At 34.1% G+C, this 60,948-nt stretch overlaps 5 protein-coding genes and 1 non-coding gene across 20 annotated transcripts; 1 reads left to right on the top strand and 5 right to left on the bottom strand.

Moving 5' to 3' along the window:
- Positions 1-749: 749 nt before the first annotated feature.
- Positions 750-6,947, bottom strand: LOC123897885 (phosphopantothenoylcysteine decarboxylase-like). Of its 11 annotated transcripts, XM_045948689.1 has the most exons (6): positions 6,747-6,941; positions 6,113-6,597; positions 5,345-5,489; positions 2,461-2,531; positions 1,799-2,202; positions 750-1,331 (listed from the first exon to the last, which is right to left on the bottom strand). In XM_045948689.1, the coding sequence occupies exons 5-6, from the start codon at positions 2,144-2,146 to the stop codon at positions 1,041-1,043; spliced, it is 639 nt and encodes a 212-aa protein (XP_045804645.1). In that variant the 5' UTR covers positions 2,147-2,202; positions 2,461-2,531; positions 5,345-5,489; positions 6,113-6,597; positions 6,747-6,941; the 3' UTR covers positions 750-1,040. The 11 variants fall into 11 exon arrangements, with proteins under 11 accessions (XP_045804645.1, XP_045804650.1, XP_045804652.1 ...); XM_045948694.1 differs by lacking the exon at positions 2,461-2,531 and having other exon boundaries at positions 6,747-6,942; XM_045948696.1 differs by lacking the exon at positions 6,113-6,597 and having other exon boundaries at positions 1,799-2,135; positions 6,747-6,942.
- A 2,119-nt stretch (positions 6,948-9,066) lies between these two features.
- On the bottom strand, positions 9,067-26,938 carry LOC123896834 (putative acyl-activating enzyme 19). Of its 2 annotated transcripts, XM_045947236.1 has the most exons (17): positions 26,461-26,938; positions 24,684-25,187; positions 23,390-23,586; positions 22,778-22,981; positions 16,612-17,322; positions 15,000-15,652; positions 14,332-14,407; positions 14,178-14,264; positions 13,261-13,304; positions 11,593-11,701; positions 11,438-11,497; positions 11,136-11,217; positions 10,983-11,047; positions 10,834-10,893; positions 10,174-10,218; positions 9,593-9,702; positions 9,067-9,513 (listed from the first exon to the last, which is right to left on the bottom strand). In XM_045947236.1, the coding sequence occupies exons 1-17, from the start codon at positions 26,762-26,764 to the stop codon at positions 9,282-9,284; spliced, it is 3,543 nt and encodes a 1,180-aa protein (XP_045803192.1). In that variant the 5' UTR covers positions 26,765-26,938; the 3' UTR covers positions 9,067-9,281. The 2 variants fall into 2 exon arrangements, with proteins under 2 accessions (XP_045803192.1, XP_045803193.1); XM_045947237.1 differs by lacking the exons at positions 9,067-9,513; positions 9,593-9,702; positions 10,174-10,218; positions 10,834-10,893 and having other exon boundaries at positions 11,433-11,497; positions 26,461-26,847.
- Positions 26,939-31,542: 4,604 nt separating this feature from the next.
- On the top strand, positions 31,543-33,483 carry LOC123898032 (2-methylene-furan-3-one reductase-like). The gene is made up of 3 exons (XM_045948877.1): positions 31,543-31,783; positions 32,218-32,707; positions 33,007-33,483. The coding sequence occupies exons 1-3, from the start codon at positions 31,604-31,606 to the stop codon at positions 33,378-33,380; spliced, it is 1,044 nt and encodes a 347-aa protein (XP_045804833.1). The 5' UTR covers positions 31,543-31,603; the 3' UTR covers positions 33,381-33,483.
- A 144-nt stretch (positions 33,484-33,627) lies between these two features.
- TRNAV-AAC lies at positions 33,628-33,701 on the bottom strand. Its single transcript has one exon. It is a non-coding gene; the product is annotated as a tRNA-Val (tRNA).
- A 1,262-nt stretch (positions 33,702-34,963) lies between these two features.
- Positions 34,964-37,772, bottom strand: LOC123898633 (zinc finger CCCH domain-containing protein 48-like). 2 transcript variants are annotated; one of them, XM_045949644.1, is made up of 7 exons: positions 37,624-37,772; positions 36,664-37,401; positions 36,446-36,547; positions 36,129-36,284; positions 35,658-35,837; positions 35,440-35,537; positions 34,964-35,348 (listed from the first exon to the last, which is right to left on the bottom strand). In XM_045949644.1, exons 2-7 carry the CDS (start codon positions 37,390-37,392, stop codon positions 35,204-35,206), a joined length of 1,410 nt encoding a protein of 469 aa, XP_045805600.1. In that variant the 5' UTR covers positions 37,393-37,401; positions 37,624-37,772; the 3' UTR covers positions 34,964-35,203. The 2 variants fall into 2 exon arrangements, with proteins under 2 accessions (XP_045805600.1, XP_045805601.1); XM_045949645.1 differs by having other exon boundaries at positions 36,664-37,404; positions 37,655-37,716.
- Positions 37,773-52,019: 14,247 nt separating this feature from the next.
- On the bottom strand, positions 52,020-56,172 carry LOC123899611 (NADH dehydrogenase [ubiquinone] 1 alpha subcomplex subunit 8-B). 3 transcript variants are annotated; one of them, XM_045950785.1, is made up of 3 exons: positions 56,076-56,172; positions 55,686-55,901; positions 52,020-52,381 (listed from the first exon to the last, which is right to left on the bottom strand). In XM_045950785.1, the coding sequence occupies exons 2-3, from the start codon at positions 55,880-55,882 to the stop codon at positions 52,249-52,251; spliced, it is 330 nt and encodes a 109-aa protein (XP_045806741.1). In that variant the 5' UTR covers positions 55,883-55,901; positions 56,076-56,172; the 3' UTR covers positions 52,020-52,248. The 3 variants fall into 3 exon arrangements, with proteins under 3 accessions (XP_045806741.1, XP_045806740.1, XP_045806742.1); XM_045950784.1 differs by having other exon boundaries at positions 56,070-56,171; XM_045950786.1 differs by having other exon boundaries at positions 55,686-55,906; positions 56,071-56,154.
- Between the last annotated feature and the right edge of the window lie 4,776 nt (positions 56,173-60,948).

Genomic DNA, 60,948 nt, shown 5'->3' with positions numbered 1-60,948 from the left:
ACAAAAATCCAGCATAGCAATTTTTTGTTTATTCTTTGATTTCTTTTGTTGTTTAAAGGGTCTTATTCCTTTCTTAGTAACAATCAAGGTCCCACTTTGGATAATTATAGCATTATCGAATCATAAGAGGGGGACACAGAGCACCTACTCCTCTCCTCTATACTCATAAACAAAAATAATAAATTATATATTAACTCAGTTAATAGAACATTGCATTATGTATGAGATTCGAATCCGTCATCCCACTTATTCCATTTAAGAGTGAAATTTCTAACCACTAAGCTACTTGACAAAATAATAATAATAATAATGGTTTGTACTTAATAACTTTAATTTTGTAACCCATTTTGTTGTTAGTATAAGCCAAAACTTGTGGTCCAGATTCTGAAAAGGATTGTCGGCAATCTGAATACTGAACAGTGTCATGTAGCTTTGTACTTACAGTTAATTTGTTTTGATCAAATTGTACTTACTTGGTTACGATTTATAAAAAATAAAAGACGAGTGTTTCTTATCTTTTTTATGGATAAAGATGAGTGTTATTCAATTGTATATAATTTCAATCAAAGTCTGTATAAAGTATAAACTATCAACCGTTGTCAACTTATTTCAATAGGTTCGACCAATAACTTCCGAATAAACACTTAATTAACTTCAGCTGATTAGTAATTTTGGAAAGGTGAAAATATAGAGAGGATGAAACCTCATAAAATATGTTCACAGGCACTCTAGAAAATTTGCAAATAACATAAGCAAATGAAAATTGATTCAAGTAATTTGAGGTCATTCTACAAATAGGGAAACAATCCTATGTTTGCTAAAATTCATAAGAAATTAGCTTACACAACCAAATATCCAAAAGGATTGTAATGCAAGAGAATACGGCACATTCCTCTACACTGATAGGCACCACCTACGATCAAAGTGGTTGTAATGCAAGAGAAACAAACTATGCTAAAAACAACTATGTAATGAAATAGGATTTAAGGGTCAAGACAAGTCCTAGAAAATCATTCATACTTGTACAGTTGTTAACACTATTAAACATCGTCGTTACCTTGCTGAGCCTTTGACTCATAGAAGAGCCTTACAGTGGAGTAAATAGTAGAAGGTTCAGCCATTGCACCATTGCCATAATCCCCACAAGCTAACCTCTTTGTAACAGGTGGAATGAGAGAAATACCAAGCTCATCAATGGTGATGAGATGCCGCTCTGTGAAAGGATTCTTCCACATAAAAGTGTTCATGGCTGGTGCAACAAAGAATGGTTTGCTGTAGTCCCAAGCTCTCACAATACATGTCAGTAGATTGTCACACAAGCCTCCAGCAATCTAAAACAGTATATATTTAAGTTACGGAAATGAAAACAGTGGCAATTTGTCGATTACTCAAATTAATATAATAGAAACATGCACGTTAACCCTATATAAGATGTGCATACAAAAACTGAACATCATATAACTGATAGGAACATATCATGCAAATATGTAACAACTATCGAAACTTGAAGTCATGTACAGCTTTGTTTTCTTTCTAAAAACATTTTCCATTTTCAAAATTTATGAAAATGTTTGATCTGTTTTCAAAAGTTGTTGAAGAAAATGTGAATGAAATATTTAATATTTAATCTATATTCTCTTATATTGATTTGTTTAAGTGAAAATGAAAACAGAAACAGGGAAAGTAAACGGGCCTTTAATGTGCAGTGAAATATAATCAGCTAATCTATATTTGATCATGCATGTAGGTAGATAGAATAGAATATACAAAATCAGCTAATGTTTATTAAATTATTCACCTTTCCAAGAGTGTTTGCCGATAATGGAGCAATGACCATGATATCAGCCCATTTGCGAAGCTCAATGTGAAGCACACTATCACCTAGTTTCTTCCAACTAGACCATTCATCGTCGTCCGTATACAATATCACATCCTTGGGAATCGTAGTACGGTCAATAAAATGCAAAGATGAACTTGTGGCAACTGCTCTTACTTCTGCCCATTCAGAGAAACAATGACAAAGATTTGCAAACTTAACAGCAGCAACACTTCCACTAGTAGCAAGTAAAATCCGAGGCTTCCTGGGGGCAGCACCGACTGGCATACTCTCTCCCACTGAACTCGCAGTTTCTGGGCTGGCCATCATCAAGCAGAGATTTCAACAAAGATCTTAAACACCCACCATTCAAACAGGAGTTTCAGCTTATTCATAAAACAAACCATCAAATTGGTAAGTAAAATCCCTTTAGAGGAAAGTACAGAATGAATTGAATAATTGCACAAAGTCCATGTAAACAAATTTTCCTTAGTTATTGAAGTGAAACTGTGAATATAGATATAGATGATTCTAATGCACAAAGTGAAGCACCCAACCTAAATGTATATTGTATACTAATTAAATATGTGTTTTGAAATAGGAATTCATCAGAAGTTACTTTACATATTATATGGTTAAAATACCTAATCATATACTAAATTAGTCAATGACTTGAGTCTTTGACAGCCACCTATCATCTCTTTGTCATGCTAAGCTGAAAATATAAAATTAAACTAATGAGATAAAAATCTCAGTAAGACTTATATCCAAAGTATAAACATTACAAAATATACAAGCATTTATAACATTTTCTTAGCTATAACATTTTTAGGTGTAATGTCATAATTTCTTTTGGGCAATCAAGTCTTTTCAGTTAACAGTGAAGAAAGATTAGAACTTCATAATCCCACTTGAAGCATCCCCAAGTATGACCCACACCCTCTCAGCACAATTCATAAATTTATGAATAGTGCTTCTCTTTTTGTTGCACAAATCTCAAGATTGATTGCTGCAACTTTTATTCTGTTTTGATAAGGTAACGCTCATCCCCATCTCATTTTAACAGTTCTGTTACATTATCCATACACAAACATCAACTTAAGTATTTGTGAATTTCAAGCTAGTATGCACCCAAAATCAGGTCCAGTAAATTCAAATATAATTTCCACTACTATTGAATAACACCATTTGGAAAGTTTATTATAGTAATTTCAGTTCAAAGTTCAAATAGAGAGAAATATAACCATATAAACTATGTTACCCAGAAAACTCTGCACCACACATGACATGCAGTCTTAACTTCAACAATTTATTTCAAGTAACCAAGCCTTATCTAAAAACCCATAAAAAAAATATGGCAAGCCACCAACACATAATGAATCATCACCATAACATTATTTCATCAAAACCATGTTCACCACAGAGGACAGATCTCTTAGAATTTTGGGTTAGGTCTAACTTAACTCTAAAAAACTGGTTTGTAAGGTGAGAATTGCCCCCACTTATAAACATATCTCAAGTCATCTCTCATTCAATGTGGGATTTTTAACGAGATCAAAAAAATATTAGCATGAGCATCTTGCAATGTTAACCATATTTGGCACTCAAGCCTTCATGATAAATGTGAAAAAACTGGAGGCAGATTCCTAACACATTAGACATGAAATCCATGCTTTTACTTTTTTTTTTTTTGGAAACAGCAAAGTATATTGATAAAACTCTCATAAGTACAAGAGATACTCATTAGGATATAGAGATTACAACCTGCATAATTTAACAGGAACACTAAAAGGCACTAGCCACTTACAAAAGCAAGCTTAAAAACATAACAAAAAACTACAAAACACAATCCTACTCAATACACCAAAACCACATGATCTGGACATAAAAAAAGATTGCCCCACAGGCCTAGAAGCTGCGCAAACACCTGAGAACAAAAAACAACAGGCCGAAGTAGAGAAAATGAGAAAAAGGCTGAACTGACTCGCCTCAAAACAAAGCCATAACCTGACCCCAAAACCAAAGAATAGCTTCAACAATTAGCGCAAGAAACATAAACGTGGTTCCCTCGACCATTCATAATACAAACAAGGCTCAATTTTCAACCTATGCACACTCCAACGCCAAGTCAAGACTGTCACGACCCAACCTCATGGTCACGACCGGCGGACAGGCTAACAATAACTCATCTTATATTCTGCCTGGCACCTAATACACTATAACTTATACACCTTCCTAAAACACAGAGCTATTGAAATATGGAAGTGTTCAAACTTTAATGAGATCCCAAAATGAAAAATATTAATTATCAAAAACTATATAAAAATTATCTTCGCATTTGTACAACTCAAGAAATGAACAACTTTTAAACTAAAAATATCATCTTTTTAAAGCTCATACCAAACATAATATTTACAACTTCGAAGGGAACACTATTAGATAAAATCTTTAACAAGAACCGATTATTAGTCATACACGAAGTTATAAACACATATCTATAATTGAAATTAATAATAAGCTCGTCATATCTCACATCGCTTATCGCTTATTTTGTCCCTCTACGTTCACATAGGCCACATTATCTCTTCGTTGTGGCGAATGGTACTAACCACATTATCTCTTTGTTGGGGTGAACGGTTTTCTATATAAAAAAAAACTATGAACAATTTGTTCATAGACTGCATTCTCTCTTCGTTGCAGCGAACGTAAAACTTTGAATAACTGAGTTTCTCTTTTTAAAATAATTTGTTTCTCCCATAAAAATAGGTACTTAGAAAACTTGCCACAGGGTGAATTATCCCTACTCATAATTTCTTATTATTACTCTATACACTTTACACTTTTCACACTTGTACCTCTACCAACACTGATACCTCTCTAGACACATACACTATTGATCTCAACATATGTTATAATCATAATAATATGACATTCTTTTCTAACCATACAGGACCGTTCTTATCTTTCCTTTCAATTTATAAATTTAAGAAAGCTATGCTCATTGGGAAAAAGAGGTATCTATGAGCATTGTTTCCAATTCTCTAATCAATTAACAATTTTTCAATTAATCAAATATTGATTCTCTTTTCTATTAGTTCTAATGATATATTTATGTTATTCTATGCCCTTACTACTCAAAAACTCTTAAAATTTCCCTAATAGGCAAAAACTGAATTCCTGGATTTTTCATTTCAGCCTTGCAGCCAAAACAGGGCAGCAGGACAGTACCAATCTGCAATATTCAGCACTTAAAATACAGTTGGACAGCACCAAAACTCTACCCTGTCTATTCCAAACATTCTAACACACCAAAATACAGTTGGACAGCACTTAAATCTATGATTTACAAAATAAATTCTAGGGGGTTTTTTATATAATTCACAACTTTTTTTTCTTCTAATTAAACTTTAAGGGAAAACTAGTCATACAACTACAATTCCACACATGCAATTTCTTCTCCAATTTTCTATCCTCTAAGGTTTGAACTTTGAACTATAACCAAAGATCAAAACCTAAATAAGAACTCACCTTAGCCAACTTAAAGATGAGATGAAAATAATGAAGAAACTTGAAGATGATGATGATGGTGGTTTCCAAATTCTTGAGATTTATTAACTTTGCTTGAAATCTTCTATCTTGTCTTGTTCTTTAACCCCAATCTTTACCAATAAGCCTTGTAATTAGAGAAATGAAGACCAATTTTAAGTGAAGAATTTACATGCAATGGCACTAGGGCGGAGTTGTTGTTCAGCGCATGGAGAGAGAATAGAAGGGAATGAATGAAAAATAAATATGCTGATTTGGGTTATGTTTATAATGTTCATCCCAATTACCAAAATTACCCTCTCTTTTGGTAAATAATTACTAGAGTATAAATCATGTGTAACTAATAATTTTAATTGGTAGTAAAAAGGTAAAAAGATCACTAGTCACTATATCTATTTATCTGGGATGTTACAAAGACCTTTATCTCTTCCACAATCTCTATTGAATCCTGATTAACATTATTAAACTTATCATTCCTAACCTTCCAAAGCATCCACAATACTATGCCACACCAATAAAAAATCTTTCCAAATCTTCTTTTTCCTATCAACTCCATAGAAGCATAAGAACAAAATGAAAAGGTTTGGAGGGATAAAAAACCGCAGTGTAATAAAAGATGATTTGTACTTTCCAAACAGCTGTTACACCAAAAACAATTAAGATTTGCATCATGATGCAAGACTTCCCTCCTCCAAAGATTACTTATTGTAGGAATAGATTATGTAAGAGTTGCCAAGAAAAGGAAATCACCTTAGATGGAATGCCAAATTTGCTTAAAAACCATTTCCTCCAAGATTGGAAGCTCCTCAACCCTCACCAAAACTCCCACCACGTGTTGATAAGATGATTTGAGCGAAAACAAGCCTCCGGGGTCCAACCGCCAAAACCAAACATCACTCTCTGTTGTCAAAATTACCGGTCGAAGAATATCCTTTAATTGCAAAACAAGGTCTTCCTCCCAGTGAAAAAGCCTTCTCCTCCACACTATCCTCAATCGATTAAAACCCTCCCCAACCAACTTCCTCACACACACTAGCCTATTTTTGATCCGATACAGAGAACAATCTTGGAAAAAGTTCGCAAATGGAAGAGCCTCCGCTCCATCTATCTATCCTTCCCGAAAAGACTTTAATCCTCCATCCCCCACTCTCCTCTCAATAGCTTTCACTTTTAAATTAATTGCTCACAGAATAATAGCGCAGAAAATTGCAAACAGAAACAGTTTCCAGAAAACCCTTAACAAAAAGCATGCAACTTTAACATCTCATTTGAGGACTCGAAACACATCCAATCAGTAGAAAATGCATAAATCATTTAGGACATTTCACAAACAGTTTACATGCAATATAAAAAAGTAAACGACGAAATGAAAAAGAATTTTCACCTGAAACGAAAGAAATGGAAAAAGTGAAATGAAGTTCTAGATCCTCCTCCCTTTCTTCAAAATCTCCGGCGAACGAAACTGGAGTTTGGGTTGTTGTGTTCGATGGAATTGGAAATCACCTTCAAATTCAAATTGGGTAAGAACAAGAACAAAACCAAAAAATAAAGTTTTCTTTGACTTAAAACAAAAAACGAAGTTGAAGTCTCTTGCCTTTTTTTTATTATATTTTTATTTAATGTGTTGGATTAATTTCATTAGTTGGATAAAATGTTGTTTTTTTTTTGTTTTGACTAAAGATAAAATATTGTTTTTATTATAATCGAATTTAAATTATTCTAAACAATTCGTTTTAATAGGGGTTCACTAACTACTTGCGCCAAATTATTGGATTATCTAATGGAATATTTCATTATTGCTATTTCCAACCAATCTAATTAATATTGTTATTTACTACTGATAAAAAATTTAGAAAAGCTTATTAGTAAGACCTAAGGAAAAAAAAAAGGAGGATCTGTTGACTTGTAAGTCTCCATTAATTTATTCCGCTTAATAACTTGATGTCGGCATTATATTTCTTCAATCCAATCGTTGAATTCAAAGATCTTACTGAGTATATCAACTCCACAAATTTTTATAAAAATTCAAAACTATTTGATATTTTTCTGATAACTTCAATTGAACGTACGACAAACTTTTAAAAAACCCCGTTGAATTTCAATAGTTTGAGTACATAACCACATTTTTGAATTTTTATAAAAATTTGTGTAGTTGATCTACTCGATAAAATCTTTAAATTCAACGGTTGGATTGAAGAAATATAATGCTGATATCGAGTTATAAAACGGAGTAAGTCAATTGAGATTTACTCATGGAGTCAACGGATCCTGCTAAAAAAACTATTTTGTTTTCTCTCAAAAGAGCACAACAACAAAACTAGCACATGTTAAGTAATGAAAACTTGAAAAGCAGAGAAAAACAGGTTTGAACTCGTATTTTGTTATAAATGATGAATTTGTGAGATAATATTATTTCTAAATTATAGTCTCGTAAAATACGAGTTTTGCAATGAAAAAAAAATTCTGGCGTTTGTAGCTTGAGGTGGGCCTATAAGAGTGAAGCTTATGACGTGGTTGAGTCAGGTCTGTAGGAGTGAAGCTCATGGTGACCCGAATAGTCAAACTGTAATATTATTCCATGATATGTTCTTCATATCAGTCCACTAAATAATCACTACAAAAATAGTTGTAGTTTCTTGCGAACAATCAGTTAATGTAGTTTGGATATTTTGCCTTGAAATTACTTCTTTTTTTTTTTTTGTCAAGTGGCTTGGAATTAGTTTTATATTTTAGATATGTAATTACTAAAATGAATTTTTTAGAGGTGTTAGAGGCGTTGAATTTTAATATGTACAATATAATTTAACTAGTGCTTTAGCTCATTGTATTCACTCGATGCATAATACATATTTTGAAAACTTTACCTGCCCCAGTCCAAAATCAAGGGTAAGTATTATTCAAGTGCAATGGTAATACTTGTAGTGATTTAGAGAAATTGCATATTGCACTTTGAGCATAAAAAATAACAGAGGAGGGTTTGAATTGAACTTTGACCATAAAAAACACTATCTCGGAATTTACTTTCTGAAGTGGCTTTAATTTTTTATGCTTCGGAAGTTACAATCCAAAACGTCCTGTTTCGAAACGTAACTTCCGAAGTGTGTTCTCTTTTTAACCCAATTGGAATTTTGTCTTTCGAAATATTGCTTCAATAAAATGAATGGGAAAGTTATCCCACTTTATTGTTTGACAATTCGTTTGTATAATTCATTGCGAAGAATCGTAAGTCATGCTTATCACTTGAGAGGAATAGAATGATTACTGTGACAATATGAACTACACATGTATAGGCAGGCACAAATAGTTGTGTTCGAAATTCCATTAAATTGATCATGAGATGTATCAAACAAACAACACAAGGCACAATCATTGATATCTTCTTTATTTCATAAAATTTACAGAGGTAGTCATTATGTCTGATCCTTAATAGCAATTGTAAGTTTCTTTATTTCGCTGCTTTTTTTTTTAATCATTTTTTAACTAATTTTTTTATTATTGTTTTCTACAATATCAAACTTTCAAACTATCAAAAGCTGAGGCTTTTCTTTTCATCTTAAAAAACTATGTTGTGTTTTAACTGGAGAGTAAACACAACCATGCGTTTGTTTTTGCAGTTGATTATGATATGATTACTTCATGTTTGGAGTTTTGCAATTTCTTCATACTCAAATTGATTTTGATGATAACTTTGTCTTCAAACAAAATTTAGAAACCGAGAAACTAATGATTATAGGAGCAAATAAAACAAAAATTGATTTCTTTAACAAAATATAAACCCTTTATGTTTTTCTCTGAAGCCGCCGCTAATAAACTTATGACTTATAAGGGTTTTTTTTTTTCCTAAATAAATTTTTTTTTCTTTTTCGGGGAAATAAGCCTACTGCATAAGAGTTCAACAAAATCTCAACTATACAAGGTTTTAAGTTCCATATTGCTTTGGAAATTCAAGGGAAACACAGTGCAAGTAATCATCCCTACAACCAATGAAAATCCGGCCACCAATCATTAAAGGTGATGAGAATATATCCCCCGGCAAGTTAAGTCTTGCAAATTCTTGCACTTCGCTTGTTAGTAGATTTGTATCTTCGGATAAATTTGTGTTCAATCGAAGAATGTGTATGCTTCCGGAACTAGAACAAATGCAAATTAACCTGAATAGGACAAAAACATGTGTTTGAAATTGATTATTTGATATTGTCCCTTCAACTAAGAAAGCAAACTTAGGCTAACCTGTCCAAAGGGTTGGAGGCATCAGATTCCAGCTGCAAGTGCTCGTCAACATAAGCAGATGCAGTAATTGGATCTCCAACATTGTATTCCCATATTAGATCTCCCTTTTCCTGGTGTTAATCCAACATAAAGAGTGGAAAACAAATCATTTTTCACCACAGCATTTATTGCAAGGGAAAATATTGTCAGTTGTAACAAAAGTTTTTCCAGAATTTTTCGCCACTTCAAATCCTAATCTCACATCCTACAAAATCCTCATATTTTGTCAAAACTTCACTTGTTTTGTGATTTCGAAACATTTAAATGTATTTCAATTCATATGCCAAATGCATTATGAATATCCAAATATTTGAATATAAAATGAGAATTTAAGGGTTTCAGATGGAACAAAATTGATGGCCATGTACAAGTACAGACTAACCAGACTAACCAAAATCTCACATAGTTAAATTAGAGAGAAAAACACAAATATCCAGTTAAAGGTAAAAATGTGGCTGAACATGAATCCGTACATCGAAGGTTAATCCACCAAAAAGACAACAAAAAAAGAAAAGGGAACAAATTTATGAGCTGGTTCTCACCAATTTGAATGAGTAAACACTTCCATTTCTGCAGCATACAAGCACCTACGGTGGAATAAAAGAATAACAATCTAAATAAATATTTAACCAATCTCTTATAATAGCTGTAATACTAATAATATACCCAATAACTACTTATACCGAGACTTCACAATGACATAAATACGCTTTACTTCGAATGCACTACAAGTAGTAAATTAAGTGAACCGAATCCAAAGCAATTTCCCAGAACAGAAGCCAACAGTAATTTTCACAATCTTTTATGGACCTTTACAAAAAGGATGTGAAGAGTCAAATGAAAAAAAAACTAAAATTTATCCTTGTAAAATCCATGAAAAGAATTGATGAATTTGTGGCATGTTGGTGAACGTAGGAGAGAAAATAACAAGAACTTTAAATATTTATTGATAATAACTTGATAATGACTTAATACAAAAAAAGACTAAACACTAATCCCATTCATAGTGATAAATAGACTCAATCATAAATAAATAAACAGAGAAATCAAGAAACAAATAATAATAATAATATAGAAATTAATCCTAAGAGAAAATCTAAGATATAGCATGATCGAAAACTAATCAAAGGAGAAAAATTATGATATTCTAACATAATATCAAGATATTACGAGATAATTTTTTATTTTCTAACAAGATGTACCTCATGAGGAAGAGAAGAAGGTATGCACGGCCCAGCGAAAATTGGACCACCAGTTGTTTTCTGAGCAAATTTCATTGACAAAAACGTCACGTTAAAATTACTTCCACCAGGTAACAAATTGCAAATATAAGAAGGTTCATACTTCATACCTTCCAAACGATGGATCCGTTTGGATCCAATGCAAGAACATGGCCATCGACCAAGCCACATATTACTGAACGAAAAGGAAAAAAGTAAACCAGTATAAGGAAGAGTGGTTGATAGTTGATACATAATCAAAAGGAAGAGTGCATGATACGTACCAGTTCCATTTTGGGTGACGGCCAAAGAACCAAACACGGGGACTTCTAATTCAAGTAGCCACAATATACTAAAAGGCGAAGCCTGGATTTAGTAAAGGAATATTTCAGTCCAACTTAAGATCAATAGCTCAATTGCACATGTTGGCAACTTCAATAAAAATATTAACAGAAACCCAAATCCAAAATCTGGAATTTAGGTATCGCGAGAAAGGGCAGTCTATATATCATTACAGAATTGAATTCTTCAGAAAGAAATATATTTTTTTTGCAAGTATGTTAATAGATTTATAAATTGACCGTACTGATATCGATACAGCTGTTATACAACCACCAGTGGAGGCCACATAAAGTACGCTGCGAGCCTACATGAAAAATCAGTAAAAGAGATTCAGAACTCAGTAGTAAACTCTTAACTAATCAATATACATGTATTATGTCCTTTAGAAGTGAAATTCACCTCATCAATTGCAGGCGACCCATATATACTACCTCCACACGGTAGCTTATAGACACAACAATGATTTTTGTAATCAAGGGCATATAAGTTATGATCATACGAGCCACACCTGTATAAACATTAAACCATGCCGAAAACTTTCCAATCAAGCTACATGTAAGAAATTTTTTATCTTCAACATAGGTCAGGGACTTCTGAGAATAAAAGATGTTTAACATGTATACTACACTCTTCAAACATCAACTCATGCAATGGGAAGTTCTACCCATATATATCTTTGTCCAGTAATTCAAAAAAAATTGTACAAAGTGACGTTTAATTTCTATGTAAGGTGTTTTTAGAACAGTCAAGAAACAACAAGCATCAAGAGAATAAAATATGAAGTCAAAGGGAAACACAATTTACAGCAAACATGGTCCCATGGGAACTCAATTTCTGAGAAGATGAAGTCTTAAACCAAACATCGAAATCCTTATTTTCTACAGTATAACTTAAGTTTTTGGTGAATCCTTTCCCAATTTGAGCACTAACCAACCAGATTTGACAACTTATATTGTACCGTATGGCATGTGAGAGCAACTTCTTTTCTTGCTCAGTCAGAATTTATGAAGTATATTATCGTTTCAATGTTTAAAAAAACAAACATATATGGAGATCTGCAGACCGTTTAAAGTTAGCATGAAAGCAACATGGATGTGGTGACAAAGGAAGATATTACTCTGATGCTAGACCATGCGGGAAATCAGAAGGATTTGGGTTGTAACATTTCCTATTTGGCAAAGAGGGCAGGAAGGAAAAGGAAATAACTGAAAGCAGACATAAAAAGTTAAAGACAAGGAAGTGTCATCTAGTCATGGTTATCAATATCTTATGATACATTCGATCCGTATCGCAAAGTTTTGGGTATGGAAGTTTGTGCACTCTCAAAGTTCTACAGTGTTCTATCTTTTGTTTGCTGTTTATGATCTCTTTAAATGGGATTTATCCCAGCTTCTATGTAATGAAATACCTAGTTCATATCAAATATCATAGGCTGCTCCGTAGCCTGGTGTGTATTTGTAAAATTCATCTAAATACAGCCCTATAAATGCCAACACCAGTTCATCTCAAATCAGCAGCATGCCTTACATCATAAGACGATAGAAAAAGAGACAGTTTGGAAGCATTCCACAATAAACAAATTCGAAAATGTGCCAGTTGGACTTCCTATTCACTATATAAAACCGAGCATAGGTCAAATTAAAAATAAAGATGCTATTCGCTTCTATTTGACTCTCAACTATACCAAATGCCAAAAATAGCTATTTCAAAGATTTACACAAACCAGCAGTCCTCTAAACTGAGCATAGACTACCACATTGGATGTGAGATGGTATGAACATGGATATAAATAGATGCAATCCTCAGCTTACAAGTCGGTTTATAAGGTGAGGATTGCCCTCACATAAAAACATATATTCAAGCCATCTTGCAACCGATGTGAGACTCTTAACGGTAGACTCGACCCATAGAATTGTAAGAGTTTACTTAATACAAAATAGTGTTTAAAACATCTATATTTAGCACAAACTATTCAATACTTATATCAAATATGCAACATAGATCAACTCATCATGAAAATAATGATATACAAAAAATTTATACAAAGAGAAGCATAAAAGGAATTACCAGATCAATTGTCTGCATGTGTCTATAACTGGCTGTGATTTAACCTTCAAGCATTTAAAATTTAAATTAGAAATTGACCACAAAAGAGGGGGTTACAACTTACAACCAAGTCAGGTAAATGAGAGAAGTGGATACGCGGCATGCCACTTTTTTTTTTTAATAAAAAGAATAATTGGAGATACATGATGCTAGTTACTAGGCACAACATGGGGGAGGACAAGTTCATCAAAAATAGAAAGAATATCAACTAAGGGGCTTCTATGTCTCTTCAGATCATCACAAATGAAATTTTGAAGAATTAAATATTATTTTCTTAATTCACATATAGATTTTTCTTGGTAAAAACAAAAGGTTTTAACCAAAGGTAAATTTTAACATTTTATATGATGCTAATAATAAAATGCTGAATTTATTATTTTCATGAATATTTCAAAAGCTTAAACTATATTAAGTGAAAATAGATGAATGACTCTAATACATATCTAAATACGGCCTTTTTCTCCAGACATTTTGAAGCGTGAACAATGCACTTATTATGTTCTACAATTCAATTTTTACTGTGGAAGCAGTGATGCTAGAGACAGATAACAGTGATACTGTAATTCATTGGCGATCCTTGTTGTGAGGTTCATATTGACGGGACCTCTGTTTTAAAAAGCATTGAAGATAAATATACTAAAGATTAGTAAATGCTGTGGATAGATCTTATGGAACTCATAATGCAATTATTGGGTGCCAATCAATTTGTTTTCAAGTTCCTTCAGCAATCACTACATCCCTTCAGTGTGTTGTAATAATAAAAAAATGAACTAAACTAAAGGAAACCTAAAAGCTTCTCAAAAACACCAGAGAACCACAAAACAAGAAGAAAAAAAAAATTACAGTGTTAAAACTAGATGTTTCAAAAAACTAGATACCTCACCAGATGTTTGAAAAGTCCAGTAGATTTGTCCATTCCAAAAATCAAGAAAATAAATTTTTCCCAAGTAACATCCAACAACCACCTAGACAAATACCACATGTTAGAACAAATGGATAGAATCTTGTAATACTTAACAATTGAATACAGACCTGGGAAAAATCAGAAACAATCGCTGATGTACATTCAATCCGACCTTCTAGTTTGGTCTCCCACTGCATAGAACCACTAAACAAATTATTAAGCAGCAGCTTTAGTAGTTTTAGAAAAGAAAATATATACCAAATTCTATCTAGAATCAACAGTGCATAAGTATTTGCATTTTAACCCTGCTGAATATACATAGGATAAGTTTGGTAACCAAACACGCAGTTTCTATTCATCAGCTACAAAGCATGATAGAATGAACATATCCAATAGTGAATGAAATTGTAAGAACATTAAAAGTGTGACTGATGGTGTCAGAGAAAAAAGTGTAAGTAATCTCCTCATGCTTCTTGTAAAAGAAATCTATATCTTCTTGATGCATTTTACAAAAATTAGGTGCCAAGATGTACAGATGTTATATGTGATCCATATCATACATCTGTACAAATAAATTTTAAAGAGTACAAAAAATCATCATGACACCAAGGGTACAAATTGGTTCCAGTTAGATTAAAAATGTTGTTGCAGGTATTGTAATTTTTCATTAGACCCTGGAGATTAAACTATAAAATGAAAGCATACAAATACAAAAATTATTGATTTAAGACCAATAATATGAGAAACACTATGCGATGGATTAAAACCATTTATACAAACTATATTTTGTTTATACCTTCTAGCATTTATGCAGAGAAATTTGTGTGAGTGAGATCCAATGAATAAATACATATCTGAGCCTTTAGACACAACCATGGGAGAAGCATCAACACAAGATTTCATGTTAACTTTCCAAAAGCTCTTCATGTGACCTCTGCTTCCTCTTGGAGCATTGACTGACCAAGTTGTTGTTTGGTGTGCATCCATTACAGAAGTTTTCCCTTCATACAACACCTTGTTGCATCGGCTAAATGAAGATGATGAGAATATTGAAGGGGAATGCCAAGGAAATGGTTCATTTCCCCCTGATGTAACATCTGTAGAACCCCTTTTTAAGCGCTTAGAAGGGAACAAAACATCAGCATTATCTTTAGGAATCACCCTTGACTGAAGAGGAATTGAATTTTCCGTATCACTGGAAGATAAAGGGTTATTTTGTATGTCTGCATCTAATTGCAAACATTTATCCGAGTTGTCATGCAAAGTACATAATCCTCTTTTTTGGAGAAGAGCCATACAAAGCTTAAACGGAGTTGGATAGTAGTAAAGAAATCTCAAGTCAATCCCCAAATTGTATGCAACATGTGCAGCAGAAAGAGAGTTACCACCCATCATAAAGAAATCATCACCATTACATAACTTTTCAACCATTAAAGCACCGTGAAACGCCTGTTAAAGAAATCACCAAATCAAAAATTTAAGTCCACAGACATAAAAACTTCTTAGATAACTAGTTTAGGAGCCAACAAGTTACATCTAAATGTATATACACATACAAATGGAATACATAAAAGCAACAAATGTCTCATTATATTATAGGTTCATAGATTAATTAATTATATGTCATACATCATAGATCATTGAAAAAAGAAACAGAGACATATTCAGAACATGCTTGAAAAGATCTGTACATGCTGACTTATAAATTAGTCTTTCTGAAATGAGAAAAGGGGGAGAACAGAGGATCCTCTAAAATTAGAGAGCCTCTATACAACAGAAAAACCAGCAGTTACAGACGTGTAACCAAAATGAACATACTTGAAGAAACTGACTTATAAAAATCTGTCCTACGGTAATGAAATATTGCCCAGAAATGGTTTTCACCTCTAACATACTGCCTCATGAATAAACCTCAATTGAAATGTGCACTAAGCACAAAAGGTGCTGAAATAGCAATAGCTACATTGTGGTATACCAGGTTGTATTCTTACTTTTTATTAAAAGTTTCATGGGCTTTGTACACTAACAAGCCGATGACTAAAATTTTATTATGAGAAGTACGAGAAGGAGACAGGCACAAACACAATTCCCATCCCCCCAGCTAAATCTCTTTTCCGCTTCATCTGTAGTTGTGTGCACTCATTGTAAGTGGTGATAAGTTTTTCAGATAAGAGAACCAGGCCACAGTAGCTAGTATAGAGTGTCTTCAACGCATTAGTAGAAATAACAGGAAAAAATAGATTTGGTAACCATTCATGCATGCTACTTATCACCAAATACTCATCATTGTCCAAATCCAACTATAACTATTTAAAATACAAAGTTAAACAAAACAAAATCAATGGAGGAATTATATTTTCTGTTCTGATACACAAGATATATCATCATATAAAATACTGAGGCCTTACCTTTTTAATAAGTTGCAGTAGATCACTGCAGCTAATGTTGCCAATCTTATCGTTGACATTCTTAGTCAATAAGGCTGAGCTAACCAATGACTCATAATTAATCTTACCACTAGAAGACACAGGGAATGATTCTGTGAAGATGAAACGGTTAGGGAGCACAACTGATGGAAGTTTGTTACTCATCCAACTCCTGATTGCAGGTACTAATGATTCACCCAATTGTTGTTTGTCCTTCAATATTATAAAAGCTTCAATAAGCACAAGCTCTGCTTGAAGATTTCGACAAACTACAGCAGCATCATTTATATAGGGATGTTCCCTTAGAAAATTTTCAACTTCTTCCAGGGAAATACGTTGCCCATGAATTTTTACTATACGGTCTTTTCTTCCCAAGAATATAAAATCACCAGTTGTCAACTGTTTGACTAAATCACCAGTTTTAAAGTATAATTGGCTTTGGCAAGAATCAACAATATCTTCACAACCATAACTTTGAGGCAATTTTACAAATCCATCAGATTCATTGTAGTAACCCCTAAATATGCAAGACCCGCCAACGTATAGCTCACCCTCATTTGATGCACTATTTTCACCAATAATCTGTACATTGCAGTTAGTGATGGGTAAACCTATTGGAACACTTGTTAGCATTTCTTCCTTCAAAACCAATGGTATCCTCTTGCAATCAAAATATGTACAATCACCAGCGACCTTAGTTAAAAAATGGAAAGGGAAAAGAAATGTATGACTAGTATTAGCATCAATACACGGAAAGTGCAGTACGACAAGAACTATGAAAATTCACTTAAACAAATAACATAATCTGAATTGAAAATAAAAGAAGAAAAATAAATGCACTAATCAATGATAATGACAAAAGTTCTCGTGTAGATCGTCGTGACAAAATCTAACGTAAATAGCTCAAGTTACATTAAGTTCCTTTGGAGACTGTTTAATCACGGGATTAGTCTCATCAAAATCAATGTGCCTTAGCTTTAGCCTATCTAACACCAAGCTTTGAATTCTTGTTGTCACCCCAAAAATAGCCATAATATCTGTAGAAAATAATAAGTGAATACTGTTGTGAATTATTCCTCAGCTCAAGGCTGGTTTAAATAGGAAGAGTACAAACATAAAAGGAAATAATAGATAAGCTTAGAATCTCCTAGAAATAACAAACTAGGAAACTAAATATTTTCCAACACCCCCCCTCAAGTTGGTGCATAGATATCTATCATGCCCAACTTGCCGATCAAATGCTCAAAGGTGGGTCTTGCTAAGCTTTTGGTCAAGATATCTGCAGTTTGCTGACTCGAAGTTACAAAAGGTAGACATATGATTCCGGCATCTAACTTCTCTTTTATGAAATGTCGATCGATCTCAATATGCTTGGTTCTGTCATGTTGAACTGGGTTATGAGCTATGCTAATAGCGGCTTTACTGTCAGAGTATAATTTCAATGGAAGCTCAATTTTCATCTTAAGCTCTTCTAGGACTCTGTGGATCCATAATCCTTCACAAATACCTTGAGCCATAGCTCTAAACTCAGCTTCTGCACTACTTCTTGCTACAACTCCTTGTTTCTTGCTCCTCCATGTCACAAGATTACCCCAAACATAGGTACAATATCCGGAGGTTGATCTTCTGTCAGTGACTGAACCTGCCCAATCAGCATCGGTAAAGATAGACACATTTCTTTCATTAGTCTTCTTAAAAAATAACCCCTTTCCAGGATTTGCTTTCAAATATCGCAGTATCCTATAGACTGCCTCAAGATGTTCCTCAAAAGGAGAATGCATAAACTGACTTACTACACTAACCGAGAAAGCAATGTCAGGTCTAGTGTGTGACAAATAAATCAGTTTCCCAACCAATCTCTGGTACCTTCCAGTATCAACAGGAACCCTACCTTCTTCCCAAAGTTTTGCATTAGGATCCATGGGAGTATCTGCTGGTCGACATCCACTCATTCCTGTTTCTTTCAATAAATCTAGAATGTATTTTTGCTGGGAAACTACAATACCATCTTTTGATCGAGCAACCTCCATACCAAGAAAATATCTCATGGATCCCAAGTCCTTGATTTCAAAGTCTAATGCTAATTTCTCTTGTACTCTTGCCATTTCAACTATATCATCTCCAGTAAGGACGATATCATCAACATAAACAATTAGGACAGCAATTTTTCCATCTTGGGAGAACTTTGTGAACAAGGTGTGGTCAGCTTGTCCTTGAATGTATCCTTGTTTCTTCATGGAATAAGTGAACTTTTCAAACCAAGCTCTAGGAGACTGCTTTAATCCATACAAAGACTTATTTAGCTTGCATACATTTGATCCAAACTTGTCTTCAAAGCCAGGAGGAATGTCCATATATACTTCTTCTTCTAAATCACCATTGAGAAAAGCATTCTTAACATCCAACTGATGTAGGGGCCAATCTAAGTTAGCAGCAAGAGACAAGAGAATTCTGACAGTGTTCAATTTTGCAACAGGAGCAAAAGTCTCTGAGTAGTCTATACCATAGGTTTGAGTAAAACCCTTAGCCACCAATCGAGCCTTGTACCTTTCGATTGACCCATCTGAATTATACTTCACAGTAAACACCCATTTGCATCCAACCGTCTTCTTGCCATCCGGTAGTGTCATAACACTCCAGGTTTTGTTCTTTTCAAGAGCTTTCATCTCCTCAAGTACAGCTTCCCTCCACTTTGGAACTTCTAGAGCAACCTGTACATTTTTTGGAATCTCTACACTAGACAATTTTGAGGTAAAGGCAGAAAAAGATGAAGACAAATTTGAATATGATATAAAATTGGACAATGGGTATTTAGTGCAAGATCTAACAGGTTTTCTAACAGCCACAGGATCATCGATATCAGGATACAAAATACGACTCTCAGAAACAGAGATAGACTTACCTTTTCTTTTTTTAGGAAGTTGATCATCCCTCAGTTCAGATTCATGACAGTGTTGAGATGTGGACTCATCACTTTCTTTGTGATTCTTTCTCACAAAAACCTTTCCTTTCCAAGTCTTGTTTCCTGCTTCAAACCTATTATCTTTATATGACTCATTATTTTGTGGCATTTCAATTAGATCATCATTATCATTGTTTTCAAGATTCTCATTGTTTTCTTCATAAGAAAATGTAGGCTCGGATTCACCAAGCTCACTACTCATAACAGGAGTAGGATTAGATAAAAAATCATGGCCATTTTTCGTTGGTGCAGAAGTATAAGTCTTAGAACTTTGTGATACCGGCAAAGATAAATTATTAAAAAAACTCATGTCCTCAGTTTGAAACGAGTTAAAAAAACTCATGTCCTCAGTTTGAGACGAATCTTCATTTAAATTTCCCCCTTGAAGATGCGTGTCAAAAAAAGGTTTGTTTTCAAAGAATGTAACATCCATGGTGACAAACATTTTCTGGTTTTTTGGATCAAAACATTTATATCCCTTCTGGGTTGGAGAATACCCAACAAAAACACATTTTATAGCACGCGGTTCGAGTTTGCTAATATTCTTATGTTCATGAACAAATGCAGTGCAACCAAAGATTTTTAAGGTCAAATCGTTTGAAACACGATCATTAGGAAAACATTCTTTGAAAATATGAATTGGAGTTTTAAAATTAAGAACTTTGGAGGGCACTCTGTTAATTAAGTATGCAGCAGTTAAAACTGCTTCACCCCACAAATAATTTGGTACTTTACTTGCGAAAAGTAAAGCTCTAGCCACCTCCAACAAGTGCCTATTTTTTCTTTCTGCAACTCCATTTTGTTGGGGAGTGTTAGGACATGAACTTTGATGCACAATTCCATTTTCACGAAAAAAATCACTCAACATTGTGTTAAAATATTCTTTGCCGTTATCACTTCTAAATACTTGAATATTTGTTTGAAATTGATTTTGCACCATTTTAACAAAATCTTTTACGGCCTGACAAACGTCAGATTTCCCCTTTAACAAGTACACCCAACTAACTCTTGAGTGATCATCTATAAATGTGATAAACCATTTTTTATGAGAAAGTGTACTCGTTCGGTTAGGGCCCCAAACATCACTGTGAATAACAGAAAAAGGTTTTGATGGTTTGTAGGGCTGTAATGGAAAATGAGAACGATGATGTTTTGCAAATTCACATGCTTCACATTTAAACAAAGATAAATCCTTATTACGAAATAACTCAGGAAATAAGTGTTTTAAATAAGGAAAACTAGGATGACCTAATCGTGAATGCCATAACATAACATCATCATTATTATTATTCAGAACTAAAAAAGATTCAAAGCATGAACTTATTGGTTTGGAAGGTAGTTGTGATTCAGGTTCAATGTCGAAGTAGTAGAGTCCTCCACTCTCCTTAGCACTACCAATCATCTTCCCCGAGTTCAAATCCTGAAAAACACAATGAGTACGGAAAAAATTAGTTTGACAATTTCTATCTTGGGCTAATTTACTGACAGACATGAGACTACAAGATAGATTTGGGACATGAAGAACATCTTTAAGGGTTAGACTTGGAGACAACACAACCGAACCTTTACCCGCAATGGCCGAAAAGGATCCATCCGCAATTTTTATTTTATGGTTACCTGCACATGGACTATAAGAAGAAAACAGAGTAGAATCACCAGTCATGTGATCACTTGCACCCGAATCTACTATCCAAGCACAACTGGGACTGACACTAAAAAGGGCAGAAGTACCTTTGGGGGCAACAGAGCCAGAAAGAGTGTTAGATTCAAGAATTTTGTACAGTCTGTGTAGTTGTTCCATCGTGAATGAAAGCTGAATTGAAGAAGACTGATGCTCTTGATCAGAATTACTGGCTTGGAATGTATGACCCTCACCTCCACCTTTGTTCTTCTGATTTGAAGGTCGCGGAAGACCATGTAATTTCCAACATTGAAAAATAGTATGTCCCAAACAATGACAATATTTGCATTCACGACGGTATTTGAAAGTGGATGATCGTCGTCGAGAATAAAAAAACGTCATAATTAATAATCTTAGCCAAGGAGTACCGGAAGCAGCAAAGAAAAGTAACGCCGGCGAACAGTACTCGTGAACAGTACGTATGAACAGTGCCTCTGATGAACAGTATTTCGAATGAATAGTGGTGCGTGAACAGTACCACGGGTGAACAGTGCCGCACACAAAATCAGTCGTCGTGGTCAGATTGTAAACACGACGGCGGCTAGGGTTTTGCGGAAGCGAGACCCCCAAAATCGGGAGCTCTCGATACCATGTAGAAAATAATAAGTGAATACTGTTGTGAATTATTCCTCAGCTCAAGGCTGGTTTAAATAGGAAGAGTACAAACATAAAAGGAAATAATAGATAAGCTTAGAATCTCCTAGAAATAACAAACTAGGAAACTAAATATTTTCCAACAATATCCATGGTTAATATTTAACAAAATAACCAGAGAAATAAAGTAAAGATAACTCAAAGTCTGACCAGCATTACTCTCAAGTGGATAATGTGTCAAACAGATTTTATAAATCAAACCTACTCTATCACACCTTGATTAAACCCTCCATTATTCTCTAATTTCCCTACCATACCTTAATTACACCCTCCAATATTATCTAAATTTCTTAAAGTTTTGTGCTTGAATTTAGTCTCTTCATGGTTCCTCCACTTGGAGTGTTGATATAATTAAATTTTGAGTTAGATAGAATTTCAGTAACTACAGATTGCAATAGCAAATAGGGTCAAAATGTTCTAAATCAGATCCAAAGTATTGTATATTTCCACTTCTTAAAGAATCAAATTATGAAGCGATATTTTTCCATTCATTTTATCATTGCAGCAACAGAGCAGCTGTTCTAGTGGCAATGAGAATAATAATTATAATGTCAGGCAACCCAGTTTCCGATTAATTCATGTAGATTATAATATGTCATATGTGTGACTACATAACGTTGGATTGCACTAACAAAGCAAGAACAGTAAACACAGGAGCAGCTAGGACAATAATTTGAATTACCTTCACAAATAGAAAAGAAACAATATGATGTCAAATTATGTGCAGGAATGTCAATGAAAACATTGAATCTCGAGTAAAAGCATTGAATGTCATAACAAAAACCAGATGGGAAATACAAAGTACGGACTTGCAAAAATCTCAAAGTAGAAGTATGGTTTTTATCTCTAACCTCGGTACTTCCGTATAAGTTCAAGATTGTTGTCTTTGGTAATATAGTTGAAAGCATCTCCCACAAGGCAAAAGGAAAAGTTTCACCACTTAGCACAAGTAACTTCAGCGAACTTTCAACACGCATGTCAGCACGAGTTTGCAATACAGGAAGAATTGTTCTTATGAGTGATGGAACAGCCGTAAGCCTATTAACAGAATAAGCCTACAAAAACATTTAATAGTTCAGTCAAGGTTAAGCAATTAAGTATAACTTCATCATTAAAAGATAGAGAATAATAGATTGTAGAATACTTCTCAAATATATGTGATATTTAATATAAAAGATACAGTCCTTATGAACAATGTTTAAGTTGTATCTATCTCAATAGAAACATCGCAAAAAAGCATTTCCAACATTATTACCAAAAACAATATGGGATTTTATTTGCAAAATCAGATAAACACTTCAACTCTCAAAGGTAACACTAACGATAAGCATTGAGTTAGAAGGAATGCAATGCAACACTGCAGTTCTTGCAAAACATGCAACAAGAAATCAACAAGTTACAGAGGTAAAAGATTATTGATGGCAATATATAAATCACAAAAGCTAGATCAGAAACCATCATACCTGTAGAAAATCTATTATGGAATATACATTTTCTTTGAGCTCGCTGAAAGGAGGAATAATTAATACACAGGCAGTCAAAATAGAACTGAGAAATTCTTGCAGGTGGTCAATGAAGCTAATTGACGACTTAAACAACAACAGCTCTTGCCCAATCAAAGGATACATTCCTTGCATCCATAAAAAGCGGTTTGAAAGACCTAGCAAGAATGTAAATCAAATTGTAACACAAGTTACATTTACATGATAAAAAAAATATTATTTATCAAAAACTCTTACTTTAGAAACATAAGAAAATTTAGACAGAAACTTTAATGTGTCGGTTTCCGAATAACTAAACTCATTCAATAAGAAATAAACAGTAACAATCAAGCCCACTCTCATTGGGTAGGATTGACTACACGGAACAATTGACACCATGAGGCTCTATAAAAAACCAAAATTCCGATAAAAGGATTTTGTAGCAAGGTATTTTAAAATGTTTCTCCTTAACTTTTTATGCATATTCCTTTTGAACTACTTTTCTCGCTGAATCTGTTATCGGTCTTCTTCTCACATGACTAAACCACCACCATACATGAATTTCTGCAATTTTCTCCTTAATAAGTCTACTCAAACGTTCTCCTAGATATGTTTATTCTTAATAATATATCTTCATGCATATCTATAAACTGATCTGCCTCGACATCCATATCTCCACTAAACTTCTTTTTCTCATGTTAGCACCTCATTATTATACATAGATCAGTATTGGTCTTGTAAAAGAACTTCTTTTCATTGTTCAAAAAAAGAACTTCTTTTCAGTTTGATAAGCACGATGAGATCACAAATTACAGCTAAAGCACTTATGTATTGCATTCACCTAGCTTGAAACCTATATATGACATCTCTAAATCTCCATATAAATGAAGATCACATGCAAGACATTTTGATTTCCTTCCATATCTTTACATGTCAAATTTCAAACCTCATTATAAACTTATAGCCTCCATGTTTCAACTCCCTGGCGTAAAACTGAATGGATCTTCAAACAGGAGAATACATATAAACAGGATGTTGCTTTATCCAAAATGGGAGAAATGTTAAAGTTTTCAACATTGATTTACTTCATACAAAGTTTTAATATTTCAACTATGATCCAATTAGTACAGGATATGATGTGCTTCTTTTATCATGCAGCAAATAAATAAGGAAAGTTATGAAACTACAAGTGTACAACATAACATTTTAGTAAATAAATCTTGTTTTCAGTAAAATAAGAGCTGCTAGTGCAAAAAAAAATACAGCAACAAGTTACCTTGTTCAGTACCACACACTCCTTTAGGCTTGCCAGATGATCCAGAAGTATACATCAGATAACAAAAAGATCTTTTCTTTTCATTGGCACAAGGCCACGGCAAATCTGTTGAACAACTACATTCTTGCAGATTTTCTTTAATGGAGTAGCTCAAAACAGGACAACTAATCGACTTTACCAGCCAATGTGATTCATCAAACCGGTCCAAATTACTGTTACCAAATGAAGATCTGGACCATATAATGAGATCAGCATTTGAAGAAGAAGCAACTGAGAGTATCCTTTCATTTGGCCAAAAAGGATCCAAAGGTAAGAAGGCTTCCCCACACCTCAATACCGAAAGAACAGCAATAATATATTCAACAGATGGAGGCATATATATCCCCACTATCTTTGGCTTATACTCTTCGCTGGAGTTAACCCTTGACTCTGCACTAGGCTTGACGGTTTTCAAGGACTCAGATGTCTGAACAGCTCCCACTTCACAGTGGACACCATTTTTACCTACAGCAGAATACAGGACGCCAATCATTTCCTATTACAAAATAGAAAAGAAAAACTAATAATAAATTATAAAGCGCCAACACAAACATGGACACATGACACGATAAATTAGAAGTGATTGAACATAACCACATGTGTTTGTGTCATACGAGTGTCAAACACTCAGACACGTCTTTAACCTGAAGTGTTGGTGCTTTGTAGCTCTTCAATAGCAAACCATCAAACTAACAGCTTAAGCCATTCACAAAATCTTTTAAAAAGTGGACAATTGGAAAAACAAAACCACGTCTTTCTTTATCATTAATTATCAAATGAAGCGAGGTAAAAGGAGTGGTTATCGCAATAATCTTCCAATAATCCCTTAACTTACTCAATTTTACAAGCATTTCGTAATTTTCACAATTTACAAATGAAAAAGTTATTGGTTCCTTTCCTTTCCCTCAAAACAAAATACACCCTAAATTAGCTTCATCGGCAGAAGGGGTCACACAAAGACCTTACACTCAGCACACCCGCAATGGTCACATGAAAAACTTGTCCTGACATAATTCATTCAGTGTTCTCATTTGTAGTTCCTATGAAACACTTACACAGACAAACACCAGACACAACACAAACATTATAGACATTGAGGTGAATGTTATGGTGAACCACCTTCATAAGTAAAATTATTAGAAATTCTAACGACGGTGGACAATATTCTTTAGAACTCAAAATTCATGATTGTCCTCATCTTTATGGCTAAAAAATGACATGATCGGCGTTATTTCAATACGTCGAACCGGTATCAATTAAGTCATCATCTCTATCGTAAAATTGAAGATGATCATTAACTTATACTTCCAAACAACTATGTACGACGTTGTTGAAATTTTAAAAATTTTTGAACTATTGATCCACGATGTTATGAACCATTTGTGAAGGTAATCCATATTAGAATTTACCTTATACATTGATAATAATTTAAGAAAATAAAAGTAATTGTATATAATCACAAGCGTCATTCTTGTGTCGGTGTTGTGTCAGACACTCGAACATGCCTTAAATTTGAAGTGTCAATCCTACATGCTAGCCTCCCATTAAAATTAAAAACTACTAGCTAACTAACAAACTAACCAACTAACAAACTAACTAACTAAATAAATAAATAAATAAATAAATAAATTTTCCATAAACAAGTGAAAAAATGAACTTAAAATATTCAAAATTGCAAGAAAAAAAATCGTAGAGATGTGAAATTCCACCACATCATCAATTTTCCGTTGTAACGAACCTTGAGGTTTGGCTGTGATCAGGTGCGGGTCATCAGCACCATGAAGGATAGAGCGAAGACGAGAACTGAGAGAAGAAACAGCGTTCAAGAGATGAGAGTAAGTGAAGCTACGATCACCGAGGTAGAGTGGCGGAGAAGTGGATTCGACGCGCTGTTGTAAGAGCGTGGTAATGTCTCCGTTGAAGTTTTCGCGGGAAAGGTTGGCGACGGCGGAAGCATGGATTACGGCGATTTTGTCAGGGTTTGTGGATGCTGTTCGGAAGAATTCGTGGGAAATGCAGCAGTAGTGAGATTCTGAGGTCATTGTTATCGTTCATCGGTTTATTTCCGAGTGGCGGTGGCTGTGGCTGTGGCTGTGGTTGTTGTGAGAGAAGGGGCGGTGGTAGAGAAGTCGAAAATGAAATGAAAACAAAAAACGTTTTTTTTTTTGGTACAAAAACAAAAAACGTTTATTACTCCAAAAACAGAAACGTTTATTAAAAATAAAAATACATAAAATTGTCTGCTTCAAAAAAAAAAAAAATCGTCCAATTTTACGTTTTTTTTTTTTAATAAATAAGAAAATAAAGTTTTTGTAAAAAAAAAAAAGAAAATCAAGTTAAATTGATAAAAAAGTTAGAAAATCAAGTTAAATTGATGGTAAACTGGTGAAAAATTTGATACAACGAGGACATTGCTAAAGTAAGTGCGACTAGATCAAGAAAATGCCGCTCTAACTAGAGTGTGAGCTGTCATGTTCGTTTGTCACTTAATGAAGGGTGCGTTTGATTTGCTAAAAAACAGGGAACTGGAAAGGACAACTTTTGTTGTACTCTGATTGATTTGAAATTGGTTATTGGACTCGACAAATTAGGTAATAAGGGACAGGACAAAAACAAGATTTTTTGTCCCTCACTAAACCACGGGACAACTTTTTGTCCACAGTACAACTATAAAAAATACGAAAATATCCATTTTATTTTCGAATATAAAATTATTATCGTCTTATATCTTTCCGGTACAAGTTTGTCCTGTCCTGTATTATCTTGTTTTGTCCTGTACTGTTCTGTCCGGTCCTTGCTGTTTTACGAATCAAACGCAACTCAAAGTTTGAACAATAATTTAATTGATGAAATGATAGATCTCCATTCCGAGTTTCCATAATGGTTAGTTTGTATGACATTTACTACAACTTTGAAATCACTTTCAAATACAATATTGGACCACCCTCTTGAGATGACTTCACATTTAAGCGAGGGATTTTGAACAAGTTAACTTGTAGTGAAATTGGTAAACAAATGCCTTCAGGAAACTTTTCATTCCATCCCCATTTTTGTTGGAAAAAAATCCTTGACTTCGGAGTTCCGAACAGATAATGTCCACGGAAAACTCCGTTAAACAATGCAAATTGACATCTCTAATATTTCATCTTTTAAATATAAAAATATTCTTTCCAATACAAATAAAAAGAGGTAAATTTTAATTTAACACACAAATGGATATGTTTTAATTTGTTTTAATGATTGTTTTAAGGAAAGAATTTTTTTTTTTTTTTTTTTTTTTTTGGTCAGGTAGCCTAGTGGCTTGAAATTCCACCTTTAAAGATGGATAAGTGGAGTGTCCAGGGTTCGAACCCTGGCTCCTGCATATAAAATGCTGATGTCCCAACCAATTGAGCTAAGCTCATGGGGACTTAAGGAAAGAATTTTAATTTAAAAGATTAATGATTAATGATTGTTTTAATTTGTTTTAATTTGTTTTAATGATTGTTTTAAGGAAAAAATTTTAATTTAAAAGATTAATGATTGTTTTAATTTGTGTGTTAAATGATTAATGTATTGGAAAGAATATTTTTATATTTAAAAGATGAAATATTAGAGATGTCAATTTGTATTAATGAATATGTTTTAATTTAACACACAAATGGAAAAAAAAATAAATCAGTCATTAATCTTTTATTTTAATTATTGAAATGAGGTGTAGTAAAACATAGTCCAACTCAATAAAACATAGTTCAACTCGAAATTAAACTCAACTTCAACATGAACTTTTCTTAGCTCGAACTCCCCCAATTCAAACTCGTAAACAACTTGATTCGGCTCATTAATTTGACTACCATATTTCAAATTCAAAGTTTTAAAGTATTTTTTTTTTTCGTTTTAATTAAATTAAACAGGGAGAAAAATTTCAACTTGGCTTCCAATTCCAATTCACACTGATAGGTAGCCTGCATATATATATTTTCAAGAAATGGTCGATGTGAGACTTTGTTTTGAAAGCTTATTTCAACTTACTCTATTATTAAGATGTTGGCTTATTTCTATTTCTTTTTTGTAATTGCTAAATGGTTAATAAAAAGTTTATTTCATTTTATTAGATTAATCTTTTATTTAGGTACATTTTCTATACACCGGTTGATTACATGAAGTCATGAATATTAGTTCATAATCAAACTGAGTTGAATTATATAGAGTATAAGTTCAACTCATTTAGTTAAGGAACTTTAATTTTAACTTAGATACAGCTCATTTGATTCATAAATCGAGTTTAAAGAATTAATTATCAAATCAAGCCTCGAACTATGTTCGAGTTTGCTCGGTTAATTGTCAGTCCTATTTTCATTTATATAAATAAATGTAAACAAAACAAGCCAATATTTGCATGACCAAATGGTTTGCACTGGTTTGACTGGTAGTTGCATGTTGATAATATTCATATAGGACACTAACTAGTACATCTCTTTCAATATTTATTTCTCTATAATGCTAACTCCAAAACCACACTGTGATTCAAAGAAAAACTCCAACCACTTCTCTTTTCCATATATAGCTTGATTTTCAGTGTGGATAACTTAATGAATTTTATTTCAAACATGTCTATCTTAACCCACATGGGTGATGGAAACAGCAAGATGTGAGAGCAATGCAGTAGTTTATCTCAAGTAAGAGATAATGTGATCTTGCTGCTTCCAGTATATTATATCACATAATCAGTTATATGAATTTGGATTAACTTTTTTGAGTCAATGAGATGTTTACTCAGTGTAAGAATCTTGCAATTTGTAACTTCAAAAATGAAGTTCAAATCTCTTCGGAAACAGTTGTAAAATGAGATATTAATTAAAGTGGGTTTAGATGAGATATTACTGCAATCCAAAAGTGTTTAAATGAGATGACGCTGGTCTTTTCTAGCTTAATCAAAGTTCTGGGTTTGATCTCTTACTTGGGCATACAGCCAGCGTAAAAACTCTTAGGGAGAGTTTGCGGCCTATTTGGCTCTCACAAGACTCGAGAGATTAGTCTCTGCAATTGCGCGTAGAGGATACCTGATTTACGCACACACAAAAAAAGTGATACTACTGCAAATTTTAAGGTAGTTAGACAAAGTACTTTGCATTGCAATTGCATTGACTAGTAGTTGGCTATGGATAATATCAGAAAGTTACTTCAAACAAAAAAAAATCACGACCGACCAACATTAGAACCCGAAGTTAAAGACTTAGCAATCCCCGACAGCCGACTGCAGAAATTGTTCCAGAACAGCTCGATAGTACGAGACTTACTGGAATCAGTCTAATAACAATCCAAAGACTAATACTATGTGAATTTTTTACAATACATAAACTTCTAAAAGGCCATGACAAGAAATTAAGTTAGATACAAACTTAAAGAGTTTTCGACTGGTGCATGTTGCAACGAAGAACTAGAGTCAATATATATATATATTGCCTCGGCGTCCCTCTTTCTTTACCATACTAAGCAATGTGGGACTTGTTCCAAGCTGTTTCACCTTACAAGAATATTAAGGTAGTTAGACTAAGTTCTTTGCATTGCAATAGCATTGACTGGTAGTTGGTTATGGATAATATTGGCATGTTAAGCTTACACCACAATATCTCTTTCAGTCTTTCTCAAATGCCATTATCTAAACCACATCTTTCAAGATAATATTGGATTATCCTTTGAGAAATTTGCTACAGCAAATGAATTCCAACCACAATGTTTTTTCTGATATTTTGTTTTTCAGTGTGGATAACAAGAATTAATGAATGTCTATTCAAACATCCTTAACCCACTTGATGATTAAACAATGACTTAACAGCAAGATGTGAGAGCAATTCACGCGTTAGTCTGAGTGATATTTGGACTTGGATATCTTATGTAAGATCTCGAGTTCAAACTCTGTGAATGGAAAAAATGCGGTTTAAAGGAGAATTTCCACTATAACATGGTTAACAAAACTAAAATCCATGCATTAGTTAGATACCTCGACAGAGATTAGTCACCGGTAAAGTTGGTGAATGCTTTACACCAATAACATGGTTAGCAAAACTATAATCCATGCATTAGTTATCTATCTAATCCACCAGGGATAGTATATAGTTTCTTGTATATCATCACATAAGTTATGGCTTTGGATTATATTCCCTGAACTTTAACAATCAGCAAGTATAGAATGAAATTTTCCAGTAAGCATAAAGATTAATAGGACATGGGAAATGGAAGGATTAAAAGATTGAAAACATATTTCATAGGCTTCTGTAGAGATTTAATATTTTCTTTCTTGAAAGATTGCAATAATGACAGTGCTTTCATGCTATACACAAGAAGTATTATGAAGTGATACTTTTTTAAGCTACACATTATCTCTGTTTTTGTCTTGTTGGTGAAATTAGACCCTTTTGGACTAATGATAATATGACAATGTTAAAAAGAACTAATAATATATATTATGTTAATATCAGAAGTAGTAACTTATATGAAAATAGTTTATGTAGTGATCATATTCTGTTAAAAAAGCAAATAGATTTTCAACATGCACATGGAAACACAAATAACTTGTTAATTTAAGCGCTTATGGCATAATAAGTACTTATTGGATAAATATTTAATTTTTATCTTCACACAAAATATCAACACATTTTTGGTGGGGTAACATCTATTATAGAAGGAAGAGGATAGAGCCTATAGGTATAGAGGGTGACTAAGAAAAGGTCAATTCCCTTAAGGATTTGGATTTAAATGGCCTATCTTCACACATACATGATAATGTTAGGATATTATGATTCCATTCTCACTCATCAACTTACTATATATACCTTGGTTGCCAAGTCTCTAATTGCATAAACTAAAACCATTTGAGACAAAACTTTCTAAGTTTCAATATGAAAATGCAGAAAGCTTGGTTCTATGAGGAGTATGGTCCTAAGGAAGTCCTTAAGCTAGGGGACTTACCTATTCCATCTCCTCTTCATAACCAACTACTTGTCCAAGTTCATGCTGCTGCTTTGAATCCCATCGATTCAAAGAGGCGCTTGCGTCCTATTTTTCCGTCTGAGTTTCCTGTGAGTGTGAAACTCTAATTTTCTCATAAGAAGTGATTACTCATAACTCAAATTATATTAAATCACATAAATTTAGTTATCCATTTTATAAGTTCCATGAGAGATCATTTATAAATTTTTCCAAAAGACCAAGGAACTAGTGTACATTATAGGTTAATTTCAATCATGTGACAGTTAACGAAAATATGAAGTTGTGAGCACAATTTATATCTTAGATATACTTTTTACACATTAATGAAGATTTCTTAGATGTGTAAGCAATCAATTAAATACTTTTGTTCTGCAAGAATGAGTTAGGAATTCTTCATTTTAAGACTCATATCAAGTTGCTTGTTGCATAAGTAATCTTTTTTCATAAAAGTACTGTCTTCTGTTTCTCTAGTAACTTCCGCGGCCGATGCATGTTGTAAACATACATGAATTTATTTATGCAGGTGGTTCCTGGATGTGATATGGCTGGTGTGGTGATAGGAAAAGGCATTAATGTCAAAAAATTTGAGATTGGTGATGAAGTCTATGGTAACATACAAGATTTCAATAACACTGACGAAAATCCAAAGCAACTTGGTACATTGGCACAGTTCATTGTTGTGGAAGAGAAGTTAGTTGCAAGGAAACCAAAATGTCTTTCATTCGAGGAAGCTGCAAGTTTGCCATTGGCAGTTCAAACAGCAATAGAAGGATTCAAAACTGGTGATTTTAAGAAAGGTGAGACAATGTTCGTGGTCGGCGGAGCAGGTGGTGTTGGAACTTTGGTTCTTCAATTGGCCAAACTTTTGTTTGGAGCTTCCTATGTTGTGTGTTCATGTAGCACACCTAAAGTGAAATTTGTGAAGCAATTTGGTGCTGATGAAGTGGTGGATTATACTAAGATTAAATATGAAGACATTCACGAGAAATTTGATTTTCTTTATGATACAGTTGGTAAAGTTTTTTCTTTTCTTATTCATGATTATGAAACACTGACACATACATGAACACCAGACACGACAGACGTTGACATGTTGATATTAGTAATAATTTAAAAATAAATGAGATAATTAAATGTAATTACATGTGGCGGTGTCGTGTTGGTGTCAGATATGTGTTGAACACTAGACACAACTTCAATCAAAAGTGTCGGTACGGTACCACATGACATGAGCCCTGAATGCTTATAAAAAGTGATTGTGGTAGTTTTTGTTTTATGTACACATTTTAATACATGATTTAAAAATATTCAGGTGATTGCAAGAAATCTATTGTGGTAGCAAAGAAAGATGGAGCAATAGTTGACATAACATGGCCACCATCACATCCAAGAGCAGTTTATTCAAGTTTGAGTGTATCCGGTGAAATCTTGGAAAATCTGAGACCATATTTGGAAAGAGGAGAATTAAAAGCAGTGATTGATCCAAAAGGTGAATATGATTTTGAGAATGTGATTGAAGCTTTTGGTTATATAGAAACTGGAAGAGCTTGGGGAAAAGTAGTTGTGTCATGCTTCCCTAATAATAATATGGAGAATCATCACTCTTCCAATATTTTATCTGAGATTGATACCAATATACAACATGTCAATGGTAATTTGGCAAAAGATCTTTATTGTCTCAAGTAATTCATTCATATTATATAGTAAATCACTAGGCATATGTTGTCATAAATTGTGTGAAATTTATAAATAATGTAGTTTTATGTTTTCTGCTCTTGTAAAAAAAAAATGTAATTTGTGTTATTGAAATTAATTATCATTATAGAAATTACTAGTATGTTTTATGTGAAAACCAACCACATGTATCAGCTTATGATTTACATACTTTAATTCTGTATTCTGAAAAATGAAAAAAACAATAGAAATGACAAAATGGCTTCGCCCGGGTTCGAACCGGAGACCTTCAGTGTGTTAGACTGACGTGATAACCAACTACACCACGAAACCTGTTGTAACATTGTTTTTGATTTTATGAAATACATTATGCAATTAGCCTAAATAGGAATTCAGTATTATTTAGTATTATTTACACAATCACATACATGTAAACAAGCCTGTCTAACTAATTTTTTAAAACTATTCTAACTAATAATATCTAACTATTCCCTCTCAACTTGGGAATGTGAGATACACAAGAGCGTTGGATCTTTGTTTTAATCAACTCATTGGAACTATTTGAAGTTCATTACTATTATTAAGGAAGATTAACTTGTCCTATAATTCTCTAAATAGTCTTTCAAGATTCTGTCGCGCGGACGCGTTTAATGGAAATGAGTTTTTATGCAACCAATTCAGATATTCTGATACTCATGAAGATTTTCATTTTACTTATAGCTTTTCATTGCACTTTGTATGTGTTCCTATGCTGGTGGAAGGCTTTTAGTTTCATGTCTAGGACAAAAGATACGAAGAATGGTAAATATGGAACTATGCATATGGAGACATAATTGAAACAACAGAGGATTTTAACATCAAATATTGCATAGGAATTGGTGGTTATGGTAGTGTCTACAAAGCAAAGCTACATAGTGGTAGATAGTTGCATTGAAGAAACTCCACAAAGATAAGGCATACAAGTATTTTGAAGCACTGGTAAGCATGCATCTATGCAAACAGAATTTTGAACAATTTGATTTTGTAGCGTCCATATAAGCATGACCTATTCTAAGATCCGTTAATTTAAATTCCATAAATCCGTTAATTTAATTGAAGGGATATACAACATCCAACATGTAACAATTTTCGACACCGATACAACACCCATCGGTAAAATATCATTCAATGACTTTCATTTTCTCAAATTATTATCAATATTATATCTAGTCTTATATCACCTACAATGAGAATAAGGGAAATGAATTGTATTGATTGATTTGATTAAAATTAAAATACATGGTCTTGAATTTATACAATTTTTTTTGTTGATGAAATTTTTGAATTTTTACTATTTCCATTAGCAGCTTGAGAGATAATTAACCAGTCTGCAACTAAGATACAGCTACCAATAACTCACTACCTGACAGTCATTAATTGTAACAAATTAAAAGCTTCCAATTAGTCATTGTTTAGATAATGTGGTATCCCTCAAACAACTGCTCCAATTGATAAAAGCTTTCAATTAAAAGCAAATATACAGAGATAACTTTCACTACACTTCTTTGTTAAAGCAGGAGAGAATAACATAGGTTAGAAAGAATGAAAACTTGAAGTAGCATATAAAAGAGAAGTGGAATTGGAATGTTGTATTCAATATATATACATTTTTTTACAATCAATTAATCAATGACCATGGAATAATAAATTGACTTGTGTCACTAACTATACAAATGTTTATGATTCTATCTTAACTCTAGTGTTGTATAAATGATCATATACTCCTGCCTGCCTAAAAGAATCACTCATATCACATCAACAGAGGAGTTGGTGCTCATGACTCAAAAGAGGATATGCTATGCTGCTTCTACTTTGGCTTCTTCCGACCATTTTGAGACAGTCACCAAACCAGTTCCATCTCCAGTGAAGATCAGTCCACCAGGACCTTTCTCGATTGATCTAACTTCTTGTCGAGCAAATAGTCTACCCCTCTCTGAAAAACTTTAAATCGTAAAAGCAGACAACGTCAGGTCAGAAGCAAAATTAAGTTTACACAAAGTCACAACAATAAAATGGTTGCAAGTTTACTTACGATGGTAGTTCATACAGACGAACTGAATTGTCTTGGCAAGAGCAAAACAGTATAGTCTTATCTTCTGCATCAGTCATCGCATTAAGTGCAACAATGCCCTGTAATCAAAATAAATAACAGCTTATGTGACCATGACAAAACAAATACCAGCTTGTTTCCTAGAAATCAAAAAGAGAAACAAATGATATTTGACGAAAATAAAAAATTTATGCACTTACGCTTTCCACAATGTGCGAATATGCCACTTGCAAAGTTTTCTCTTGACTTTCAGCCCAGACCTTAATAGTGCAGTCCAATGAACTTGATAGTAAGAAGTTGCCCCAACAAATAAGGGATGTGACTGTGTCAGTATGCCCATTGAGTGTCATTTTACACTCAAATGTGTCAAGATCCCAAACCTGCATGAAACAATAATAAATTACTATCTCAAACAATAATATGTAGCTAACATAGGGGAACAGTAGACCGCCAAAGATATACAATGGCGAAAACGAGATAAAAACATTGGCATTTCAATTACAGGATTACAGCATTACACAAGAGAAAGACAAATAATATTTAGCAAAATCTAGATCAGTATCCAGAACTAGACATCAGACAACTCTATTAGTTTATATAGCTTTTTAAAAAATACAGAAATTTGAAAGAAAAAGAAAACAGTGAAACCTCCAAGATAACAATAAAAATACCTTAATACTGTGGTCCATGGATCCCGAGAAAAGCCTCTTGTTGGGGCATCCGACAGTAAGGCAAACAACAGATTTAGAGTGGCCAAGTAGTGATGCAACCAGTTTAAAAGGGGAATTGGCTTCAGAGCTGCCCTTCCATGCAGAAATTACACCATCCTGCGGTTAAAGTAAAGAAATTATAGATAAATTGATCGATTATAGAAAAGAACTGTTACAAAAGTAAGAGAACAAAAAAAGCATTCCGTTACTAAATACAGATTATAAAGTTTGATTTATTCATTCAGATAACAACCATTAAAAAATGTGTCAGTAGTTACCTCTGCACCAGCTAAAAGTGTATCTTTGCCAACAGTCATGGCAAGGACTCGCCCATTAGGCACTTCAAGAGTATACCCTGAACCATTCTGAATATTCCATGCCTTCACAAAAACCACAATTACATAATCAGCTTAAATGTATTGCTCCAATATAAAAGACAAGAATGCACAATGAAAAAAATCTAGTCTTGGACTAAAATAAGAACAAAAACCCTTACCTTGACAATATTTGATAGACCAACAAAAATCCAAGGGCCCTGGCTGATTAAAGAGTTGACTTCATCACCAAGATTGGTCACATTAGCACACTCAGCAGTATGACAGTCCCATATCCGAACTGTGCCATCAGTACTTCCAGAGAAAAGTTTGTTGGTCCCAACTGGAAGTGTAATTCCTGTGACAAGTTTCTTGTGTCCTTCAAGATTTGTTACTGCTGATAACCGATCACCAGAAAACCAAGAATGCATATCCCGACATTTATCACCGTGCACACAGTTTCCGTTGATCCAATATTTGCATAATTCTGTCGATAAAATAGCTGACGAACTCTGAGAAACTTCGACAACTGCTGTCGATAAAATAGGTGACGAACTCTCAGCAGTTTCGACAACTTCTGTCGATGAAGTATGTGATGAAGTCTGAGAAACTTCTCCGACAACTTGTGTCGATATGGTAGGCGATGAAGTCTGAGAAGGCTCAACAAGTGGTGTCTTAGAAATACAATCTCCACTATTCCTAATCCAAACCGTGGCTGCACGCTTAGTAAGTGAATTTTCTTCAGACTCAGAACATCGCTTCCTTCCTCCATTACAATTGACGGTCTTGGTGACTATAGGAGGTTTGCTGTGAAGAAACCTACAAGGGTTTCGATTGCATCTCCCATTCAACCAGTAATAACATGTTGTGGGGATAATTCGTCGATCAATTCTTGTCCATTTAGTGACCATGATTATACACTGCATAGAATATATCATATATTATTATCATCAATCAATCAATAACATTCCAATACCAAAAAATGAAACCCTAAAATAAAAACCCTAAAATTGCAAAACCCTAAAATTGCACCTACAAGTAACGGAGAGAGTGAAGAAGAGAAAACCCTAATCGCGTTACCTAAGTGAACGAACACACACAGAGAGAGAAGAGTGAAGAAGAGAAAACCCTAATTGCGTTACCTGAGTGAACGAACACACACAGAGAGAGCGAAGTGGTGATTGAAGCGAAGTGAAAAGAGAGATGATTGATAGAGCGAAGATATAATCGTTGAATGAATTAAATACAATGTTGAAGTGTTTTTGAGTAATTTATATGCAGTGTCTTGTCTTAATTCGTACGCTATCGCGGCGGTTGTTTCTATGGGCTTGTATTTATGAGCCCAATTTTAACTATAATAACTTTTAGGGTTTTTTTTTTTTTGACAAACATAAACTTATATCATTTCAATATTCAAAATAGAAGAAATACAAACAGGTAATGTCTCAAGAGTACAGCGACGAGGCCAGGCAATGGCCGCCCTAGCAAGGGTATGGGCAACCATGTTTGCTTGTCGCTTAATAAACTTAACCTTAAAGTTTGGATTACATAGCAAAATACTATTAATATGGCTAATTATAAAACTAAACTCAGAACTACCACCGCTCCAATGACTGATTGCATCCACAACACTTTTAGAGTCCGTTTCAAAAATAACATGGGATAGGCCTCTTTGTTCTAATGCTTGCAATGCTTTGAGTAAAGCTATGGATTCACCTTCCACAATTGAGCAATTCCCTTCCATCCACGTAGTTTCTGCCATCACAAACCGACCCAAATCATCGCGTAAACACCAGCCCGCGCTGGTTTTATGCATGTCAACATGAAATCCTGCGTCAATATTGCATTTAAGCCACCCATTGCTTGGTTTCTGCCACTTAGGAATCTGCTGCTGTTGTTGTGTATCATGCGGCCTGCTATGCTTCAATTGTTGAGCTGAAAGCCATTCCTCCCACAAATGCTTTGCTTTAAGACCCAGCCTTCCACCTGGTTCGCTTGTATCATTCCAGACAATGTTGTTTCTATTATTCCAAATCACCCAAACAAGCATCGCGAAACGCCCTGCTGTGCTACTGTCTTCATTTTTGCAGATTTTGAGGATAACGTCACGAGCATTACTTGAATGTTGCAGCCGTGATTCAACCGTGGCTGCCAAGCCTGCTGTTTGACAAGCCTGAACGCTAGTTCCACACTCAAATAGCACGTGCCAATCATCTTCTCGATCATGATTACAAACTGGACATAATACCGGACAAGGAACATGCTTCTCTTGAAGCCGCACACGAGAAGGCAAGCACTCTTTACTAATTCGCCAAAGAAGGTGTTTTGCCTTTGATGGAGCACAAATAGACCAGAGGCTTTGCCAATCCTGCTGCTGAACTGTACCATTCGCATTTCCTGTCAAATTCATCATTAATTTATATCCACTCTTGACACTATAAAGGCCATTTGAATTGTCGATCCATGTTAGCTTATCTTCCTCAAGCATATCAAATAAAGGAATCGCAAGAATACGGTTAGTAATATGCAAGGGAAAGATAGACTCAATTTTCTCCTTATCCCACATTTTCCTATTAGGAATCATAAGATCTTTAACATTAAAATTATGCACACTTTGATCATGCGGCGATGGAAGCCATGCGCCAGCTGCATCCCTTAACCACGGCTCCTGCATGACTTTTATAGTAGCCCCGTTTCCAACACTCCACCTACAACCATTCATAAGAATTCTCCTAGCTTCCCAAATGCCTCGCCAAGCATAGCTCGGATTATGACCCAATTTTGCTGCAAAAAAAGATGTTTTCGGAAAATACCTTGCTTTATAGAGCTTAGCCAAAAGTGAATGTGCTTGTGTCATAATTTTCCACCCCTGCTTAGCTATCATTGCCAAATTGAAACTATGAAGGTCTCGAAATCCCATGCCACCTTGAGTTTTCGGGTATGTCATACGGTCCCATGCTAACCATCGAATCCCTTTATTATGTGCACCTCCACCCCACCAAAAGGAATTCATCATTCTTTCAATATCCTTGATTGTAGAGTCCGGAAGGAGATAAACGCTCATCACGTATGAAGGAATTGCCTGCAGAACTGATTTGATCATAACCTCCTTTCCTGCTCTAGATAAAGCTCTACCTCTCCAAGAATTAATCCGTTTCCACACTCTGTCCTTTATGTAAGCAAATACTTGTTTCTTTTTCCTGCCTATCATAGAAGGAAGACCAAGATAGTTACCGGTTCCAAGAACGTGTCTGACACCCATGATTTTTGAGAGATCTTCCTGATCTGCTGTGCTCAAATTCCTGCTGAAATAAACCTCGGACTTTGTCAAGTGAATCTCTTGCCCAGCCGCTGCTTCGTAAGTCTTAAGAATGCTCATCAAATGATTAACCTCATCAAGTGTGGACCTGCAAAATAGGAAGCAATCGTCAGCGAAAAGGAGATGGGACACCGACGGTGCCCCGCGACAGATTTTGACTCCATGTAACTCTCCACTAGCCAGAGACCTTTTGATTAAAGTTGTAAGCCCCTCAGTGACCAAGATAAAGAGGTAAGGTGAGAGAGGGTCCCCCTGCCTTAACCCCCTTCCTGGAAAAATAGGACCTATTTTCTCAAAATTCATCAGGACTGAATAGTTAACAGAACTAACGCATAGCATCATCCAATGAATCCACCGGTTAGAAAATCCCAATCTTTCAAGCACACCGCGCAAAAATCCCCAATCAACCTTATCATATGCCTTACTGATATCAATTTTCAAGGCTAGTTCCCCTTTCATACCTCGTGTTCGCCGCTTAAGCGCATGTAAGACCTCAATGGCAATAAGAGCATTATCAAGAATTGATCTGCCCTCAACAAACGCTGATTGTTCCTCCGACACACATTTACCAAGACAGCCCTTCAATCTATTCGCCAGTAGTTTAGATATCATTTTGTAGAGAACATTACATAATGATATTGGCCTCAAATCCTTCATGGAAATCGGATTATCACACTTAGGTATCAGAACAATGTTGGTTTCATTCAATGAAGATGGGAAGTAACCTCTTTCTAACCACTCTTGCGCTGCCTCAAAAATATCATTACCGCACAGATTCCAGAAGTGTTGATAAAATGCTGGATTGAAGCCATCCGGGCCAGGCGCTTTATCCGGGTGCATTTCGAATAAAGCTTCTTTCAACTCTTCTTTAGTGATAGGTAACACCAATTTATCGTTATCCTCCTGGGTAATTGTGGGTGTAATAAGGGAGAGTACTGGATCATGGTTTGTTGGATTCGGTTTAAAGAGCTGATTAAAGTAATCTAAGGCTACCTCACGAAGTTCTGGTTGGGTGGTTACTGCAGTGTTGTCGTTATTCAAAAGTTTGTCAATCTTTTTTGCTCGTTGACGTGAAGAAGCCGACATGTGAAAAAATTTTGTATTCAAGTCCCCCTCTTTAAGCCAGTGCATTTTAGCCCGTTGTCTCCAGTAAGCTTCTTCTTGGACTAACAATCTTGCATGCTTCTCTTGGACTTCTCGGAACCGCCGCGAATTTGACAAATCAAGGCAGCCCCTTAATCTTTCCATCTCCTCGCCACACTCCTTGATATCTTGCTTAAATCTCATTCTCTTCCTTCTACCCCACCCTTTTAGCTTCTCCGCACATCGAGAAGTTTTACTAATGATGTCAACGCCTCTTTCCTTCCCCCATCCTTCCTCCACCACCTCCCCAATGTCATCCTCCTGTAGCCAGCTATTTTCAAACCGAAAGGTGTGAGTTCTCCCATTACAAATCATGGGTGAGTTTTGAAGCAAAATGGGACTATGATCAGAGTGGGAAGTAAGAAGGTTCACAAGCTTAACATTAGGAAAAACTAGGAGCCATTTAGAATTTGCCATTGCTCTGTCAAGTCGTTCTTCAATAACATTCGGCGAGCCTCTACTTTTAACCCAGGTGTACGGGTACCCCTCCAGATGAATATCTGTGAGGTCACAATCACAAACAGCATGTCGGAAACCATTGCACAACCAATTAGGGTGAGGATGCATCCCTTTTTTATCATCTTGTGCCAATAAATCGTTAAAGTCTCCTATAATACACCAAGGTAAGTCAGACATATCTCGCATTTGTCTAAGCAAGTCCCAAGCTTGCCTTCTCCTGCCCCTCTCCGGATAACCATAATAACAAGTCAGCCTCCATTCTTCTTCCTCCTTCTCCTGCACTATCAAATTGATGAAATTTCTAGAATAGTTCATCACTCTGCATTTTACAGTATCTCTCCACATAACAGCAAGGCCCCCACTTCGCCCCTCCACATCAATAGATAAGCAAGACTGATACTTCAACCTTACACGGAGGCGCTCCATAGTTTGAGATTTCGATAAAGTTTCTGACAAAAATAAAATATCAGGTTGGTAACCGTGAGCAACATTCTGAAGGTTTGGAATTGCACTCGGGGTGCTCAATCCCCGGCAATTCCAACTAAGGATTTTCATTGGTCCCGGCAGGCCTGGCTGCCAGGACCTGCCGTTAAAAAATGCTCGGGCACCTCCACGTTATTGTTGCTGTCAACGTTTTCATCTTCTCTTCTTCTCTTCTTTTCACATTGATTATCAGTACCTTCCACAGTTTCCTGGGTTGATTTGTGTTCAGAAGGGTGTTGGGCCGGGTTGGTTAATATTTTCGGTTTTTTAACTGGGCCGGGTCGGATGGAATTCGGGTCTGGATTGGGTGAGGGTCCGGGTCGGTTTGGATTTCTGGTGATGGTTGCACGTGGTGATTTTTTCGTTAACTGTTTTACTAAGGGTGGGCCATGGATATCTGGTTGGCTAGTGAAGGTCAAAGGTTGATGGACTAATGATTGAGCTTTATTAATTTCCGTTTCTGGTCGATTGAGAATTATTGGCTTGAATTGATTGCTGGTTAGGGAATTAATGGTGGGGAATAATAATTTGGGCAAGTTGTCAGGGTGAGAAGCTGGTTGAACGGATTGAGTGAGGGATATTGTAACTGCAGCATTAATATTGGGATCAGTTATGTTTTTTAGGGATGGTGGAGAGTTGTTACTAATTGAGGAAATATTAGCTATGTGGGCCTGGTTATTATTGGTGGGTTGTGAATATGATTGTCGGGTAATCAATGTTGATTGATTGGGAAGTTGACAGTTTTGATGACCTTGGAATGCACCAGGATCCACCTCAGCATGCGTGGGGTCCGCTGGATTAGTGCTAGCCGAGAAGCTTGAGTTTCCAACCCCATCGCCTCCTGCTTGCTTCCCCGGACCGCCGCGATCCTCCCTCAGCCACCTTGAAGCCAGTCTCCCTCCCCGTGATTTGGGCTCCGCTCTAATTTCTGCTGACCACTCTCTTGTTCCATCATCTTGCTCCATAGAGAAACGAACTTCACACTTATTCTCCGCATGTCCCATAACTCCACAAACAAAACAAAAGGTTCCCAATCTTTCATACTTGAAATTCACCAAACACCACTTGCCTTCTTTGTTCATCACTTTAGTATTCCTTTTCAATGGTAATCGGACATCAATTTTCACCCGAATTCGCATATACTCTCTCCAAAAAGAGGAATTATTATTCTTATCGTACTCCACAAAGGAACCTATATAGTTAGCCAATGGAATACCAACCTTCTCCTTCATTAGTCCCATTGGTAGATTGTGGACTTGAACCCACATGTTGACATGGAAAAGTGGTATGTGTTCAATTTGCATCCCTAATTGAACTTGCTCCAAAATTAGCATATTGTTATCGAAAACCCACGGGCCTCCATTAAGAACTTCCTCCATGTCCATTGGATGAGCGAATTGAAACAAGATCTTTCCTGCCCTTGTCTCCTTGATCGTGACTCCTCGCACTGGTTTCCACAGCTCCGCCATTCTCACTTTCATGGAATTCAAGTGAATAGCCCTCTCACTTACAAATCTTCCGACAAGGCACCACCGAAGGTCCCCTTGAACATCCTCTTCCTCTTCAAATTCAAAACGGAATCCCTCCTCCTCATCATGCAGCGATAAACCTTCAAGATTAGGATGTTCCATAGTAGCACACTGGATGGTAGCTATGCAAAAGTGTTGAGTAATGATATAATAGACCTGATGAATTGAGTAAAGTTTAGAATAAAACTGATGAATTTATTTTAAAACAAGCTCCTCACAAAAAGGAGTAATACCAAACCCTAGCAGAGCACTAGGAAAGCTTTTTTTTCAAATGCCGTATTTTTTTTTTCTTTTCTTTCTTTTTACCAGCTACTACCAGATAACTTTTAGGGTTAAATTCTTTTTTTTTGTCTTTATAAAATAGGATTTTTTAAATTTATCCTTTAATTTTTTTATTTTTTTTATTTTTAGTCCTTGTAAAATTATCCTAAATTTTTAATAAATTTATCCTTTAATGTCATGTTGGTTATTTACTATTTTCATTGTTATATGATTGTAAAAGTGATTTTTCTATAATTTATGATGTTGTAGTTCCTTTTTTTTTTTTTTGACTAAGATGCTGTAGATCCATTTATTTTATGCTAAATTGGACAATTGATCCCTTAACTTATTTATTGTTTTCATTTTGGTCCAATAACTAATTAACGATACAAATTGATCTTTAACTTTAATTTTGTTTATCAAAACAAAACCAGCTCAAAAGAGAACCACCATACGACGAGGATGCATAAGCAGCCACAACAGAGCACAAAACCCAAACTGAAACCCAAGCGCAAGAAGCAGCAACATAATCTAATGCAAAACAACTGGATCACAAAGCATAAGCCATGAACGCGATCTAAAAGGAAAACACCGCGATGCGATAGAACAAGGTGACAAAAAAAGCTTAAACAAGACACAGAGCTGGAAACAACTTCTAAGAACAACTAAATCGAAAACAAAACGCACAAAGGCGGGGTGTAAAGGGCTAAAGTTGCGGCAACGCGAAAAGTTTTGGAGGGAGAAAATGAAGCTCTGCGGTGGTTCTCTTGTGAATGTAAGGGAAGATAAGTCCAACATAGAACAACTCTGGTGCCCATAACATCCAATCTTTTCAAACAATCTTAGGCCAAACAGGACCAACCCAACATATGTGAAATGACAACCGACTAACCATAATCAGACACTTATGGGTCTCTATCGACACATCAATTGGTAGTGCGAATAGATTGAACATGTACATGAACTTCAGGGTACGTGGTTCGATTCCCACGAAAGGTAAAAATTCTATAGAGAGTGAAGTAGAGAAGATTGTGAGGTGCAGTGTCGGGTCACCTACTATATAAGAGAAGACGTCTAGGCTGTTTGATGATGATTTTCTTTTCTTTTTTTAAAAATTTTCTTTTCTTCTGTATTATGGGCTACGGTGGGAATCTTCAGATTTAAAGGAATTTTGAATTTGGATCTTGGTAGTTTATTGTTTGATTTTGATTCTAATTTTATTTCAAGATTTTAGTTTTTTCTTTCTTTCTTTGATTTTTTTGAGTTGAAAGTGAGAAAGGTGATGGAGAATCATGTGTAGATGATGAAAGTAGAAGGATGTGAAAAATACAGAAGTGATGATTGAGAGCCGAAGTGATGAGATGATAGCCGAAGTGGAGAGGCGCGAAGCGAAGTGGTGATTGAGAGCCGAAGTGATGAGATGATAAGAATTGAGGCGATCGAGAGAGTGAAGAATTTGAGAGTGAGAGAGTGAACAATTAATGAAATGGATACTCTCTCATATAGGTCAACATGTCGTCTCGTCTGTCACAACGGTAATATTTTTTTTTAATTTTATTTTATCTTACCAACTTATTATTATTATTATTATATTATTATTATTATTTTTGGTGGGCTTTCCATTTTTTCGGCATTTATTATTATTATTTTTTTTTGAAGGATTATTATTATTATTATTATTTTCATTGACTACTATTATTATTATTTTTACGTTAAATAAGTTTTTCCTCCTTATAAGTATTTCAATTTTTTTTAGTCCTATAAAAAATGTCAACAATTTTTAGTCCCTAAATATTTTCTATCACAATTTTTGGTCTCTATTATAAAAATAAATTGTTTTGTACTTTCATATTTTATGGTGTCACTTTAAAATCAACTATTGTGTACTTTCACATTTAAGATAAAATGAATTATTTATGAATTTTTCAGCGAAAAAAACCAAAACAAATTCATATTTAATTCAACTTATCTTTTTTTTTTTTGAAAGATTTAATTCATCTTATCTTAAAAAAATTTAAACATTTGCAAAAAAAATTTATATAATGTATTAAACATGACCACGATTTTTTTAAAAAATTTAAATGATATATATGAGTTGACTGAAAAGTAGAGACCAAACATTATGACATAAAATATTGAGGACCAAAACTTGTTGAAATTTTTATAGAGACTATTTTTTTTTCTTTTTCAAAGCACATGAATTGTGCTGAGAAGGCTGTTTGTTAATATATCTCATTTTAGCTTCTTCAAAATATATATATAAATCATAAATATAGGAAAATTACTTATGGAGGAAATTTGAGATATTTAAAGCGACTAAAAACATATTTATCCTTTATTAGTATTGTTGATGTAAATATTTAACCTTTTGTCATGTTATCGTAGAAAATCATTGTACCTGTATTTCTCCATTTCTAAGAATTGGTTTTAAAAAAAGAGCTTTTTACGACACATTCAAAAATTTAAATGTACTTGTACATTAAATCATTAAATTAATAAATTATTGATTTTTTATTAATCAAAATATTATTTTCCTAATATTGTATTTTAGAGATAAACGTCTCATAAAAAAACAAAATTTGATTGTTTATAAACATTACACTAACTTTTTTTTTTTTACATTTTCTAATAAAAAATCAATATTCACTACTATGGGTAATAAAATTTCAAAAAATGTCATTTTCCTTCATTTTCAATAAAATATTTTACTTAATTTTTTTTTGACATTTTCTACTAAATATTTTACTTCATATTTTGATTAATTACTAAATATTTTTTGGTATACTTAATTAAAGTATAATTTAATTTTTATCATAATTTATTTCAATAAAATAAAATTCCAATTTTTCAAATTCAATATTTTTTCGTTCATTTATTCTGTATATTTTTTAACTTGGCATAAATATATCAACGTAGATTTTATTTTTATTTCTACCTTATTTATAATGTTGTTCAATTTAATTTTATAATAATTTATTACAATAAATTTATTACTTTCTAATATCTTTTGAATTTTCAATATATTTTATTTATTACTTTTTACATAGCATATATATCTCAAGTTCTTAACAAACTAACTATATTATACCATTTTCCTTTTAATTTTTTGTTATATCTTTTTTTAGATATCAAGTTAGATATCAAACTGTTTTTTTTCTTTACACAATATATATATCAATTTTGAATACTTGATTGAAAATTTAATTTTGAATTTAATATAAAATTGAGAATTTTACTTTTAATTTAGAAAATTAAATGTTGCATAATTTAATTAAACAAATGAAAAAAATGCAAATAACACACAATTTGTTTTATCTTATATTCATGTGTGAAATATGACTCTTGAATTCATATACATTAATCACCAAGAACACCATCAACCAATTAAATGTATGACACACCACCAACCAATTATGAATAAATAAATAATACACAATTTCCACATTCTTAATTATTAAATATGACTTTTGGAGTAATGCATATCAATCACAGAAAACACTCACAACTAGTTATTACATGCATATATAACACCATAAAAATATTAGAATTCATTTTCTTCTTAATTTTTCATGTAAGACTACATGCATCATTATTTTTTTGATCTCTTATTTATTTTCATATTTTTCTTTTTTCTTTCCTTTCATCTTTTATGCTTACATTAATAAAAATAAGGCTTAATTGCATATTTGGTCCCTTATGTTTATTTGAGGTTTCAATTTGGTCTCTTATGTTTGAAAAGTTTCAAGTTGGTCGTTTTAGTCAAAAAAATTATAACAATTTCGATAAAGTAGGCGATGAACTCTCAGCAATTTCGACAACTTCTGTCGATAAATTAGGTGATGGACTCTGATCAACATCAACAAATTTTGTCGATAAAGTAGGTGATGAACTCTCAGCAATTTCGACAACTTCTGTCGATAAAGTAGGTGATGGACTCTGATCAACCTCGACAACTTTTGTCGATAAAGTAGGTGATGAACTCTCAACAATTTCGACAACTTCTGTCGATAAAGTAGGTGATGGACTCTGATCAACCTCGACAACTTGTGTCTATATAGTAGGTGTCGATAAAGTAGGTGATGAACTCTCAGCAATTTCGACAACTTTTGTCGATAAAGTAGGTGATGGACTCTGATCAACCTCGACAAATTGTGTCGATATAGTAGGTGATGAACTCTGATAAGCTTCAACAACTTCTTCTATCTTACCAATACTATCTCCACTGTTCCTATTCCAAACCGTTGCCTTTAGTTTACGCTTAGGAAGAGAATTTTCAGAGTCGGATGACGAACATCGCTTCCTTCCATTACAACTTACAGTGTTGCCGACACTATGAGAAACTGTAGAAGGCCGCAACGAAGGTTCTCTGTGAAGAAACCTACAAGGGTTTCGGTTGCACCTTCCCTGCAACCAGTAGTAACACGTTGTGGGGATACTTCCACGATTTGTTCTTGTCCATTTTGAAACCTTGATGGCCATTATTCAAATGAAACCCTAATGATGAATAAAACCCTAATTGCGTTACCTAAGTGAACGAACAGAGAGAGAGGCGCAAAGTGAAGAGATGATTGAGGCGATCGAGAGGCGAAGTGATGATCGAGAGGCGATCGAGAGTGAAGAATTTTAGAGGCGCAATGTGAACAGAACAGAGAGAGAGTGAAGAATTTTAGAGTGAGAGAGTGTGAATTTTAGAGTGAGAGAGTGAACAATTAATGAAATGAATGAATACTCTCTCTGTAAAGATATATATAGGTCAACAACAACTTAACTATGTCGTCTCGTCTGTCACAACGGTAATATTTTATTCATCTTATCTTAAAAATATTTAAACTTAATTGGTACGCAAACCTAATTGGTACGCAAATGCAGGTTATTGTTTCTTTGGGCTTATAAATTAGTAAGGCCCAATTATCTTTCAATTTTAGTTTTTATTTCTATTAAATTTTAACAGCAATTTTACTCCTTTATAGTATTATTGTTTATAATAATAATAATTCATTTTGAAAATTATTTACAAAATATAATATTTTCAGCCTCTCAAAGTTGTCCTATAAAATAAAAATAAGAATTAAAAGTAAATAACTTTTTCTTAGGTACTAAATTTAAAAGTTCGTGATTTTGAAGGGGCTAAAAATAAAATATATTTAACTCTATTTTAAACATGCTGAAAAAAATTAAGAGTTTAATGATAATTAAATATATTTAGTTTTAGCAAAGACTAAGGTTGCGTTTGACCCTAATTATTTACTATATGTCTTCACTACTTTTAAAAAGCAGAAGTGGAGTCAAACACTATTTTGATAAAATTCTTAGTGCATGTTTGACTCTACTTATTTACGACTTAAAAGTTACTCTAATAATAAAGTTGAAAATAATAACTTTAAACTTAAAGTTGAAGTTGTTTAGTAATTTATTATTTTTTAACTTAATTATCATTTTTAAGTTAAATTTGTTTGGTAAATTTTTTTTATAAAAGTTTTGATATTTTAATACAAATTTATCTTAAATAAAATTCATGTTTTTTTAATAAAAAATTATACCATGTTGAGACGTGATTTATTTTTATGGAAGACGTGGTTTTCTTATGGTGCAAATACAACATAATTATGGAAGACGTCATTTCTAAAAGTTTAGGAAATGGTCGATAATTAAAAATATAAATCATCACAAACTTAAACAATTTTATTTTCCAACAACCTAGTGACTATTTTATAATAATAAAGTAATAAACGATAATTAAATTTACTTTATTTCAAACCCGAATGTCTTTAAAATTAAATAGATTTACAATAGAAATGTTTTTTTTTTTTGAACAAACAATAGAAATCTAGATTATCATAAATTCATTATGATCTAAATTTAAAAGATAATTATTCTAATATTAACGTATCTCTCCTAGAGCTTGCGTATGCTAATGGCAACCGCCGTCGTTGTCTCTCCTAGAGCTTGCGTATGCTAACGGCCGCCGTCGTCGTCGTCTCTTGTAGAGCTCGCCGGTCTTCTCCCCAGGCTCAACTTCAATGAGAGTTTTGTCTTCGATTGATTGGGTATCCATTCTAATCGCCTTGCTGTACTCCAATTTCAGGTGAGATGTTGAATTAATTTCCCTTGACTCGATTCAACTTAATTTGATTATCCAAACATACCTGTTTCTCTCGTTGGTTAGTTATCTTATTTGATTTCAACATGCATCAAACTCTATGTGATATTGAAAGCTTACTTTGAATATTCAACACTCTATGCCATTGAAATTGTGAATTTAGGCAGTGCTATGTTTCCAAAATCAAATGTGGACCATATGATTTTTAATCCTCCTTCTAAGAAGTATACATTTTTAATTTATTTCATCTCTCTAAATGTGCATCGTTCTACTAATTTGAGTTGTTTCTCTCTCTCTCTCTCTCATTAAACTCCTTCATTCTTCTTCATCTGTTTATTTCTTAATTTCCCGTTCTAATTAGTTTGAGGTTGTTGTCGGGTGTTGGTGCAGAGGTAGCAATGACACGTTGATAGGTTGTTTTAGTTTAATGTGAAATGATTATGGAATGAGCTATGAAGTGGTAGTAGCCGTTAGGATGTAAAAGTGAACATGTGATCATAGTGAGCCTATAGCTTCACATAATATAAAATATGATGCAATAATTATATTATAAAACATTGTATACAGTCTGCACCGTTTGTTTTTGCTTTCTTAATATATAAGAGTTTCTTAGCCTAAGTGTTAAGAATGCAAATCTAAAACTTTTTGTACCTTAACTAAACTCCTTTCCATAATCTATGCACTATCTAACAAGTTCAGAATTTTTTTAGCCAACTCCATTCTTCTCCATTTCCTTAAGGTGTATGAATTTTTTTAGCCAATTCCATTCTAGCTTGAATATTGCATCTCATAATTTTTGCAGGTTTATGTGAGAGTATTGTCTCCAAAACTTGGATCATTTCTGTCCCACATCAGCTGCAAACTGACATGCAATTTGTATCTTTTGTTTCTGTTTGAATGGAAGTGTTTGCATTAAAAAAAAAAAAAAAAAAGAAACAATGTGCAAGGGTGTATTGTAGTATTAAGTGCATTGGAGACCAAGAAGATAGAAAGACCCCATTGTCTACTAATATTACTAACAGCAATGAATGTTTATGAGTTGTTTCTATCTTTTTATTCTTCAACTCAAATTTATTGTAATCAGTTTTACCTTAAACAAATGGTTAAGAGCATCCACAATGGAGAAATCCAATTTTGGGTACTTAAGTGGGTCCCGCATGTACACATCACTCATTTATAATTTTTTAATAATAGTACCTAATAAGTACTCAATCTCTCCAACCCAGCACCTCTTAAAAAATTCTAAACCGGTCCCACAAATAACTACACATTTTATCAATAACTCTACATATTTATAAATGGGTCCCACAAATTCTATTAAGTACTATGAGAGAGAGGGTACTTATTTGAGAAGTGGTACCTATTTGGTACTAAAATGTGTTGTGCTCTAATGGTAGTACCTAATAAGTACCATGAGTACCTAATAGGTACTACACCATTGGAGATGGTCTAACGGTTTGATTATTGGAACTCAATCTGTATATAATACCTTATTATTTCTATTTTACTATATTTATATTTTGATTTCACTTTTTTTACTTGCAATTTTTATTATAACAATATAACAATTTAAATCGTATATTTGACATGCCACAAAACCCGTGCAACGCACGGGTCAGAGTCTAGTCTTTACAAAACTTGAACATAAAACCCTTGATAAATTGTTGTTTTGATTTTCTTGTTCGTTCAGTCACATCATAGTTTGTGTCTAACATGTTGTTTTGCATGCTTCCTTGTTCATTCCTATCCTTGATTCGTTGTTTTGAGTTGATTCCTTATTTATTGATTCATATCATTGTTTGTATCTTAAATGTTGTTTTCGATGGTTATTGTTCATACCCATAATTGTTATTGTTTCTGTAACTTAAAAGACTTGCTTAGATTGACTTATTTGAAAATCTAAACTCATAAACAGTTGTGAAATTATTTGGAGATTATGAAAGTAGTTTAGGTTATGACTTATATAAATACATTTTGATTATATTGTATAATGAAGTTATTTATCCAAACAAGACCTTTGTTTAGAGCATGTTTGCTTCCGCACTGTTCCTCCACGAGGTAACGTACTCACCAAACCAAAGCATCGTTAAGCTTCATGTACAACGCACAATGCTACCGCAACTTTTCAAACACAATCAGTTTGCAAAAATCAATAAGCTCGTCCATCATAGAGATGTTGTTTGGCAAGCTATCTTCATTTTATCACAAAGCACAATAAAAATGTGCATTTTGAACACGATCAAATTACAAGCATGTTCCAACTTCAAAATTTCTTCTTAGTTATTATGTTTGAAGAGGATTCGTTTGTCCTTGCTTAATGTGTTCCTCCAGAAGTAGTTAGATGACCAACATAGTTTCAATGGAAAAGATTAATACAAACAGACAAAGATCAAATGAATTTGTGAACAGGCGCATTTGCTCGCTCCAAATTGCCTGTGATATTATTTTCAACAATAGCAGTGTGCCTCATTTTTCATTCCAAAGAACATTTCTTTTCAAATGCTTCCTGCTCTTTGCGGCATAAGTCGAATTCATTTGTATGGTAGTACATGCAACCAACGTAATCATCCATCTCTTTTGTGCACTTTTGGTGTAGATCCTTGAGACTGCAAAACAAACATTTAATTACAATTGTTAAGAAATTCTCAAGCAGAAAATCAGTTGAGCACAACAGAGAATGCTTCAGACAATGATAGTAGGCAATAAATACATGGCAGTAGGAATGTCAAAACAAACATAAAACTGATCCGATCTAAAAATAACCAAATTATGACAGTCAGTTTAGTCACGAGTTGAATTGAACTAGTTCTGTTCAGTTTGTGAACTATCCGTCACAGTTCTGTTATTTTTGGTTCGGTTTAACAGATCAGTATGGTTTCTGGTTATATGGTACTTCCAAGTTAAGAAATGTTCTATTCTAGAAACAAAGTACCAAAGGTTTAGTGATGACTTATTAGGTGGAAATCAGCAAAAAACAGGGACGATGAATCCACAAGACTACTAAACACAAACAATCACAAGAGTTGATTCTGTTAGTTAGAAACTAGCAAGTATCCCACACAAGGATACTCCGGTGAAATTTTATTTTTAAAAAAAAAAGTAATCTAATTGTGAGATATGAGTATGACATGGTTTCAAGAATGAGGACTCAAATTTAATACATAAGAATGGAAATAAGACAGTTTAAACATTCATGACTAACTCTAATGCAACAAAAGCAGAAAGCCAGATTCCATTTGTTTCTAATACAATAATTCTGAATATCACTGTTCTAGATATACATTGATCAAATCAACAAATAGGAGAAACGAAAAAGGGTATATGGCATAATGGCATATTTTCATGGCTAAAAGGGAAATGTATACTTATTGTTAAACATCCCTCAGAAACGAGATAAATGGACACCACAGAAAGATGAGAAGTTGAATCTTCACTAATCCACCCTTAGATACCTTAAATTAAAGAAACTTACACGATAGACAACTCAACTTTTTATTCCGCCATTTTCAAAACAGTGAAAATAATATAAAACAATCAAGTATTATCCCACTAAGTAGAGTTGGCTAAATGGTTCAAACGATGCCATAATGTTTTGTCATATATCATATCTCTATATAACTCATTAATCTCTAGGTCTTTCTTAAATATTAATAGTTTAGTTTATAGTTTTTCTAGGTCTTCCTCTGCCTCTAGCGATTTGATTACCCTCCAATCAAATATAATAATGATGGTAATAAAAACTACTGAAGTACTAAATCATTTTTTGTTTCTATAAATGCAGTAAGTAGTAAGTACACTTCATAGAAGCTTGGTTAGAATTAAAAAAAATTCAACGTTCGTCAACATATTGAATATCAAGTTTAACTTCAAAGAAATGAATATTGTATTGAAAGAAACTGACCATTGTCAACATATTGAATTTTGAATATCAGGTTTAACTTCAAAGAAATGAATATTGTACTAAACGAGTGAGAAAGAACAAAAAAAGAGAATGGGAGAAGGGTATCTCCTCAAAGGGTTTCCCCTTCTACAATAAAGCCACTACTCTATTCACGTTGACAATACTCATTGATTCCCTCTATCCAAACATCCTTCTATTTATACATGTTATTACTCTAACTATCCAACTAACTAATTTCTCTAGCAACTCTTAACTACTCTAATTACCCTTTATTCTATATTCTATATTCTAACAGTGGCAGTATGGAATAGTATCATAAAACTATGTTTTTATTTGCAATTTCTTGTGAAAAGAAAAACAGAACACCGTAATTTGTGAATGCAGAATAAATATTCAAATAATCATCAATAGGAATTATCAAAGTGGAACTGTTTCAGCTATTCAGCATTCTAATAGATTTGAAGAATGCCAAAACCAATCTGTTTAAGATGTCAGTAGCACTCAAAAAGAACTGAAAGAAATTTTCCCAGCAACAATTGCAAATAGAACATACACAAATAAAAATTAAATTCTCCCAGCATCCCTAACCAAGGTCATAGTATCTAGTCTACTTTATATCAAATAAATAAATAAACAAGGGAAATGCCATGCAATGGGAAAAAATACCAAAATTGGGGCATATTTCAGCTAGATTCAAAAATAAAAAGGTTAGGCCTATTTATCATTTTCCAAGGAATACCATGCTCATTGAATGCCTAACTCAGCTAAGGTTCCACACACAAACAGCCATTTCAATAAGAGCAAATGCTAAGGACAAACTCTTTAACACACTCCATTCAACACTCCCTCAACCATAGGACCAAGTCACCATTACTTTTAAATATGTTATCTAGTAATCGGCTCCACTAGTTTAGAGAAAACAGAATACATATCCTTTTCTTTTTGATAGCACCAAGATCTAGAAAATGTTATCTATTTCTTCTACCTCTTATCTCTCCCGTTTCTTTTTAACACCACACCATTTCTTTTTACCCTTATTTTCGGTGATAAACTTCTGGATCTGAGACCCCTTTGTGATTCTGTTACCGATAGATGTGAAAAAGAAAGGCATAATATTCAATTTCTGGTTTTGCCATAGAGGCAGTAGACAAATGTTTTGCATAGTTAAATATCATGGATAGTTTGGCATTCTTATGAATTCGCTGTATTTGACAAGCATCATCCAATAATTAAAGGTTGCATTGTTTTGAACCTTTGGCATCACTCAAAACTAAAACAAAATAGCAGTAACCTGTCGTATTCAAGCACAGTCTCTCAAGGGAAATGATGAAGACAATGACAGCAAAATTAATCATCAAGATTTAAAACGAAAAGTCAAAGAGGTGTTGACAGTAGGGTGGGAATGGAGGTGTTCACTGGAGTGTGTCAGAGAGTTTGTCCTGAGCATTCTTCTTTCAATAAATATTTCAAAATATTAAATGAAAAAAAAAAATAGAAGATCAGCTTACAAATACAAAAATGGTGCTTAGTAATCTAATTCCATCTTCTCAAATATCACAACAAATTAGCCCTATTTTGATAAACAGCTTAATTAAGTGCTTATAGCATAATCTCTTAAGTCTTATAAAAAAAATGCATATAAGCTATTTCTATTACAAAACAAAAAGTCAAACTGTTTTCAAATAAACTGTAAGCTATCTTGTATAACTTACAAAAATAAGCTAAAAAAAACTTATGAAAATGTCACAAGTTGATTCTATAAGATCTCAAACCGTCCCACAAATGCTTATGTTAGTGAACAAGCTCAAATAAGCCAATCCCAACATGCCCATTCAACCGACCCTAACTTAATAACAACATAAATTAAATCAATAAAAACCAGTTTTCCAATTATCTCATTACTACTCTAGCACCTATATTTTCTTCAACCAAAAAAAACACATTCAAATCAATGAATCAATGAATCAAACAAAATCAACAGAATTGACGAAAAATTAGAAGAAACTCACAGTCCAAGAACACATCGAGTAACATCACGGCCTTTATCGAGACACTTTTCAGGATTTTGATCTTTCTTCTTACATTTCAGAAACTCCAAATTCTCCGAATGACACCTTAACCCAATGTGCTTCGACGATGCCATCAACACCGACGATGTTGGGATCGGGTTTCCAGCACCATCCACAGCACTCACAGCACTCGCCATTTCCGATTCAGTCGTTCACCTGAAATAAACGAAACACCACATTGATCGGTTAGGTTAAATTCTGTTTGATTTTCCCGAGAAAATGAAAGCAAATTGGCATGAAAAAGGGGAAAGGGGGAAAATTGAAAATTTGAGAGATTGGGTTATGGAAAATGAAATTGAAAATTGAAAATGGAGAATGATTTAACTTGAATTGAATTGAAGTGTGTTTCGATCGGTTTGGGAATGAAGAGAGAAATGAAGATTAGGGCAGTGTGTGTATAAGCTCAATGATAAATGATAAAAGAAACGATTTTGATTTGTTTTTCATAAAATAGTATTTTTATTTTTTGTTAAAAATAAAAAATAAAAAAAAGCTTGTAGCAGTATTTTTTAGTTTTTTATCATTTTTTTATACTAATTCAAGATAGCCAATAATTAAAAATACACTTTTTTATACAAACTAGAACTTTGACCCATGCGGTCCATGGGTCTAATTAGGTGTAATATGTAACAATAAAAAATAAAATACAAAAATTCTAAGAGCATTTTCAATAAGAGTAGTATATGGAATTTCATGGACTAATTATTCTATATTTGTTTATGTGCTTATTTTATATTTTATATATTTTTTAAATAATTTTGGAACCTTATCGTTTTGTTTACTTATTAAAAAACAAATTGCTGATAACTAAAGGTTAAAAAATTGATGATAATTAAAGGTTAAAAAAAAATTAAAGACATAATCAAGAACATAAACTTAAGTAGACATCCATAAATAAATAAAAATTGTGATTAATTCCGCCATTTAAATTTATTGAAAACAGGGTTAACATATTATGATTCCTAAATTTTTTCATAATTGAAGCACGTGTTTTAGCGGTTGAAAGGTTTTATTGTAAATAAGGGATGCAGGTTCGATGACAAATCTGTATTTTTTTAATATAAAGCTGCAATAAAAAGAAAGAGAAAATGAGAGGGGGAAAAATTTGGTTTAGGGTTAGCTTATGTTAGAAAGCTTATAATATAAGAGATTATTGGTTTTTAATTTTTTAAATTGTGCAATGAAAATTGATGATGCTTAATTGTCGTATGAAATCTTTCCTATGAAAGTTGATGGAGCTTAACACTTTGTGGACATAATTTAAATCACAATTGGTCTGCTAGTGCATATTGTATCAATTGATCATCGGTTAATATTAAATCTGCAATGTTAAAATCAAAATAATGAATGTGATTATTGACATGACTATGGTTGTATTGCAAAAAAAATTGATTTAGCAGAATTGAGTTTGATAATAACTTTCCAAATTACACGTGATAATAACTTTCCAAATCTCACATGATAATTATTCTCTAAATTTATGATCCGGTAGAAAAAAAAAATCATTGATCAGGAAAGACATAAAAATATTTCGTGATGAATAATATAGTCAACAATAATTTTGATATGATATACTTTTAAAATTGATGGTACTTATCAATTATTGCACATAATTTTAATCACAATTGGTATACTTGCCATAGTGGTTGGAAATATTGTCTTCCATTGAAGGGCTGCGAGTTCGAATCCTACTCAAGACAAAATTGTATTATTTTTTAATAAAAATTGCAAGATAAAATGGAGGGAAAACAGGGAAAACGAATTAGGGTTTAGAGTTTGCTTGTGTATACAAGCTTATAATATAAAAGATTTAAACTCGCTAACAATTTGTTTACGTTGGAATTTGGGTAAACAACCGCTAGTTTAAGTATTTAAACTCGCGAGATCAACTAGTAAATCTCAGGACAATTTTGTGTTTATTCGCTTCAAGAAAACTGTTTGAATGTTCGTTTGAATAAGGAAACAAACACTTAGGAATTAAAATATTTTAAAGCATACAAGAGAAACTAATTCGAATCGCCTCGAAGTAGCAGTTTCTCAAGCAAGTATCTGGATTCAGACTTGGAAAAAATTACTGGAAAACAAATTGCATTGAATGAAAACAATTACAAATAAAGATGGTTCACAAAACATACATTTCTCCTTCGAATTCCGTTCGTTCGATCGCTGAGTACTTAGAATTTTTAGAGAGAGTGTTTGTATAAATTTTGTGACCCCTGTTCTGAATGAAAAACTACTATAAATACTACTACCAAGTGGCAACTGTTTCTCGATCATCTGGATGCTCCTCCATTTGCCACGTCGACCACGTTCTCCACTTTCATCTTTCATTCCTTCAGCGCGCGCCAAGGCCTTTTGGGCCGTTCGTTGTTCCTTCTTTGGGCTTGGCCCAACTCTCCATCGGTTCGATTTCGCGCTTTCGATAGCTTCCTGGCAGAACCAAAATTGGACGTATTATCCATATCTTTCGAAGCGCTTTTTGGCTTCGACCTAGCTGGCTTTCGACGCCACCTTTGAAAGTTTTATTTTAACAATATCACCTCCAAATAAATATTGGACCCACCAATTATATTTAATTGATAAATACCAAATTTATATCCAACAAATTGCCCCCCAAAAATGCCATTTTCGACTATGTTTATCGCAAGAGGAAGTGGCGTTTTTGAAAGTATTAATGGATATCTTTCTTTTCCATTTATCTCTCCTATCGTTTAGACTGCCTTTCAAACTTTGGATTGGCTCCAAAACTTGTTTTTCTTTCCACCTGTCAAGGGGTTTGGACATTTGTCAACAAGGGAGTTGAAAAATTTGTTATTTTCAACAGACCGCGTGCCTCTATAAATAGCCATATCTTCCCTTTATTGCGTTTTCTCCAATTTTTTCTCTGTCAACTGTTCATCTTCTTCTTCATCTTCCGCGATTCTTTCTTGAATTCTTGTTTCCAAAAGACTTCTTGTCTTCACTTTTCTACTTATCACCCAGTCATCAACTTTCTTTTCACTCGGATTTTCCTCAACCGTTGCAAACAACCTGTGATTCCCAAATTTAACCCTAATCGCCATTCTTTCACGCCATCTTTATCTCTTCATCAATGGCTTCAGGCTCGGGTGTTGGAAAATTCCTTCCTTACGCCGGTAAGTGGACCGCCACCACTCTTTCCTCTTACGACACGGATGTGGTTCCAGAACCATCGTTGCGTCTGGATTTACAAAAGTTTTGGGAAAATCAATTAATCTTTCCTTATTCTGTTGATAACCTCGTGCATGCATTTGGGGGACCCAAACCAAGTGATAAAAGTCGGAATTCCAAGGTTTTGTCTATTTTTCCTGTTTATAAGCCTTGTGTTCCTAGGGTTTTCATTAGTGAACCCTATAATTTTAGCTATATCAAGGCGCCTAACAGAGTGTTTCGATCAGCTCCTTCTTTGAATGATCAATACCTTGGCTGGTTAGACAGGGTACAACGTGACAAAGCTGACATTTGGCAAGCTTGTGGCATTTATGACCTTATTCAACTTTCTCGGACCGGCCTTAAATACCAACAGGAAATGATTGTTGCTGCTTTGCACTTCTTTGAGTCTTCCACCAACACTTTCCACTTCGAATGTGGCATGATGACTCCTACACTGCTGGATGTTGCTGCCATTACTGGCTTATCGCCTCTTGGCGACACTTATGATCCTTGCAAAGCTTCCGACACCATCAAATTCGACTTTCGAAACAAGTCTTACTCTAAATACATCGTGGAGAATCGAAAGACTAGTGATGAAGTAAGTGACGAAGAACACATCGCTTTCTTAACCTTATGGCTATCGCAGTATGTCTTCTGCACTCAATCTCTCCAAGTGGCCAAGAAATTCATCCCTATGGCTATTCAATTACATGAGTGCCAGCAATTCAACTTCGCTCGGCTTATTCTTGGATGTCTTTATGAATCCATGAGGGATGCTTGTGAACATCTTAAAAGAACAGGTGATGGATCCACCTTTTTAGGTGCTGGCCCCTTCTGGTTACTGCAATTATGGCTAACTGCCACTTTTCATGCTGAGCTTGACCTTTTCTTGCCTGAGCCATACTATGAGGAATCAAGAACACGTCGAGTCGAAGGCACGAGGTTGGCGAGAATGGTGCCTAGGGAAAGAGGCCTTGGTTATGATGTGGCTTTCCAACAGTATTTTAATACTTTCCTCAGCCTGAAGAAGTTCAAGCCTAGCTTTGCTCCCTTTGTGGATAGACCACTTGGTCCTCCTTGGTTTACTCACAGATTTCCTTCTCCACCGGAATTCGAGACGGTAACCAACAACATTTGGACTGCTTACTTGATGCCTACAGTCTTGTCCTGTCGAATTGGCTTGACCTCTGGAGATTTTGGGTTAGTTGGTTACTTCCCAAACCTGGTGTCTCGCCAATTTGGCTTAACTCAAATACTCCCTAAGAGCATATATTTGGAAGAGAGGGAGGTTTGTTTGGGCAAACATGGCATGACAGAACCACAGTTCCATTCATTCTTGAACCACTTCAATCAGCCTTCTTATGAGCTTACCCCATTCGACTTCGCTCCCTCACATGCCTGCACTAGGGAATTTTTTACCTGGTGGTCTCGACACTATGAAGGACGCCTGGTCGACAAGACTGCCTTGCTCACTGCTATCTCTAATGGGTTCGACTCATCCATTTTGAACAAGATTAAGTCGAAATTGAACGCCAGAGGTATTCTTTTAGTTTTACTTTTACTTGCATCGTTTTTACCTTGCGTGCTTTTCTCTTATGCACACCTCTTCGATGTAGGGAGTAAGTCGAAGGCAGGTTCCAGCGATTCTAGCAAGCCTCTTCCCCCACCATCTAAGGTTGAACTACAGGTAGGCTTTTACCTTCTTGTGGCTTTTCACACTTCTGTAAGATTTCTATGTTAACTTTGATATGCCCTTCCTAGATTGCTTCGCGCAAGAGGCCTCATTCAACTGAAACTCCTTCTGTTTCGAAGAAGCAAAAACCTGTTCCGGCCACTTGTTCGAGTGCTCCAGATGAGGTATCCATTTATCCAACGATTTCTATTTCCCTTGGCTTAAATGCGAACTTACTGAACTGTGGCCTGCAGGATACTCCTGTTCTCTCGACCATCCCTGAGCACACTACCGCTGCTACCACTCAAGATCTTTTTCCTAGTGCTGAACCCATTACTGATGAGAAAAAGAAAAAGAAGA

Source organism: Trifolium pratense, linkage group LG7 (assembly GCF_020283565.1).
Source record: "Trifolium pratense cultivar HEN17-A07 linkage group LG7, ARS_RC_1.1, whole genome shotgun sequence".
Taxonomy (NCBI): Eukaryota; Viridiplantae; Streptophyta; class Magnoliopsida; order Fabales; family Fabaceae; genus Trifolium; species Trifolium pratense.
Note: the sequence above shows the minus strand (reverse complement) of the source record. Positions and strands in the feature narration are given on the sequence as shown.

Coding starts and splice junctions, on each gene's coding strand:
- LOC123897885 (XM_045948692.1), bottom strand. CDS start 2,146: ATGATGGCCAGCCCAGAAACTGCGAGTTCAGTGGGAGAGAGTATGCCA. Junction 1,332..1,798: donor CGGCAAACACTCTTGGAAAG/GTGAATAATTTA, acceptor ATACTGTTTTAG/ATTGCTGGAGGCTTGTGTGA.
- LOC123896834 (XM_045947236.1), bottom strand. CDS start 26,764: ATGACCTCAGAATCTCACTACTGCTGCATTTCCCACGAATTCTTCCGA. Junction 11,048..11,135: donor CGTCACCCAAAATGGAACTG/GTACGTATCATG, acceptor CTTTTCGTTCAG/TAATATGTGGCTTGGTCGAT. Junction 10,219..10,833: donor CTTCTTCTCTTCCTCATGAG/GTACATCTTGTT, acceptor ATTCCACCGTAG/GTGCTTGTATGCTGCAGAAA.
- LOC123898032 (XM_045948877.1), top strand. CDS start 31,604: ATGAAAATGCAGAAAGCTTGGTTCTATGAGGAGTATGGTCCTAAGGAA. Junction 31,784..32,217: donor TTTTTCCGTCTGAGTTTCCT/GTGAGTGTGAAA, acceptor TTATTTATGCAG/GTGGTTCCTGGATGTGATAT. Junction 32,708..33,006: donor TTTTCTTTATGATACAGTTG/GTAAAGTTTTTT, acceptor AAAAATATTCAG/GTGATTGCAAGAAATCTATT.
- LOC123898633 (XM_045949644.1), bottom strand. CDS start 37,392: ATGGTCACTAAATGGACAAGAATTGATCGACGAATTATCCCCACAACA. Junction 36,548..36,663: donor GTCTATCAAATATTGTCAAG/GTAAGGGTTTTT, acceptor GTTTTTGTGAAG/GCATGGAATATTCAGAATGG. Junction 35,538..35,657: donor ATTCGCACATTGTGGAAAGC/GTAAGTGCATAA, acceptor TTTTGATTACAG/GGCATTGTTGCACTTAATGC.
- LOC123899611 (XM_045950785.1), bottom strand. CDS start 55,882: ATGGCGAGTGCTGTGAGTGCTGTGGATGGTGCTGGAAACCCGATCCCA. Junction 52,382..55,685: donor ACTCGATGTGTTCTTGGACT/GTGAGTTTCTTC, acceptor TTTGTTTTGCAG/TCTCAAGGATCTACACCAAA.